The sequence below is a fragment of the Coptis chinensis genome, chromosome 8 (assembly GCF_015680905.1).
Source record: "Coptis chinensis isolate HL-2020 chromosome 8, ASM1568090v1, whole genome shotgun sequence".
NCBI lineage: Eukaryota > Viridiplantae > Streptophyta > Magnoliopsida > Ranunculales > Ranunculaceae > Coptis > Coptis chinensis.
The window spans coordinates 37,682,662-37,754,750 of record NC_141463.1 but is presented as its reverse complement, the minus strand read 5'-3'; the positions used below and the strand labels follow the sequence as shown (position 1 = coordinate 37,754,750).

Here is a 72,089-nt window from a genome sequence, read left to right as displayed (position 1 = left end):
CACTACCACCTAAGCCCCATAACACCTAATAAAGACCTCTAGCTCAATTAGGAGTAGGGTGGTATGATAATAAGTAGTAGATGTGAATTCTCGACCTCGGCTCCTCTGACTGTCATTGAGTATGTGAGGAAATGTGTGCCCACTGCACACTGGAGTTTGCAAAACTTGAGTGGAAAAATGAGAGAGAAATTGTGTTTCGACACATACCTGTGAGAACCTACTTAAGGACGCTATCTGAAAGATCCAGAAACGACCCTGCTTGTACATTTCAGTGTAAAAGATCACTGCATGCATGCTCATATGTAGATGTTTTGATTATTGTATGTATATTAACTTGAATTTTGAAGGAATTAATCCTTGTTTCCCCTACTAGTGAGATGTATAGATATCTGAGATTAATTAAGAAAATAAGCATTTGTTACTGAGTCGTTGTAGTATAAATGAAGTTAGTGAGTATCTTCTCTGGAAAACTCTCACGAGGCTATAACTCGTCCACTAGGGAATTCCTAGTGGTTCAAGGCCTTGTTGCATACGGTCAATGTAACCGCACTCTGCGAAATGAGACTTAGCTTAGGACAACACATTTTTGGCCACTTATCATTTTAATGTCTCTTCTTTGCTTGAGGACAAGCAAAGTGTTGTTTGCGGGTGGTGTGATAAGCACCCAAAACTGTAATACTAAACCCCGTAGAGACATAGTGTTTTGGTTAATTATGTAGTTAATAATCATGAAATAATTATATTTTCTTACTTTTGCAGGTTTTTGCCGTCAACGTGAATATAATGATAAAACATGCATCAAAGTACGGGAATACTGAAATACTTGAAGTCTTCCCACTCAGCCCCAGTGAAGCCCAACAAAGCCTGACTAGAACCGAATATTCCAAAGGGACAAAACCAATGCAGAACGGGTCCACATGTAAATAAGCAACAAACTTCCGAAGCTCACATCTTTCAAATTTGGACGGCGACATCGGCTAGTGAACTACTAGAGCAAATAGGGCGACGAACTCTACGCAAAGACAGAAAGTTGTAAAAATGCCAAAATCGGTGCTGCCACTGAACACACCACGTGAACCCACTCTGTGGGCGCAAAGGCATGTATTACAAAGTTTTGAGGTTATCAATTTGGCATACAAACAAAAAAAATTTAATTAGGAAGGTTTCACATGAAGGGGCTATAGGCTATTTATATGAGAAGGGGTCTCCAGCTTTTTCTCTCTAGCTTATTAGTTTTAGTTTTAGCATATAGTTTAGATTTTCATTTTGTTGTATCATTCCAGTACGTAGCTTTCCTTTCCATTAGCTTTCATACCAGCTTCAGTACTGTAAGTCCTTTTATTTAATAAAAGTCATTTCTTTTCAAGTTTAATTTCTGTTTTGCATTTACTTATTTAGTGTATACAACAAGTTCAATTAATCATCCAATGATGATAACTGTAAAATGATAGTTTTACCTACGAATAAGTAATTAAACTCAAATATAAGTAAAACTAGAACTAATCCGTGCTTAATGTATCAAAGTTATCTACTCTCGGTAGCGATGCAATATAATTGGATTAGAGAATTCGTTCCACTCCTAGTTCTTTAGAATTAATGTTAACTATGCTTATCGGTTCTATTAAAGTCAATGAGAGTAATGATATATATTATACTACGATGGTGGAAATACTGATTAATATTGTTATAAATCAACTACGGCAATTCGATGCTAACATGACAATATGAGAATGAATTAGGAGAATTTGATTCTACCTTGATACGACTTAATAAACTAGTATAGAATTCATTGTAATCCGAATTGCAAAGTTTTCATATAACAATTGGGTCTTCCTAATCCCTAATTGTTTATGGTAATCTCTACCAACTAACAATCAGCATGTGAAGTAATCAAACCCATTCTCATGGTGAACCAATTACTTTCTAGAATGGAATAAATTCTTACAACCATTTCTACGCTAATACAATCAAGTTTTCATCAAGGCTTCCTCAAACCCCTCTAATGGAGATTTTATCCATGAGTCATTAAACTATCATTTCTAAAACAAGAACAATAAGAACAAGACAGTATTTAATGAATAACAATTACTTTATTAATCTAATGAACAATAGTCTAATGATTCAAAATAAATTAAAACTGAATTAAAAATAATTTAGAACTTGAGATTATGACTAACTAATTATGAAATTAAGACAAACTAAAGCTAACTAAGTATTGAATTATAAAACTAAGTTGAAATGTAAAGCTAATTCTTTATTATATAACTAAATCTGTTTCTAAAAACTAATTTTATGAATTAGAACTAAGTAGTTTAAGAGCTAAGCCTTAGTCTCCTTATATAGAAGAGGCTAGATCCACAATTTCGTGCATGAGCTTAGGAGCCATGTTTTGGGCCGGAAAATCGAGCCCAAAACCTCATTACTTCAGTCCACAAAAGGGTTATCAGCTAGAAATGACTTAAACAGCCTTTTCGTCTTGTTTTGCTCCTCTGATTGGGTCAAGACTTAGACTATTAGAAAGCTCTTTCCAAGATGGTCGTTTTGACATAAGGTAGGCCTGATTCCGAAATCGGAGTCCAAAGATATGGCATTCAGAAGTTCTACTGACTTTTGTGCGCTATTTCTGCCCGCGTTGACTTTGACTTTCCAGCTTTGACCGGGATTTAAAAAGGTTTTTTTCTCCTTGAATCTTGCCTTTTAATCATAGAACTTCTTAGCAACCAACCTTTGCTCCTTTATCTCGCAAAAGAGACGCCTTTCTTCACATATTCGACTCCAATGCCTGGAATACACAAAAGCACGATAACAGTACTAACTCTTACTTATTAATCACATAAATGGTCTAAAAGAAATATTGTTAAGGGGTTAAAACTACAGTTTTGGGCTCTTATCAAACCACCCCCAAATAGCATTTTGCTTGTCCTCAAGCAAATATGAGAAATTAGAATAATGACCATGTAGGAACTGTTATGGTTGCAACGAATGATCTACGAACCGTGGAAACCCACGCGCAGTGGAATAAGGGGTTCTCACGATTTTGGATAGAAATCATACCTTTTAGATATCCTAAGATAACTCTGAGAATCCAAGCTCTATGAAATCAGCAACTTCTTGATCTTCTGTTGTATTCCTATCCTTAGAATGGACGTTTTGTGGGCAACGATCTACCAACCCTTTCTTTCTTTCTTTCCTTGCCTTTCTTTGCTAAACAATGAATAGTGAATTCGGCCAGGAGTGAAGGGTTTCTATTTATAGGCTACAATAGGGACCATGAGGGAAAATTGAGGTTGGGCCTCCTAACGGGCTTGGGCTTCCTAACGGGCTTGGGCTTTCCATGTTCGCCCAGAACACACGGCCCAAGTCCGTTAACAAATGACTTATTCCACTAAAGGCCATTGTTGCACTACCGCCCTAATCCCAAATTACGTTTGACGTTTATGGGCTCCATATTATATGCTTGTTAATCTCCCCGTGTTTAAGATATCGAATGCCTGTTGATTAAGTCAAGTTACTGACAACTACATTAATCAACTTCTTATGTCCTTAGTAGTACCACTAAACCTCATTGTCATGTCAGATTAAGTCCACCTGTAGGGTTTACATGACAATCCTTATGAGCTCCTCAAGGGGACATCATCAACCTGACTTCTTGCGGGTCACGAATTCCTTCTATAATCAACATCACACCTTACATACAATGTCATTACCCAATCCATCGAGTTTGTTGATTCACAAATGAATCTCACTCATTGATGATATAAAGCAATGTATAATGCACGTAAGTGCCCATTATATCCAGATTAAGAGGACAAACCTCCATAATAACAGAGGTGTTTGTTCTTTTATATAGTCAATATAAAGAGAAACAACCTCACTTGGTCTTGTTCAATACACACAAAGTGTACTAGTGTAATCCTGTAGTCAAGATAGACTAATACCAGATTATACTACAACCGTACCAATGGTTTGTCCAAATCCATTTAGGTTGTGAACGCGTTTATACTTTATAAAGTATCGATGATATGATATTCTGTGTGTCACCACACACCATATCATCTACAACATAAAGTATTAGACACATGCATATAACTAATAACATATATAATATGCATAACATTTTCCCATATGATTCTCATTCAAGATATAAAGAATTGGAGTTAATACAAAAGTAATGCTTTTAGTATATAACCCTATCAGACCAAAAATGGAGTTCCAACTAATCTCGTTACGTCTAGTACGATTGCATTGACCATATGCAACAAGGACTTAAACCACTAGGAATTCCCTAGTGGACGAGTTATAGCCTCATGAGAGTTTTCCAGTGAAGGTACTCACAAACTTCATCTATACTACAACGACTAAGAACTAAAACTATTGTTTCCTTACTTATTCTCAGATATCTATACATATCACTAGCAATGAATACGGAATAATCAAATTTAAATCTAAGCTAATATATGCATAATAATCAATCATCTACGAATAAACATATATATAATGAGTAAGGCTATGTAATGCACTAACAGGTCCATTTCTGAAACTTTGGAATAGCGTCTTTAAGTAAGTCCTCACATAAATGTCAAGACAAAAACACTCTGATTTTTCCGCTCAAGTTTTGCTACTCCAGTGTGCAGTGGGCACACTTTACCTTACAATCTCAATGACAGGCAAGGAAGCCGAAGTCGATCATACACATTTGCCACTTACTATCACACTAACCTATTCCTAATTGAGCTAGAGGTTTTTATTAGGTATTACGGAGATTAGGTGATGGTTTAAGAATGAAGGAAATGGATATTCAAAAAGAACCAGTTTGAGATAATAGAGTCTTCATATTATATAACTAGAGAAAATCTTGTTCTTACTTTGCTTCTACACTTTGTTTCCATCCTTAGCCATTTTTTTCTTTTTTTCCTTTGGCTTTTGACTCCTTGGATTCTGTTTTTGGAGTTCTAACACTTTTTTTTTTTTTTGGGATGGAAACTTTCTTTTCTTATTTGAAGCAACTAACAAATTCTTGATTTCAAAGGTCTTTCTCTTTTCTATTCTTCATCTCTATTCTCAGATTCATTCAAAGAATGGGTATGTTGATTTTTTTTTTTTTTTGTTTTGTAAAAGGGTAAAGCATTTGCGGTTTATGAAAAGCTAAAGAAAGGCTCAGAGGGGCGACTAGCTGAAACTAATTTCATATAGGTTTGAATTTCTGGCTATATCGATTCAAAGAGGGCCTAAATTCTCGCTTAGGATATAGTATAGTGATAAAGCAAGTGGACTTGTGATTTCTCTATTCGGAATTTACTTCTCCCTTGTGCCATTTCTCAAATATTTCACTCATATAAGACTTTAGGATATATTCTCACAAGATTTGTAGAATAAGTACTCTAACCTAGATTTCATAAACTTACTATCAATACAAACATAGATACTCATGCAATATATTTATAGAAAGATGCAATGATTATTACCTACATATTAACCTAAGTTTCTAAAAACTATTATAATGTAAAAGCTAACATGAAACTTCTAGATTATTAAGAGCATAGAGAAAGAAAACAATACCAATATTCCTAAGTGTATATCATAACTTTTTATTTATATTTTTGAATTTCTAGATTTTTTACTAGAAAACAAGTGCATATTATACATATCTATATCCTAACAGATGCCTTAAATTACGCGTGTTTCTATGCCACCCCCAAACAAAAAAAACATGCTTTGTCCTTAAAGTATAAGAAGGGTAGAAAAATACCATGGAAATGTGTGAAATTTTGGAACATCTGCAAAACAAAGTTAAAACATACTAATATAGATAAATAAAAATAGATGCAACTCTATATGAGTTTCGCCCGTTATAAGGTAACAAGAAGTAAATTGCTTGGGACATAAACAGACACGAACAAAAATAAAAGTTACCTTCTATCCAACATTTAAGCGTCATCATCCTCGTCTATATAGAAACGAGGTTCTTTTGCGTCCTGCCACGCCATGATAACTTTCCAAGCCTCTTTCCATGTATCATCAATCCGTGCTAACATGTTAAGTGTTACTCGGTCTGATCGGGTGTAAGGAGCAACCCATTGAGGTTGTACCCTCCATCTCGGCCAAGTCATAGCACGAAACGAACGAACAACATAATTGGTGGGTCTCATAATTTCAACCCCAACCCAATCCGTGTAGAGGGTACAGAAATCAGGGAAAAAACAGCACATGATACGACAAACCAAAACAAGCATAAGAAGGTACTTATGCCTCATACTATGGCCTCTAGCTAGACTAGCCACTAAAACCTTGGAAATGTCATATAGGAAACATCCCTCAGCTAAAGGAAGGAAAACATCACCAGCAGTACTATGCACAGAAGTAAACTGCCAATCCCCTAAAATATTCATCATAATGAAGAACATGGTAAGGCCTACGTTCAGGGACAGGCTACCAAGGGCTATGTTATACTGCCCTCGGTCCATTACACGAAAAACCCTCCCCCATAAGTCTCATGAAAGTACTCATAGTTATAAAGGTATGGATTATTAGTTAGATATCCCCATGAGTTTGTAGGAACATGCATAGGCAGTCCCACAACAAAAGCAACTAAGAACTTGCTGAAATCTATAGTCGTATAATTAACTACGACGGAGAACATTTGTTCTCCATCTGGTCGACAAAAGAACTTTGAATTATTATAGAAATATTCAGTAAGTTGAGGGGAATATGAGTCACCAGGACTTACCAGTAGATGTGTCCATTTTGACTGAATGATTCTATCAGGGAACCATCCTCCATAGGTGTTACTTCGGAACAAATCTTCAAAAGACTGCTTAGGTATGACATGGGGCGATGTCATCATAAGAAATACACTCTAGAAGTGCTGCAACCAACCTTGGAAAAACTTACAAAAAATCAGAAATTTAAGTGGCTGCGAAGGTCAAGGCGCGGGGTGCATTCCTGTCTTGCTCGAGGTCCAGGCACTACAGCGCAGGATGCACTCAGAATTGGCCTGTGAAGGGCGCGAGGTGCGCTCTTGTCTTGCTCGAGGACCAGGTACTACAGTGAAGGGCGCGTAGTGCGCTCCGTATACCTTGAGTGCTCTGTAGTGAAAAACTAAGAGAAAAGTGAGAGTGCATGGTGAGAGGTGTGGTTTGTAAGTGTAGAGTGAATCAAGTATTTATAGGGGTTTAGTTTCTAAAACCAACATCCACAAGTTGCCAAAATTGTTAAGGCAGGATGATGGAAACAAAAATTTATAAAACCAAAATGGAAACAAGTTAGGTGCATATTCTAAATATAAACCAATAGCTTTTTGGTTGAATTTAAAATAGCAACTTCCTAATTCTATTCATTGAAATTACATCACCACAACAATATATAATCTTAACCACACCAATATTGGCAACATTCCCAACAACTCATATTTCCACGATTTGCAAAATTTAACTTCTAAAATGGTGGATAAGATAAGAACAATGCAAAAAATAATAATACCACCCCCAAACAATTCGGGAAGGTGGGATTCATAGAAAATTCATTGCATGCTTGGACAAAAACTGAATTAAATTAAAAATTCAACTAATGATCAAATATTCGAAAACGATTACATAATCCAAATCTAACTAATAAACCAAACAACTCGAAATAAAATTCTATGAAAATTGGGAAATTTTCTAAACACATCACAACTAGACTATGAGCCATGAGACGAGGATGGTTCCTAGTCATCAGTCCTGCATCGACAATGCTCATGCCTCTCAGACTCGTCAGAAGTAGAACTCTAATAGGGTGGCAAGCGTCATAGCACTTCCACTTAGAACTTCCGTTGACTCTTTAGATATGCGTTCATGGACTCCTCGCACTCTTTATCACGCTAGACTAGGGCCTCGATGGTAGTCCTGAGCTCCTCATAATTCTGATGCATGGTAGTCTGCCTAGTCCGGATGTCTTCGCAAATGGTGTTAATAGAACGCTGGCCACGGTGAATCAACGCCATGCGTTCTATATCAGAATTACACCTCTCCAAGGCATTGACATCAAAACATGTTGTGTCCTCCTCCTTATCATCCGAATTAACATATTCCACAACCCTATCTCCAAGCAATCTCCACGTCTTCTGGATATATTTTGTATAAGCAATTGCATTTGCATGCAACTTCAACATAATCCGCTTAGTTTTCGTTTTCTCACCAAAAGACAACATCATCTTAGTAATTAAAATAGGAAAGGGTGTTGTACTTACTCCAACTCCTCTAATCATTGTTAACAAGAAGTCGATGATACAAAAATCATATCTCTTTTGCTGTAATACCCAGAGTATGTGTAGACAGTTCAAACTGATGTCACTGAACTTCTCTTTCCAAATGATATTCTTACCAACCCACTAAGCTACAACTAGCTGGTTGGTTCTCAGAGATGACTGTCGAACGCAATGCGATTTCCCATTGTACTGTCCTTCCAACACAGTCTCTCTCATCAACGCCTCTATCCCCCCATACTGGGATTCCTACACTGTGGCTACGAGGTGGCAGTTTGGCTCAATGGCCAGAACATGAGTCAACATCCAAGCACTCACTTCTCTCTTCGCACCATTCACCTTCACAAAAATCTTACTACCCTCGATTTCCCGTTTCTTGTAAAAATTCAAAACCAAATCCGAATGGTAAAAATCATTCTCCGTATACCACAACTTTTGCCAATTCCTATGTTTCATCTCGTCATTGTAAAACAGTGCAAAATGGTCCAACTTGAAAACTTGTTCCGGGAGGATTTTGCGTTTTTGGGCCATTGATGTTTGAATTCAAAAATGGGTTTAGGGTAAGGTGGGGAACGAGTTTGAATTGAAACTCACTCAAAAATTTGGAGTTGGGCGCAGTGGATTTTGGATTGAACTAACTCAAAAAGTAATTTTCGGTGGTTTAATGGAGGCTGATGAAGAAAAATTGGTGTAAGGTTGTATTGGAGTGGTGATGGTTTGACTAGAGTGGAGAGAAAAAGAAAAAATCGGTGGTGGTTTTTTTTTTTTTTTTTTTTTTTTTTTTAAGTTTTTGGTTCATTAATGGAAGCTGATGGCGTAGTGGAGAAGAACGCGATGCGTTTTTGGGTTTTTCTATGGACTTGGGCACATCCCAAACAATTTCGGAAATACCCATTTTGTCCCTATGTGTGGAAAGTTAAAACTAAAATTCTCGACTCATTAACGGTCCGATTTTTGTGAATGAGCTATGAAAACGATCAGCAGAGAATTTCCAATCCAATTATCCATAAAAACTCTATTCTAACTATGGTTGACATATAAAAAGATTGAAAATGCCTCAAAGTGCGTGAATGATGTAAGATATGCGAACACATGAAATCTAAATTCATAGATAATGTCAACCTGAATCAAAATACGATTAAACGGCATAAGCAACAAAATAGAAAGTTGAGCAATCAAGGATGGAAAGACCAACACCCCACCCCCAAACAAATTTTAAAGAACAGAGTTTAGAAAATTTGTTTTAAACGTGGGTCTTTTAAAGTCAGATTCCTAAGACTTCCTAGATTACTATTTTTATGGTTTTAATATTTTTTTACTTTTTATGAATACGATTTAATATAAAGGAAAACAATAAAGCAATAGAGACATAATTCAGACCATAGAGAAACATGACTAAAACACTGAGAAAATATGCAAGAGTGGAAAATGTGAATTATGTTAAACGTGGACTTAGGATCCAGTACTTACAGCCACACACTCCAATAGGAGGGACCGGTTACCTGAATGGTGCACTTGCCAATATATGGAAGTGAAAGGAAGTATACCAAACAACAAAGGTTAGTCCTCATAGACAGGGTCCTGCAAAAGGACTTTCTCCACATTATGGGACATTAACTCGTGAAAATGTTTTAACCATTGGCCATTTACTTGAAACATATTGTTGTCCTTGGGATTTACCAAGGTGATTGCCCCGTAAGGGGTGATTTCAGTAACTAGAAAAGGACCAGACCAACAGGTTTTTAATTTCCCTGGGAAAATATTCAGACAGGAGTTGTAAAGAAAGACCTTTTGACCAACCACAAACTTTTTGCGCAAAATTTGCTTATCATGAACACGTTTCATGTTAGCTTTATAATCCTTTGCGAGATTATAAGAATCGCTACGAATTTCTTCAAGCTCATTTAATTGCAATTTGCGCTTGACACCCGCCTCATCAAAATTGAAGTTAAGGCTTTTTATAGCCCACATAGCATGGTGCTCCAATTTGACGGGCAAGTGACAAGGTTTTCCAAATACAAGTCTAAAGGGAGACATACCTATAGGAGTTTTAAAAGAAGTCCTATATGCCCATAAGGCATCAATTAGACGTTTAGACTAATCTTTCCTATTAGGATTTACAGTTGTTTTTAATATTTTTTTGATTTCCCTATTAGAGACTTATACCTGGCCACTAGTTTGTGGATGATAAAGAGTTTCGACCTTATGGATAACTCCGTACTTTTTAACTAGGGACACAACAACTCTGTTGTAAAAATGTGTTCTGCCATCACTAATGATGGCTTTAGGAATGCCAAATCGACAGAAAATATATTCCTTAACAAAAAACACAACTATCTTATGGTTATTGCTACGGCAAGCCATGACCTTTATTCATTTAGAAACGTAATCCACAACAACTAGAATATAAATGAAACCATGGGAAACAGAAAAAGGACCCATGAAATCAATGCCCCATGCATAAAAAATTTCTACTACCATGATGGGATTTAATGGCATCATGTTACGCTTAGTGATTTGCCCAAGTTGTTAGCAACGAACACACGTCTTGCTATTTTGCAAACACTGTCTGGTGGGAAGAATTGACTTGCAAAAGGTATCACTGGAGAGAGTTAGAGCAATTGCTGCGCAACTCTGGAAACCAACAGGAGAATGGCTCATAACGCCCATTGGAAAAGGATTCCTTTTTCTCCAGTTTTCGAATGCAGATGATCTTAATTGAGTCTGGGCGAAAGGATCATTGGACTTTGATAGAATGCCTATGAGAATTAGTCAATGGACTACAAACTTCAATCCCGACAGCCAAAGGCAATCTCACGGCTTGGTTTGGATTAGACTACCTGGCCTTGGTTAGGAATATTGGGAGCTAGAAGCTTTGATGGCCATTGCTCGGGGAGTGGGGTACCCGATGCAAATCGATGAGAAAACTCTCAACCTAGAGTTTGGGTATTATGCTAATATTTTGGTTGATGTTGACCTCTCTGAACCGATTCTGGAGCAGATATATGTCAGGACGAAGAATACCAATTTTTGGCAAACAGTTGAGGTGGGCAAGCTTCCAAAGTTGTGCACCCATTGTAAAATTATGGGGCATTTGGTTACGGAATGTCGACGGCTTAGAAGCGATATGCAGCACAACAAAGACAAAGGTAACAAGGAAAAGGAGGTTGTAGTGGATGCCACTCCCCCCTTGGAACTGGTGGGCGAGAAAAGAACTAGATGATATAGAAAGAAAAAGAATCCAGGGGAGTCGAGTAAGCAAGGGGAGGGCATATGGAGGGCGAGAAACACTGCCACGCCCATTGTAGTTCAGACAAATAATCGGTTTAAGGGGCTCGAAGTGGCTGAAATCCACACGGTTGAGGACCATGAGCAACTTGCGACTACACATGAGGTTGCTAATCATGAGGCTGTTGATCGTGAGGATGAACTAGTGGCTGCTGCTGCTGATCACGAGCATGAGGCGGACCGTGAGGATGAACTAGTAGTTGCTGCTGCTGTTTATGATGATGAACTAGTGGCTGAGCATGAGGTCGAACAACATGTAGCTGATGAATAGGTGGGAGCTGCATATGCGGTGGAACATGAGGCTACTGCTCATGAGTTTTTTGTCGCTGATTAGGAGGGGGCTGCTGTCCGTATGGGAGATGCTAAGCATAAGGGCGTAGAGGGTGCTACTGTTCATTAATCCCAAGCGGCTATTTCTGGTAAGGCAGTTGTGTATCTCCCAGCAGAGAATCATGCCCCAGCCTCAGTGGGTGTGACTACAAGATCTTATTCAGAGGGTGTGATAGTGGATATCTCAGCAGTAAAGTCTACAGAGGGGGTTGCTGTGCTTGGTTCTTCAATGGCGCACAAAAGGGCGATGGCGATAAAGTCTATTCTGGCGAGCAGTGGGTGCTTCTTGAGCATGTGGGCTTTCTTGAACTTGAGGGTGCGATTGCAGAGAATTCCCAGCAGATAAAATCAGCAGAGAAAACACAGGCGTTAGTTACGGACAAGGCAGTTGAGTTTTGCACAACAGAGGAACATGCATCTGTGGGGGCGATTGCAAAGGTGGCTGATACGGCATTGACTGGGACCGACCGAAGCCTTATCGGGATGCGTCCCTTACGATAAGAGCGACTTCATCATTAGAGGAGTATGGGGTTAAGGCTACAGCGGCAGCAGCACCGCTAATATCTCTAGCTGCGGGGATTCCGGCTTCTCTAGTTCATAAGGATCTTACACCTAATATAGTGCCTAACTTCCGTCGTGAAGAGGCTATTGGGTTACAGGTCTTGAATCCTCCTATGGGCGAGATTTTTGCCTCAACTCCGACACATGAGCCTTCCTCCAACATAGTGCCTAACTTCACCCATGAAGAGGCTGTTGGAGACCATGCCTTGTACAACAGAGTTTCTATATCATATACCGCATTGTCAACAAGAGCGGAGTCCTCGTTCTCCACCTCAGATGCGGACAAAAGCAACAATGTGGTGAATGAAACCAATTTTATTTCGAGAGCGGTGAATTGGGCAGACTTGCTTGATGAGGAGAACATATCAGATGATGGTGATGAACCATGGCAGACGATACCGAAGAAGAAGAATAAGCCATAATGGATGTTGCAGGACCACTCTCATCCATCCACAAGGGCAAGAAAATCTCCAAAACATAAGAAATGAATATTCTCTTCTGGAATGTTTGCGGTTTGAGAAGAACCTCGCCGAACAATTACTTAGAAGAAATAATTCAGGAGTACAAGCCCGATCTCATTGGACTGGCTGAACCTCTTATTGCTCCCACAGAGACTCCTAAGGTCCTTTTAAAATATGGCTACAGTACAGCTTTTGCTCATAATCACACGCCGCTTCGTACAGGAAATATCTGGATTTTTTGGAGGCAAGAGTTAACGGTGAATGTGGTTGCTTCATCCAAACAGCAAATCACGGTGGCAATTAACTTGCATATCATCTCTTTTATCCACGCCAATTGCTTTTACATTCAAAGAAGAGCTCTTTGGGATGAGCTTGGTGATTTTGGTGCACTAAACTGCTCTTGGATGGCTATTGGGGACTTTAATATTGTTGCTACAAGTTCGGAATAAAAAGGAGGTCGTCATCCAAATCAGAGAGCTAGGAATGAGTTTGTCGACTTCATTAATAACAATTCCATTCGGGATACTACCACTCTTGGCCTCAGGTACTCCTGGTGCAACAGGCGGATAGGGAATAAGAGGATTTTGGTGAAGCTAGATAGAGCTTTGGTCAATAACAGTTGGCTTTTGGAGAATCAGAACTGGAGATGCAAAATTCTGCCGAGGAAATTCTCTGATCACTCTCCAGTCATCGGATGGTGCACTAAAAACCTGAGACCATGGAACGTTCCTTTCAGATTCAGAAACATATGGCTGGAACACCCTCAGTTCATGGACTTGGTGAGAGAGAGTTGGCAAGAGCCCATGGTTGATGGCCCTATTCGACTAGTGATGCGCAAACTGAAGAGGCTTAAAATTGCTCTGAAGGAATGGCACAAGATAACTTATTAGGGGAACAGAGACAAACTTAAACAAGCAAATCTATATCTTCAAGAGTTACAGAAATAGCAAGAACATGAGCCTTTGGACCTTCAAATGCAACTCCAGGAACTGGAAATGGAGAAACTCATTGATCAATTAATGCAAATAGAAGCATCCATGTGGAAACAAAGAGCTTGCATTAAGGAGGAGATTGAAGGAGACAGAAATTCCGCATACTTCCAAGCTAAAGCAAAAATTTGCCAGGGCAAAGCTTTCATTGAGGAACTAAGAACAGCTGAGGGAAACGTTCTGCAAGATCAAAAGTCCATCAAGGAATACCTTGTCCACTCTTATGAATAAAAGTTTAAAGTACGACCAGTAGAGCATAATCAGGAGCTTTTGGACCATATCCCATTGTTGGTTACAGAGTCTCAAAATGCTTTTCTCATGGCAATTCCTGATTGGATGGAGATCACTACCACAGTTACGAACATGGACCCCAGCAGTTCTCCGGGGCCGGATAGTTTCCAGGGCATGTTCTTCCAAAAATGTTGGAGCATTGTTAGAGTTGATATGTGTCAAGTTATCTGTTCTTTCTTCCAAAGTCAGATCATTCCGCAAGGCATGAACTCAAATTTCTTAGTATTTATTCCAAAGTGCAAAAATGCTATGGAAATTGGCCAGTTTAGGCCCCTTTTCCGAGTAACTTTCTTTTCAAGATTGTTACTAAAATTCTAGCAAACCAGCTATCCTCCATAGCCACGGGAATTATTTGTTATGAGCAGCATGGTTTCTTGAAGGGAAGAACATGTAGTACTGCCATTGCCATGGCATCCGAACTCATCAATGACATGCATATCAAAAGAAGAGGCGGCAATGCAGTTATGAAGCTAGACATTTCCCGGCATTTGAGTCACTTAGTTGGGAATTCTTGTATTTGGTCCTTAAAAGATTTGGCTTCAGCTCAGCATTCTGCGACACGATTATGAAGGTTCTCAGTAGCGCCAAAATCTCTATTATGATAAATGGAGGACCCTGTGGCTTCTTTAGCGTAGGGAGAGGACTATGGCAAGGGGACCCACTGTTCCCTATTCTCTTTGCCCTTGCCGAGGACACGCTAAGCAGAGTCATTATAAGGCTCCAACTCTCAGGCAGAATCACCCCTATGGCTTTTGCGGAAAATGTTCGTCACCCACTCACCTCCTTTTTGCGGATGATATCATATTATTTGCAAATGGAAGTCTAAAAGGACTAGTGCACTTGAGGAACGCATTGGAGGCATATCAAAAGGCGGCTGGTCAGCTAATAAACAAAGGGAAAAGCAAGCTGCTCCTCGGTAGCATGACTACAACAAAGAGAAGAAAGGTAGAAGCTTTGTTTGACATGAAGGAAGGCCACCTACCAGAAAATTATTTGGGAGTTCCCCTCTTCAAGGGCAGAGTCCGCCATGCCAACATTCAGAATCTGGTGGACAGGATTAAAAGGAGAGCAAGTGGATGGGCAGGACGGCTGCTTTCCTTTCAGGGTCGAGTTGTCTTGGCACAATCTATTATGAGTAGCATCCCCGTGTATAACATGGGCATCTATAAGTGGCCTCAGAAAAGCATCAAAGAAGGAGAAGAAGCCATCAAAAATTTCATATGGTCAGGCAATCCCATAGTGAGGAAGTCCATTACTCTCAAATGGGTAAAAGTTTGCAAACCAAAGACTGAAGGAGGGCTACGCATTAGGTCTCTCAAGGAGTTAAATCTGGCGTTCCTCATGAAACTAGCATGGCAACTGCTTACCATGGACAACTCTTGGTCCAAGTACATGGAACAGAAGTATAAAATGAAAAATGGCAAATGGCTTGCCTGTTACAAGTGTTCCTCCATTTAGGCAGGGATAAAGTGGGCTTTGGAATCCATGAGAAACCATATTTCTTGGGTCATTGGCAATGGTACTGCAGTGGATTTGTGGCGAGATGCTTGGGCTAGACCTAGTTCAGTGGCTGACTTGCTCCCTCACATCGACTGGCGCATCCCCAAAACCAGAGTTAGCGACTTGATAAGGAACAACCAGTGGAATTTCCCTACCGTAACTCTGCAGCTCTTTGAGACACTAGGCATGCCACTTCTTTCTCTACCCCCACCTTGCAATGAGCGAGATGATTGCCGAATTTGGAAGCCTGACAAGGAAGGCAAGTTCACGGTCCTTTCAGCTTATGATACTATTAGGGAAAAGGGGAATATTGTCTAGTTGCACCACAACATCTGGAACAGCTACATTCACCCCAAAATTGCTGGAATGGCTTGGAAGATTATGCAACATATCATACCAACAGATGACAAAGTTACAAGCAAAGGTATCCAGTTGGCTTCACGATGTAACGGATGCAAGGAAGATGAAGAAAGCTTTGACCATCTATTCTGGTACTGCCCAAACTCTCAGGCTCTTTGGGATTGGATTAAAAGCTTATTCCAGATGAATGCATTATCAGTTCTCGGAAACGGCAATATGAAAGAAATTCTGAAAGTGGCAAATCAGGCAAGTCCACTGATTAAGGAATTATGGACAGCAGCAGTACTGAGTCTATTAGTAGCAATATGGAAGATGAGAAATGTGCAGAGATACAATGACTCAAACTTCAACCATCGCTACATAAGAAAGTTGGTCTGGCAAGGAATGCATACGACGGGCAGACTGTCCAAGAGCTACATGTTCAACTCAGTCAAGGAATTGGCAATCCTACACTCTCTGGGGATTGAATACAAGCCCAAGCCAATAAAAGCAATTCAACAAGTCAAATGGCACCCACCAGAGGAAGGAGTGGTTAAGATCAATTGTGATGGTAGCTCTATCGGTAATCCTGGTCGAGGGGGTGTGGGGTTAATCTTCAAAGATCATCATTGCCACTTGCCTGGAGTCCTTGCACAAGGACTGGGAATAGTTACCAACTATGAAGCAGAGTGTCAAGCACTAACTCTGGCAGTGGAAGGTGTAGTTGCAAGAAACTTGACACGTGTTTGGCCCCATTCCCTGGCCACAGTCAGTTGCACTTGCCTCCTCTAATGGCCACATTCCCTGGGTTCTGAAATCGAGATGGGCGAAGGCTACTGCTGCGCTCACCTACTATAGGATATCACATGCTTGGAGGGAAGCCAACTTCAGCGCGGATGCTGCGGCAAAGCATGGAGCCACTTTAGACCAGGATGATTTTGTATGGAGCGTGGATAGACCTCTTTTTGTCACAAGTTTGGAAAACCAGGACCAGTTATACTTTAGATTTTCTTAGAGTGTAGCAAGATGCCCTTTTGTTCCTTTTGTTCCTTATGTAGTAAGAAACTCTAATATGTAACCTTTTATTTATCTTTATAATATATTCACATTTGCTTGCAAAAAAAAACACACGTCTTGCAATGTACTTGGGCATCTTTAAAAAGGGTAGGCCAATAAAACCCACATTGAAGAATTTTAGCAGCTATTTTCATACCACTAAAATATCCACCACACTCTTTGTCATGGCAGAACGATAGAACCTCATTATATTCCCACTAGGGAATACAACAATGAGTAATCTGATGTGCACAATACTTAAAAAGGTAGGGCACTTCCCAGTAGTATAGCTTAACTCTGGCCAAGAACTTCTTACGTTCATTTCTTGACCAAACATCAGGAATAATATCAGAAGCTAAATAATTTACAATGTCAGCATACCATGGTGCAGAAAAAATAGCATAAAGATGCTCATCAGGAAAAGAGTCAGGTATGGACTCAGAATCACTATCATCGTCATTTTTTAGTCTAGATAAGTGGTCGGCAACTACATTTTCGACCCCTCTTTTGTCCTTAATTTCTAAGGTCAACTATTATAGGAGAAGAATCCATCGGATCAATCTCTGTTTAGCATCCTTCTTCACGAGAAGGTACTTAATGGCTGCATGGTCCGTATAAACTAAAGTCTTAGTACCAACCAAATAAGGACGAAACTTATCTAAAGCATAGACGACATCTAAAAATTCTTTTTTCATTGTTGTATAATTCCTTTGAGCATCGTTTAAAGTTTTACTAGCATAATAAATAACAGTGGACTTATTATCTAGTTTTTGACCTAACACAGCACCAACGACATAATCACTAGCATCACACATGAGTTCGAAAGGTTTAGACCAATCGGAGGCTGTATAATCGGTACAGATGTTAAAGCGGCTTTTAAAGTTTCAAAAGCCTATTTACAGTTATAATTGAAATAAAAAATGGCATCCTTTAAAAGCAGATTAGTTAAAGGCCTAGCTATTTTTGAAAAATCTTTGATAAAATGCCTATAAAAACCTGCATGGCCTAGAAATGCTATAATGTCATGGACAGTCCGTAGTATAGGTAAAGACGTTATCTTATCTAATTTGGCCTTATCTACTTTGATGCCCTCACTAGGTACAATATGCCCTAGCACTATTCCTTTTTTAACCATGAAATGACATTTTTCCCAAGTTAAGACCAGACTCTTCTCTACACACCGTGTCAAAAACTTAGATAGGCAGTCAGTGAAAGAGTCTCCATAGATAGAAAAATCATCCATTAATACTTCCATGAAGTGCTCTACCATGTCACTAAATATATGAAGCATACACTACTCGAAGGTACCAGGAGCATTACAAAGGCCAAAAGGCATTCATTTATAGGCATATGTTCTAGAAGGACATATGAAGGTAGTCTTTTCTTGGTCATCAATATCGATAATAATTTGAAAACAGACAGAGTAGCCATCTAAAAAACAATAATAAGCGTGACCAGCTAGACGTTCGAGCATCTGATCTATAAATGGTAAAGGAAAATGATCCTTTCGTGTCATGGCATTTAAACGTATGTAATCAATATAGATTCTCCATTTCATAGGAACACACATGGGAATATATTCACCCTTAGCATTATGTACCATGGTAACCCCCAATGTCTTAGGAACTACATGAATGGGACTTACCCATTCGCTATCGAAAATTAGGTATATGATACCTGCATCGAGTAACCGTAAGACTTCTTCCCTGACCACCTCTTTCATGGCAGGGTTCAAGCGACGCTGAGCTTCGCATGAAGTCTTGGCATTATCCTTCAAATGGATACGATGAGTGCAAATATTAGGGTCAATCTCGTTAATGTCGTCTAGGGACCAACCAATTACTGAACGATGTTCCGTAATTACCCTAATAAACCGTACCTCTTCATCCGTAGATAATAGAAAAGATATAATTACTGGATGACTACCATCTGAATCAAGTTGAATACACTTCAACTCAGAAGGAAAAGGTTTAAGGACAAGGGTGGGAGGTATGTCGATAAAGGCTTCTGGTGGTTCCTTATCGTGAATAGTGAAGACTTGTTTAGGTATCAAATCTTCATACTCGGTAGATGTAGCTACAGAAGGATCTAAAATAGGTGTAGACTCAAAAAGGGCGTTGAATTCCTCTACATAGGAGTCATCCTCAAAATCTGAACTTTCGAATGAAAGGAATTTATGCATTTGGGTTTCTAGAAACGTGTTATTAAAATAGTCTTGAGCTAAGCTCTCGATCATGTTAACCTCCCTATCTATAGACGAATCTGGTAACTATTTCATCATTTTAAAAACATTTACCTCAAAAGAAAGATAGCCAAAAGACATGGACATCGAACCATCGCAGCAATTTATACGTGCGTTGGCAGTTGCCAAGAAAGGACGCCTTAAAATGATCGGAACAGAGTCATTAGAGACTTCTATATCGAGGATAACAAAATCAGCAGGATAATAGAAATCTTGAACCTTAACAAGCATATTTTCAACTACACCCTTAGGATACTTAATAGACCGATCAGCTAATTACAACGTCATTTTAGTAAGTTGCATCTCCTGTAGACCTATTTGTTTATATAAATAATAAGAGAGTAAGTTAGCACTCTGATAAATGATAAAATGACTAGTTTTCCTACGAAATAAAGCGATGAACTCTAAATGCAAGTAAAACTAAACTAAATTATGATGTTTATATTTATCAAAGATTCTACTCTCAAGTCTATGAGATATAGTGGAGTAGAGTGATTCGTTCCACTCCTAGTCCTTCCACATGCTGTGTTCTCACGTGTTTGTACTCTCTACTTAAAGTCTAATGAGAGATTTATGAAAAGGCAACTAGACTACGATGCAACTACCCACAAGATGCACTAGTCGACTATTAGAACAACTAAGGGAATGCTATGTTGATTCTATGATAAGGAGTTAGAGGGGATTGATTCCACCTTAACTTCGACTTAATCCATTATTAACGATCTAATCGTCAGTAATCGAATTGAACTGCCCTTAACAAATTGGTTCTTCCTAATCCCTAATTACACATGGCATTCCTACCAATTCATAACTAGCATGTGAACGATTAAACCCATTCTCATGGTGAACTAATCGCTTTCTAGAGTGGAAAGGAAATTACGGCGATTCTCTACGATATTCGAATCAAGCTTTCATCAAGGCTTCTCAACTCCCTCTAATGGAGGTTTAGCCGAGAATCATTACTAAATCATTTCGATTACATTTAAACTAAACATGATATAAAGAATTGAAATTTACTTAATTAAACAATAATGAAATCTAATTTAATGACTAAAATGAAATAAGGACAGGAATTTAAATTAGATCTAGAAATGGAAATGACAAAAATCGAAATTGATAAAAATACTACTTTATTGATCTAATCAAAATGAAGAACAAGATTTAAAGGTTTAATCTAATACAATAATTGAAATGGAACTAAACTTAATTAATCTACATGAAAAACTAGATCTAGAATTCATTAATGGAGGCTACTAATCTAATCTATTTCTAGGTCTAACTATCTACCTAAAAATCTACCATTAACAAAGAGCTAAGCTTTTGTTTTTATACATTCAGATCCAAAAATTGTGCATGGGCTTGGAGCCATGTTTTGGGCCAGAGAATCAGGCCCAAAACCCAAATCTTTCAGTCCAAAAAGGCCTCTTCAACTGCAGTTGGCTTCAACAGATTTTCCATCCACTTCTGCTCCTCTGATTGGGTCAAGGCTTAGACCATTGGAAAGCTCTTTCCGAGCCGGTCGTTTTGACATAAGGTAGGCCCCATTCTGAGGTCTGAGTCCAAAGATATGTCCTTCGGAAGTTCTGCTGACTTTGTGTGCTGTTTCTGCCTGCGTCGACTTTTCAGCTTTTGACCGGGCTTTAGAAAGGCTTTGTCTTCTTGAATCTTGCCCTTTAATCACGGAACTCCTTAGTAAACGACCTTTGCTCCTTTATCTCGCTAAAGTGGCACATTTCTGCACATAATGGACTTTGAAGCCTGAAATGCATAAGAACACGTCGATCAATAACTCTTAATTATTACTCACATAATTGGTCTAAAAGTATGATCATAAAGGGTTAAAACTACAGTTTTGGGCTCTTATCAAACCACCCCCAAACAGCATTTTGTTTGTCCTCAAGCAAAGATGAGAAATTAACATAAGTGACCAAAAATGGAGTTCTATCTACTTCTCGTTTCGCCGAGTGCGATTGCATTGACCATATGCAACAAGGCGCTTAAACCACTAGGGATTCCCTAGTGGACGAAGTTATAGCCTCGTGAGAGTTTTTCCAGTGAAGGTACTCACAAACTTCATCTATACTACAATGACTAAGAAATAAAACTATTGTTTCCTTATTCATGCTCCAAACTATCTATACATCTTACTAGCTATGAACAAGAATAACCAAGTCAAAACCTAAGCTAATATATGCATAATAATCAATCATCTATAATAAACATATATACAATGAGTAATACTATGAAATGTCTAGCAGGTCCGCTTCTAAAACTTCGAATAAGCGTCCTTAAGTAGGTTCTCACAATAATAGTCAAGATACAACACTCGATTTTTCCACTCAAGTTTAAGCTACTCTAGTCTAGTGCTATGGGCACACTTTACCTTAATATCTCAATGACAACAAGGAAGCCGGAGTCGATCAAACACATCTGCCACTTACTATCACACTAACCTATTCCTAATTGAGCTAGAGGTCTTTATTAGGTGTTACGGGGATTAGGAGATGGTTTAAGAATGAAGGAAATTGATATTCAAAAAGGACAAGTCTGAGATAATAGAGTCTTCATATTATGTAACTAGAGAAAACCTTGTTATTTACTTTTGCTTCTACACTTTGTTTCCATCCTTAGCCATATTTTTCTTTTTCTTTTCTCTTTTTTTTTTCTTTAGCTTTTGACTCCCTTTTATTCTATTTTTGGAGTTTTTATTTTATTTCTATTTTTATTTTTCTTTCCTTGGATGGGAACTTCTTTTCCTTATTTTCTGAAGCAATTAACTAACTTTTGTTTACACAGGTTTTTCTCTTCTTCTTTCTTCCTCATTCTATTCTCAGACTTATTCTAAATTTGGTGGGTTGAATTATTTTTTTTTTTATTTTTTTTTTATTTTGTTTTGTTTTTGTAACAGGGTAAAGGATTTGTGGTTTATGGAAGGCTAAAGAAAGGCTCAGAGGGGCGACTAGCGGAAAATAATTCATAGGTTTGAATTTCTGGCTATATCGATCCAAAGAGGGCCTAAATTCTCGCTTAGGATGTGGCATAGTGATCAAGCAAGTGGACGTGTGATATCTCTATCCGGATTTTACTTCTCCCTTGTGTCATTTCTCAAATGTTTCGCTCATATAAGGCTTTAGGCTATATTCTCACAGGATTTGTAGAATAAGTACTCTAGCCTAGATTTCAAAACTTACTGCTAACAATCATAGATACTCATGTAATATATTTATAGATAGATGTAAAGATTATTACCTATATATTAACCTAAGTTTCTAACAATTATTCTGATGCAACAGCTACGTGAGACTTCTAGATTGTTAAGAGCATGGAGAAAGAAACAATACCAATATTCCTAAGTGTATAGCATAACTTATTTATTTATATTTTTGAATTTTTGAAATTTTAACTAGAAACAAATGCATATTATACATATCTATATCCTAACAGATGCCTTAATTACACGTGTTTCTATGCCCCCCCAAACAAAAAACATGCTTTGTCCTCAAAGCAATTAAATAAAGAGGGTAGGAAAAATACCATTGAAGCGCGTGAAATTCAGGAACATCTGTAAAACAAGGTTAGAACGTACTAATATAGGAAATAAAACCCACAACTCTATAATGAAGTTCTACCCATTATGGGGTTAACAAGAATGAAATTGCTTGGGACATAAGCGGACACTAACTAGAATGAAACTTACCTTATCCCCCTCGCGATTACTTCGTCATCTTCCTCATTCTCTTCTTCCATAAAGAAGTGAGGTTCCTTCGCCCCTGCCATGCCATGATAATTTGCCAAAGCTTCCCGCCATTTATCATCTATTATTGCTAACCTATTAAGAGCCACTTGCGGCCGACGGGTAGGGTGCAACCGATGAGGTTGTATCCTCCACCCTTGCCAAGTCATTACACGAAAGATCGAATAATACTATTGGTGGGTCGCATGCGGTCGACCGTAATCCAATCCATGAAGCGTGTACAAAAAAATACGGGAAAGAAACATAGCATAATACGAGAACTTCGAACGGGCATAAGAAGGTACTTATGCCTCATGCTATGGATCGAGCTAAACTAGACATCAAGGTTCGGGAAGGTCATGACACATACGCCCCGTAGCTAGAGCAAGGAAAGACGCCGCAAGTGGCATCATTCACGTAAGAAAAACGCCATTCCCTAAAATGTTTAGCATGATCCAAAACATAACAGGTTTCTATGTTCATGGACAAAGCTACCAAAGGCGACGTTATATTCCCCTTTGGTCCTCGATAACGAAAATGCCCGCCATACGACTCATGCAAAAACTTCGTAAGTGTAGACATACATATTGTCTACCCAATAGCACCATGGGTCTTGTATTTCAGCCGGGCATAGCAAGTCCAAGAACAAATGCTAGCAAGAACCCCGGTAATTTCCATTGGTTCATTATCAATGTTGATGGAGAACACTTGTTCTCCATCTAGTCTTTCAAAGAAAATGCAGTTATCGTGAAAATTAAGATGCCGCTGTTGGAGAATAAAGTGCATCCGGTCTTACCATAAGCGGCTCCCAACCAATCGTGATGTGATCGCCACAAAACAAGCACCATAAGTAGTGCTTTGGAACAAATCTTTGAAAGACTGTTCCGGTATCAATGTTGGAGATGTCATCTCAAAATTATGCTCTGGAATAGCTGCGAATGATCTAGATACTACGCGCGAAAAACTGGAAATTTTCTGGTCCACGGAAGTCGTGATGCTGAAAAGGCGCTCGATAGATAGCTGGTCGCCTCTAAAGAAATTGAAATTTCTAGTGTTTGAAGCTGGTCGCTGGTCGCTGGCCAGCTTGAAGCGGCCTTCGACAAAAACTCAGAAAAAAATATCAGAAATAAAAGCGAGCCTCCTCAGAGGGCGCGAAAGTGCGCCGAGTTGCGTAAACTCGAAAATGAGCCGAAACGAGGGAATCGCCGGAGTGAAAGGTGAGTGATGGAGTTTAGGTGTAGTGTGAGTTGTGAGGATAGATTGTATCAAGTTTATATAGGTTTAAAGTTGCTAAAATTGATCGGGAAGTTGCCAAAACTAATTACGGCAGTTTCCGGAAATACTAAAATTTCCAAACCCGAAAACGAAAACAACTCATTTTCTTGATTCTAATTCAAACCCAGTATCTTTTAGGTTGATTTTATGATAGAATGTACCTATTTAATCTAGATTTCATCCTACCATGATACTTATTCATATATATGCCTAAACAGCCATATTTTCACCTTGACTCAAGAATAAATTCTAACACGAGGGTTATATAAAAATCATCTTTGAATAGATAAAACCACCCCAAACAAGTTGGGAAGGTGGGGTCAATATTAAACAACCACGCATAATGAAAATAACCCATTATATTAAAATTTTCATTCGAAGTACATTTCACTACAAAATTCAAATTACGGAAATAAAACTTGCATAAAAATAAATGACAGTAATGAAACTACAAATAAAACATAAAACATCAAACTATACTATCCCTAGCTACTCCGAACGGTGGCCGGAAAGGCACACGCCTCGAGATCGCTCTTGAGCTCCCCGGACCAGCACCATTCATTTTTCGGCGACGGCGCTCGTGTCTCGAGGTTGTATCCTTAGAAGGAGAGTCCCCGTGACGTGGGAATCGTGGTCGATCTCGTCCCGGAACCGCAATCGAAGCTTTCTAGCTCGCCCTCATCTGTTCCCACCTCGCCCTCTCTCGGTAACGGAGCTCGAAGTTATGATGCATCGTTGTCCGTCGAGTCCGAGGTCTTCACAGATAGTGTTGAGCTTAACGCGTGCCACGATGGATCACAGCCATGCGTTCAGATCCGACCAAAGACCTCTCCAAGGCATCCGCCAAAACACGCCAAGTCCTCCTCATCCTCCGAGGCATCCCGATTTCCCGCCTCCTCTTCATTCTCAGCTCCACCATCCTCTTCTTCTTCTTCTATCCTCAGCCAATCTCCAAACCCGCTGGACACACTCCTTATAGATGCGAGGGTTACGGTGGAGGGTGATGTATGTCCATCGATCGATCGCTTGCTCTCAACTTCAAAGATGATCTTTGTTATCAACACAGGGGAGAGGGCAAATGACTCCCCTACTCCCCTAATCATGCTCAAAAAACTCTAAGATCAGAAGTCATACTTCCGCTGCTGGAGTATCCATAAGATGTGGAGGCAGCTTCAGCCGATGTCACCGACCTTCTCCTTCCCTCGACGCGTTCGACCAATCCATTGAGTCAGTAGCCACCGGGTTGGTCCTAAGGGAAGTCCGGTCGAACACAATGCGATCTCTCACATTGTAGAAGTCGCCTCCAATAAGCGTCTCATGCATCAATGGCTCTACCCCATTATGTTGGAATCCTGCAGGGGACATCCGGATGGATTCTAGGCGGAATGCCTAGAATCTCGACCAACAACCCGTCGTCACTTCCTTCCGCCACAACTACAACTACAAAATCCTCGTCCCTTCCAACTCCCTCAGATCGTAGAACCGCCGGACTAAGTCTTCGGGGTAATAGGCTTCCGTCGAGTACCACAAGCTACTCCAGTCTCGACCGATCATCTCACACCGTAAAACAAATGGTGGTCGGCGTAAAAGCTTGCTCGGTAAAATTCGGCCTTGTTGAGCCATTGGAAGTTTGAATATGATTTGGTGTTTGTAGAAGGTGTAGGAGTAATGAGGAACGACTCAACCGATAAAAAACGATGGTGGTGGTGGTGGTGGTGCCGCAGCTTTGAATTTTTTTAATTTTTCGTGGTTTTGGTGGTTTGAATTGGTGGAGGTAGTGTGGGTATGGTTTAAGAGAAGATTTGGAGTTAGAGTTGGATTGTGGCTGTTAATTGTTTTTTTAATTTTTTTTTTTTTTTTTTTTTTAGGGTTTGAAGCTTTTTAATGGCGGTGTGTAAAAAAAACGATGAAGGGAAGGTGAAGGTAAGGGCGCGGTCGCGCTTTCGGTGGGCGCGGGTTGGGCCCAAGCCCAAAATCGAAATTTGTGATTTTTTTTTCTGATTTTTCGCGAAACTTCAAATCAAAATTGCCGCTTCGTTGCCGGTCCGATTTTTGCGAATGAGATATGGAAATGATTAGGAGAGAATTTCCAATCCAATGATCCATAAAACACTCTATTCCGACCATGGATGACATATAATAGTGGAAAATGCCTCGAAGTGCGTGCATGACGTACGTTATGCGAACAATTGAACTCTAAATTCATAGATTATATCAACCCAAATCGTAATACAATAAAACGGCCTAAGCAACTCTAATGGGACATAAATATTTAGTACGGAAATTTAACACCCCACCCCCAAACAAATTTTTACAACGGCTTAGAAAATTTATTTTTAGCAGTGGGTATTTTAAAGTCAGATTCCCGAGACTTCCTAGGTTACTATGCTTATTCTTTAATATATATATGTATATATTTATTTATTTTTAATTTTAAAAAGAAAACAATAAACAAGAAGGACATAATTCACCCCATAGAGAAACATGACTCAAAAATCCGAGAAATCATGCAAGAGTGGAAAACGTGAATTATGTTTAAACATGGACTTAGGTTCCGGTACTTACAGCCACACACTCCATAGGGAGGGCCCGGTTACCTTAATGGTGCACTCACCAATATATGGAAATGAAAGGAAATGCACCAAACACAAAAGTTGAGTCGTTTATAGTCGATACTTTCGAGACTTTATCTAGACGTGCGTGATGAACATGCAAATTTTATCATATATCAACAACCGAAATAATTGTGGATCATTCCATAAATAAATATCACAGAAAACATATCCAAACACAATCAAGAACCAAGATTTCCTATGACTCAACCTAGTGAAATGAAAGCAAAGTCGGATAACCCTATTATGTAACCTATCATGCACCTTATTTTTCATTTTTGAATGAGTGGGTGTTCTAGTAAATAAGTGTGGAAAAGTGAATGGTTGTGGAGAATATGGTGGATATGGATAAGTTGTAGAAAGACAGCCTGTAAATAATGAGGATGTGGTTTTAGCACAAAACTCATTCATTGTGTGTCTAGGGACTGTCTCAATTCTGAAAATGGTGTCAAATGGTTTGTCCTTCTGAAGTAGTTGTTTACTAGGTGGATTTAAAAAATTATGGAGCACAGGAGAAACAAAAGGGTCGAGTGCAAACTCGGGATTCCTTTGAAAGGGTGGGAGGAGGGGAATCGAGGTGGATGTTGTGCAAAGTAGTTCTTGATAGGGTGATTCATCACCTGCTCGAAGAAACTCATCGAATTGCTCATCTAGATTGGTCATATCCTCGTTACTATGATAGTCCTCTACATCTTTGAGAAAGTCATCTATCTCATCCTCATCCGTAATATGTGTATCGACTAGTGTAGGGATGGAAATGTTGGAGTCTGAACTTCCAAAGGAAAGAAATTTGGGCATATGATTATCAGGAAACGTGTTGTTGAAATAATCTCGAGCAACGCTCTCGATCATGCTAACACTACACCATTTGGGTGAATTTGCAACAATTGGGTTTTTTCATTAGTAACACTTATACAGCCGTTAGGAAATTAGTCACATATATTATCCGTTGGCAATGCAATCAACCGTTGCTTAAATAGTTGAATTATTTTGTAACATTTCTTTAGATATTTAGCAACGTTTACTCATCCGTTAGAAACTAAGAAAAAAAAAAAAAAGAAAAAGAATATTACATCGGAAAAAAAAAAAAATATAAACCTGCTGGGAGTATTTCACTTCGGTGCTCATCGAAAAAAAAACAATAGAAGAAAAAGGGAAAAACAAATCAACTAAAGCTTCGACGAAAGTGGTGCGCCCCGCGCTTTGCCGAACTTCTTCTTCACTTTCGGTGAGTTCCTCTATCCTCGTCTTCCTTCTCGTTCGTCTTCTCTTCTTCCTCGCTCCTACAAATTATTTAAGGTTTTGGTTTTGTATGTCTAGGGTTCGAGATTTTCATTTTTTCGATCTACTGAAGAAAAGATTCTCATTAACCGAGGTGAGTAGTTGATGTTTAGGGTTTTTATTATCTGCTGAACATATTTAATTTTATTAGTTGATTGTTGTTTATTATGTTGATTTTCAATGGATCAGTACAAGATTGTTTTTAATATGTAAAAGAGTGGATTTTGATGGTTCTAATTCAGATATCAAGTTTAGCTAAAGAATGATTTCTGAGTTTTCTAATTAACAAGTTTATCTCTATTTCTAATGGTTCTAATTCAGATATCAATCAAGCTGAGAGCTTTATGATTTCTCTGCTCATAAAGTATTGATTACCTTTTTTGGCTGTTATTTTATGATTTTTTAATAGTTTGGTTTGAACCAATGGTTTACTTTTAATCTCTTCTACAATGAGTAGTCAGATAAATTAAACTTGACCTAAATCAGTGTTTGTAAGCTAACGCTACCAAAGCACCAAGCCCTAGTTCTATGTTCAACATTTCAACTATTATATATATAGCAATGATAAACAATACATACCGCTCCGATATGATGCTTAGCTAGAGATGAGCCACTAGTTTCCTCAAGCCCAAGCCAAGCTATCGGATCAATCTCCAAATACCTAAAAACCAATAAATCCTAAAACTCAGATATTTTGATATCAACAAAATTTGTGTGTTTGTGTGTGTGAAAGAGAGAGGACCTAAAAACGGGGCGAAGCAAGCCAGAAGATTCATGAACCCAAAGCTGAGGATCTTCTGAAACTGAGAGAAGAAACAAAATTGAAACCAAACATATAAAAAATTCCACTTTGGCAAATAAAAAATTTGTTTTTTAATTAAAGGATCAAATTTTTTTTGTTTTCGTTAATGTAATGATCAAACTCTCACCTTTAAAGCTCCTCCTTTGTTTTTGTTTCTACGAGAGATTAACTTTATTTCTTTTTTGAGTTATTATTATATATACCTTCGTTGGTTGTTTCATACGTGTTCCAACTTAACGTCCCGGTCTTCCCACATGTAAAAAAAGGATTGCGTTTGTAGGATTTATCGACAGCGCCTACGAAAGAAACGCAATTGAATTGGGAACCATTTAGTAAAAATGATAGCCAAAGACTTACAAACGCAATCTTATTTTTTTTTGTATAGCGTTTTTTTACATAAGCTATTAAACAAAAGCTATCTATGTGCCTTTTTCTAGTAGTGATGGTAGTTGATAGTACATATGAGTGTTTAAGTGTTACAGACGCTTGCATATAATCGGAAGATTGGAACTTATTTGCTTATTTTGTCTTAAATTCCTTAACTATATATAAACATGTTTTATTGTAGAATGAGTGAGCAAATTCAGAAAGTTTGGATGGACGAAAAAAACAAGAGGTCCATACTTTATGAAGATGGGGTTAGGGATTTTGTTTCATTTGCCAAAACAAAGTTGGGCGGGTCTGCTTGTCCTTGCCCATGTAAAAACTGTAGGAATAGGTTCCGACTAGAATATGATGTGGTCGAAGATCATTTGAACCTAAACGGTATAGATCTTTCATACCGTGTATGGGTTTTACATGGTGAAAGACGCTTTGCAAACTTCGATGGAGCATCCGTGGTGGGAAACATGGAAGAAATAAACACCGAGGAAGAAGGGGCTTGGAATAGGGAACTTTGTTGATGCTTATATGGGCCATGGTATTGAAATAGGAGATAATGAACCACCGCTTGTTCCCGAACCAGACTTGGGTAAGAGGTATCTTGACTTCAAAAAAAAGCGAAAAGAAAAAATTGTATCCTTCTTGTGAGGGACCCGAGACAACACTTTCAGCAATTGTTGAACTTCACAATTTGAAGAAACAGTTTGGGTGGTCTAGGAATAGTGTGACAACATTGTTGTCCATGTTGAGGAGATGGTTACCCAAAGATTGCCAGTGAAATATCCTATAACGAAGCAAATATTGAAAGACCTAGGGATGAAAGCCAAGTGCATTCATGTGTGCGAAAATAATTGTATGCTATACTGGAAACTTGACGAAAATTTGGAGGAATGTCGTCATTGTAAAAAACCTAGATATAAAGTCATAGCGGGCAAAGGAGGGAAGGTTTCAAAAGAGCCTAACAAAGTGTTGAGACACTTTCCTCTCATTCTGAGACTCAAGAGGTTGTATACAATACCATGGATAGCACGTGACATGACTTGGCATGCTAGATCAAAATCTTCATGGGATCATATGAGGCATCCAGCTGATTCTGGCCAATGGAAAGTATGTAAAGAGAAGTATGAAGAATTTGCAGAGGAGGAGCGCAATGTTTGGCTTGCTATTGCAACGGATGGATTTAATCCACGTGGAGTTCAGTCTACTGGTTACAGTTGTTGGCCTGTCATCACGGTGCCTTATAATCTCCCACCATCCTTGTGTATGAAAGCAGAATTCCAAATGTTGTCTCTGTTAATTCCTGGGCCGAAGGCACCGAGTCAAGACATTGATGTTTTTCTTGAGCCACTGTATGAAGAGTTGAAGCAGTTGTGGGATCATGGAGTGCCCGCTTATGACATGTATAAAAAGGAACATTTCACGTTGAGAGCTATGTTGATGTGGGGGATTCACGACTTCCCGGCTTTTGGGAACTTATCCGGTTATGTAACCCATGGATATAAAGCTTGTCCAAGGTGTGGTGACAATACTCCATCTCTTCATCTACCTATTAGCAAGAAAATTGTTTACACAAACTATAGGCAGTTTCTTAGTAGTGATCACCCTTTTAGAGATGGGAAGTACTTGGGGCTCAAGACAGTGGAAGATAGTCTACCTCCGAACCACCACTAAGAGGGGAAGAACTTCTAAAACATCTAGATCATATCGACTTTGTAACTTGGAAAGACAGCGAGGGCAAGCGAAAAAGAGCCGAGGTAAATGTTGATGATAATGATGATGGTGGTGAACTTACTGGGGCATGGTATAAGAAGTCAATCTTTTTTGGTATGGAGTACTGGATAGACCATGAAGTCCGCCATGTTGTTGATGTGATGCATACCGAGAAGAATGTTGCAGAACATTTACTAAACACGATCCTTTGCTTGAGTAAAACAAAAGATACTGTAAATGCACGAGAGGATATGAGGCTTCTTGGCATACACAGTGTGGGCAGTGGATGCAAATCGATTCAAACACGGGAAAATAGTTAAGCCACATGCTTCTTTTGTTTTGGATAAGAATGAGAAAATGGATTTCTTAAAAACTTTGAAGTACTTAAAAGCTCCCTTCGGGTTTTTTTCTTCTAACTTGAGCAACATTGTTAGTCTCAATCCACCTGGTTTGCTAACAATGAAGTCGCATGACTATCATGTCATCATGGAGTACTTATTGCCTGTTTTACTTCAACATGCCTTTCAAACACCGGACTTACTTACGGAAAGCTATTCACCGAATAAGCTTATTCTTTAATTTATTGTGTTCGAAGGTCTTGATCAGAAAAGACATTCAAGAAGCCAAGTTGATGGTTGTCGAGGCATTGTGTGTGTTAGAGAAACACTTTCCGCCATCCTTTTTTGATATAAGCATCCACCTTGTAGTGCATTTGGCAGATGAGGCTTTGCGTTGTGGACCTACCCAAGATCGGTGGATGTATCCGTTCGAACGGTAATTCACTTTTATTTCAATTGTTTGACTTCATTTGACGTGTTTTTGAACTTAAAATTTACATATGTAAGTTTGGAATATTTGATTCCAATAGGTCGATGAAAGAGTGTAAAGATATTCCTAGCAACAAACAATATGTTGAAGGTTCTATTGCGTAATCCTATCTTGTTCTTTGAATCATTAGGTATGCCATGGAGTACATGTCTAATCCACGAGCCGGTAATCACAAATATAGTCAAGAAGCCTTTTTAGATGAAAATGGTGAGTACAATGATGAAGGGCCTATCCTAGATGGTAAGGATGTGTTATTATCCCCTCATCAATTTGTACGATATCGCCGATGGGTGCCGTTTTGACTTGAAGTCGAAGAGCGTGATACATTCTACAGGTCTAAATTCTTTAATCCTTCACTATGTAGGTCTGGAACATGTTTTGTTATTATGTAGATACTTCTATTAAAGCATGAATGAATAAAATGCAGTGAGTATTGTGAGTCATTGCAATCCGGTTCACGTGCTAAAGGAAAAGGGATTGCAAAAATAGAAGTAGAGATACAGACAAATTTCATTGACTGGTTATATAAGAAGGTATTAATTCTTACAAAAACAATATAATTTAAAAATATTAAGATAGTTCTCTTACTAGTCATGTTTTTAAATTGTTTTCTTGTGTATTGTTATAGTTGTTGGAGGACGATGCCACGAATTCTATGTTGTGGCAGTTAGTCAAAGGGCCAACTAAAGCTAAGACATACAAGAAGTACCGCGTCAATGGTTTTGTCTTCTCTCCCAAGTCTCATGATGATACTGTTACCACCCAAGACAGTGGTGTTTTCATGAGGGCTATTACTTCTTTTACTGCAAGTAGGAAAGACAAGAATCCCATTGATGCGACAACGATGTGGTATGGGGTCATTAAACAGATAATCGAGGTAGACTATACCGACTTTCAAGAGGTGGTCTTTTATTGTGATTGGGTGAGGGTGGAAGACAAGACTAATGGCTGTAAAATCTGTCCAGACTCAAGCTTGGTGATGGTCAACCTCAACAAACTGAAAAGTTCAAGTAACTTTTTGGATGAGCCAGCCATTCTTGCTAGAGAGGCATATCAAGTGTTTTATTCACAAGATTTGAAACATCCTGATTGGTCAGTGGTTATACATTCTCCAAAGCGGTTGACTTGTCGAGTGGATGAGCTAGATGTACCAACTGACTTCCAATCTACTCTTGAAGACCAGCCCAATTTGAGACCCTTGCTAGAAAGACGACGTTAATTAATTGTCTAATATGTTAATATAACTTTTTGCTATGGATGTATCCATTTGTGTTTAGTTTTATATTGGGTGAGTCATGATTTTGTGCTGCAAGTTTGATGATTGTACACTGAAATTTATTTGATGGTTGTGCCTCAAAGTTGAATGTGATTTATTTTACGTTTTGAAGTGTAGTGATTTCACTTAAAGATTAACATATGCAGTACCCAATATATGCATCCATTATAATTGTCACTATTTGCAGGATATTTTAATGGAATCAAGTGGTCAATCATCAGGTCCTAGTGCCTTGCAGCCACCCCCATCAGGTCAAGCAACACCCCCAGCAAGTCAAGCAACACCCCCAGTAACATCTGAATCATCTGGAGCACCTTCATCAGTTAAGGCTAAGATGCTTGTCTTGGTGTCTAGTAAGGGCACCGCTTGTTGGTCCTTATGGGGCAAAATGGGCAACCCGCTTTGGGGCATTTTATTCGAAAGTAACCATCCCATTGAATTACAAGGATTAGAGGCTTGTGAAACAATCCTTTAAGGATGCAGTGTGGGAAGCTTTGGCGGTAACATTCAATTCTTGTTAATAATGTTATCATTTTAACTTCACCAAAAATGAATTTCTAACTATTAAAATTCTTGATAGGGTGAGTTTGAATATGATGTGCCCATGGCTTTGGCTTACAAACAACTTCAGAGGGAGTTTTCCTCTAAATTCAGGACTGCAAAAAGCAACTATCGAAAAGAGATCATAAAGAAAGCCTTAAGCAAGGAAGCTGCTATTGCCGCTTGTCCGGATGGTATGAATCCAACAATTTGGGCCGCGTTTGTGACCCGTGAATTCAGACCTGAAGTCGTACAAAGAAATGCAAAGAATGCATCAAATAGGAAAATGAACACTATTGGTCATACTCTTGGGCGACAAAAATATGCCCAAATACGTTACAAGAAGGTACCGTCCTATCTCAATGTCTTTATTATTAGAAGTGGTCTGTAGTATCATTTTATATATTTTTATGTAGAAACAAAAGAACCCTAATGTCAAAGTACGTCGAGAAGACGATTGGCTAACCGTCCTTAACGCGTCGGATGGATCTGTTTTGGAGAGTGCTCGTGTAGCATATGTAAGTATTTATCTTTTCTACATTTAAATGTGTTGAGCTTGTTGTTATGTAAGTATATATACATGGGTGTCCTTATTTGGTTGTGCTTGTTGTTTCAGGAACAAGTGAAGTCTGTTAAAGAAAGGAAAGCTATTGAAGCAAGCGCTAGGGGAGAGGAAGATACTGACGAGGTCATAGACCTTGAAGGTGATGTACTAGTTGAAGTCTTTGGGAAGGACAAAAAAGGGTGTACTCGTGCTGTTGGCTCTCAAATCTCACCTGCACAAGTTGAACATATATGCTGCGGTTGGTGAGTACTTACTTGAAAAAGCATTGTCATCATCTGCTAGTGCTAGTCCCAACGTCGAGAAAGAGTTGGCTGAGGTTAAAGCTTCCATTACCAGTTTGACTAACTTATTGTTGGTGAGTTTGCAACTTCTACAATTAGGCATACATATAACTTGTATTTTTTCCTTACATGTGTTTTCTATTATCACAGGCTCACATTGCACCGGGAATTGTCCCCCCACAGTCTGCGATGAATACACCTCATGGTTCAAACTCACCACATCATCCATCTCCAATGTCTCCTCAAAATTTAGCTTCTCATTTTGATGCGACAAGTGCTCGTGTAGGATTGTCTGACCAGCCTAGAGTTACCCTATTGGATAGAGAAGGTAATGAAGTAGCTAAGGGGTTAGTGGTGACCGATCCTATGCACAAAGATGTTTGTCATGGTAGAAGAGTGCTTAGAGGTGAAAAAAAGATCAATATTGAGGAAGTGTTTATGGGTGATGCGTTACTCTATGATGGTCCCCAAGATAGAAATAAAACCCTTCATGGTTATGTTGCTCGAGGGTGGTTGATTTGGGCTGATGGGCGGTTGAAATATGATTAAGAATGGTTGATTAGTGCTAATCTTTTTGGACATATTGTTTAGCAAATCTTTTTGGACATATGGGCTGACAAAAACATTAAGTATGGTTAATGTTTTAGATATAATTTAACAATACTTTTGGACATATGGGCTGACAAAAGAATTTAGTATGGTTAATGTTCTAGTTGTAATTATGTAATCTTTTTGGACATATTGGATAAGGGTTCTAGTTGCAACTTGTTAAGCCTTTTTTGGATATATGTATATAATTTTCATTATTGTTGATTGTATTATATGTATGCTTGTTTGTTTTGCAGGTTTGTGAGTTTTCTAACCCCTTTTTAACTCCGCCAATGCAAACTTATGAAATTAAGTTTTTGCATTGCGGTTCCCAACCGAATAAAGGAGGAGGAAGAAAGGGGTCTCTTGGAAGTCTAGGGTTGGTGATCCATTTCAAAGGTAAACATGTCGTCTGGTTTTATTGGTATTTGTTCAGTATATAGACTGATCTTATATGGGAGATGACGATGTGTTCAATTCGATCTTAGTGATGACCAACCGAGAACAAGACTTGGGCACATGTCAAGCACGCCTTGTCAGGTATGTGAATTTGCACGTTCTCCTCTTCCTTGTGTTTGTGCCTGTGTATTCGTGTTATGAGAATGCAATTTGGCTCTAATTAAGTTTATTTCCTTCATTTTTGCCGGGTGAATAATTCTAAACTCTACTATTGTGTGCTAACCGCAGTTATATTTTCCATGGCTGATGAGTATGTGCACGAATACGTTGATAAGAAAGCCTTAGTTGAAAGGTAGGGACGCTTTTAGCTGATCATGTTTATCCAAACATAAAAGCTAGAAAATTTAGTTTATGTACTATACTCGATGTCTCCACCAAATGTTATCCGGACCTCAATAGACACTAGACTGTGAATACACGCATACGAAAAACAACAAAAGTATTTTTAGTCATAACTACAAATTCATGATGCTTGTATGTCCTCTCCTCCATGTGTATCTCGACAAGTAATGATTAGTTTGATTGTTGGTCATTTGTAGATTGTGTAGAGCTCTGGGAGGAGCAGAGAAAGTTGAGATCGAGTGGGGAAATCATTCTCTATCTAATAGAGTTGAAGAAGCAGTGAAGGTCATAGTAAACTTCATTAAAACCGAGGGACCAAAAGGTTGGGATGATCCCCGAGCTAACTCGATGTGCCGTTTTATTCTTTTGTCATGTGTAGGGTTTAAAGGTTCTTGATACTTCTGTGGAAAACATTGCATCAGGAGCATGGAAAGCATTAGGCAATGCCTGGAAAGGGGGCTCAAGCTTTGTTCATAAGTATGTTAAGCCTATAACTTCGATGTTGTTGGTAGCGGTTTTTGTCAATTGCTTGTTTACTTTGCTCAAGAGAATACTGATATGAGTCCATATTTCACGACATGGATACTCACATACTGTCACAAAGAGAGTCATAAAAATCATATATATCTAAATTTAGTTGTTTTCAACTATGATGCCACTTGTTAGGAATTTTTATTTCATTTTGTGTTCTATATCACAAACTTGGACTACGAGTTTTGTATATTTGAACAATGAATCCAGGCATTTTTTTCTCGATTGCTTCGTTTCCTTTCGAGTTATGGATTGTTCCAAAGGCTCATTCTTCTCACTTCCATGAACTAAACAATGATGAGGTAAATATTTGTTCTGATGCATAAATTTTGTGGGTCACTTGTTTCTCTAATTCATAGATATTAGGTGCCAAGAAACTACATAACACTATATTGGTAGTTTTTCCCCTCAACACTTGTTTAATTTTCTTTGTTTCATATAGTGATAACCTTGCTTCAAACTGCGGGAGCTTAAAGGTAGCATTCGCGTCGTCTTAGCAGAGTCGACCCCATGTTAAGGTGATGATGGTGCAAGTGTAGAAGCCTCGCCATTTGTTATCCTACATCAACGGAGTCTTTGGGTCGGGCATAGACTTGTTACAAAATGGTAATTTAGGTATAGACAAATCTGGTCTTACTTGCAGTTCAACTACAATCGTATGTTTATTGAATGGGGTCTTATTGTGATTGAAACTTTGTATGAACATGTCATATTTTATTGTCTGCAGGCAAAACACCGGTTTACTTTTGATAAAGTCTTTACACACGAAGTCTTCCAAAGAAGATGTTTTGTAGAAATCTCACGGCTTGTTTAGAGTGCCCTCGATGGTTATAAAGGCGAGTACATGCTTTGTTACTTGGTCTTATCTATGTTAACAATGATTACTTTACGTCACGCTTTACACCTTGTTTGGATTCATTCTTTGATGTCAAAGAGTGTTACGAGAGCTATATAAATGCTCATTTTGAGGTGATTAACATTTGTCTAATTTTTTCAGATATTTCAATGTGGTCAATCTCTTGTATCCCGGGGTTGGAAGTATAAAATGCAGGTTACATTTCCACTCTTCAAGTTTAAAGTCTTACTATGTATTACTCTTTTTTAACTAATCTAAATGTCTTGCCTAAATTTTCTTAGGCCTCAATGTTGGAAATATATAATGAAACAATTAGGTGATTTGTTACCAACAAATCGAAATGGTAGTGTGGACAATAGCACAGCCGGTAGGCAATATACAATCAAACGCGTGGCGTGAATCGAAATACACATGTTTCTTATCCGACCGTGGTAGATGTCCGCGCAGTTTGAAAGAGGTTTCCTCTCTTCTCCACCAAAGGCGCACAAAGCGGTATTTTCTTGCATTTTATGATAGATGAAAATTTCTTTCCTCTCAACCTCCTCCTTCACACAAAACGTTTTCTTCTTCTTCTTTCTTTCTTCTTTCGATCCACCACCACAACCATGTCCTCAAATCAATCATCCGGCGTGGATTCCATCGCCGATGATCCCATGGACGCGGTTCCAACAAAGGGTTTGATCAAACCTGCTCACCAACTTTACTCACAACAGGTAATCCATGTCTCGATTTCTTTTTTCCATATACTTCCCGATACACCATCACAAGATTTAATCCAACGCCTAGAATTAGCATGGACTCATAATCCTTTAACAGCATTAAAACTCGTTTCCCACTTATGTGGCGTTAGAGGTACTAGTAAGTCAGATAAACAAGGGTTTTATGCAGCTGCATTGTGGTTACATGAACACCACCCTAAGACACTAGCTCTTAATGTTAGATGGTTTGCGGAATCCGGGTATTTGAAAGATTTGCTTGAGATTTTGTATAGGATACTTGAAGGGTTAGATGTTCGAAAGGTGGCGAAAGAAGAGAGGAAAGATCATGTGGTGTATTGGAAGAGAGGGAAAAGGATTGAGAGAACAGAGGAAGTTACTATTTGGAAGAAAGGTGAAAGAGTTAAGGTGAATAAGAAAATTTGTAAGAATAGAAGTTTGAGTGGTACTGTAAAGAAAGGTTCAGAACCATTGTTGAAAGATTGGGTTAATGAGAATATGAAGAATCTTACTATTGAAGAGAAGAAGCAGAAAGGTGACAAGGATCGGAGAAGTTGACTCGAAAGTGCTTAGAAAGAAAAAGACTACTGCTATGGCGGAAAAAGCTCTTGCAAGGTATACTAATGATCCCAATTATCAGTTCTTGCATGATCAGATTTCTGCTCTGTTTGCTGAGTTGTTGAGTTCGGATATTAAGTGTTTGAAATCTGAAAAGTATGGTAAGGTTAGTTTGGCTCTCTAAATGGTGTCCATTTCTTGATTCTTCCTATGATCAGTCGACTCTTATATATGAGAGCATTGCGAAAAAAAATTTTTCCAAGAGACTCGATCCGAGTATGAAGGGATTGTAGAAAGTCACTATGCTTTTAAAGTCTGTAATCGTCTGAGAAAAAACAAGTTCTCGTCCCTCTTCACAATCTCTAGAACTTCCTGAGATTTACATGGCTGCAAACAAATGGAACTCTCTTCCTTACAAAAGGGTGGCCTCTGTTGCTATGAAAATTTACAAGGGACTCTTCATGGAACATGACCTAATCGCGATTCACTGAGTACCTTGAAGATGTAAAGAAGGGAAAAGCGAAAAAAACAAATTTTGGCATACATTGCTTAGAATTCAACTTTTATACAATGCTAAGAATTCTATAAGTTGGTACTTTACTAATTTTGTATATTTTGTGTAGGTGCTGGAATTACTCACAGCTGGAAGGAAGAGTGCACACATATGCTTGTTGATGAGTCCATGCCCGTTAAAGAAGATTTGCTTGATGCTATTGTGGCCCAAAAACCTGTTGTTCTTAAAAGCTGGCTAAAGGTATCTAACACACACACACACACACACACATACATGTATCTGATAGCTTAGTTTTATTTCGCGACTTAGTAACCCCTCAAAGTTGAGGGTACTACCTTTCTATAAACGAGCTATAAAATGAATAGAAGTGTATCTTAAGTCTTTATTTAGCCACCCTTTTATATTTTTCTTTGCTTCTCTAGTGCAACTACACTTTATGTATAATTATTTCTGTAACCATAATTTATGACACTCAGGTGATTGCAGAGAAAAAAATTCGGACTGAAATTCCAGGCTGTGACATGTAAGCTTACTTGTATACCCCTCTGTTGCTTTACAACTATTCAGGTTTATGAAAAATTGATAACTGAGGTATGTTTCCACAGATATGTTCCAACCTTGACACTGGAAGGATTACCAGTCAAAATTGTGGACCCCAAAATACGGGAAAGCTGTGTTGCTGGTTACACGTTTGTATTGGGATCTTTGGAGTTGGTAGAACTTCTTCACTCTTCAGTTTCTTGACCTTTTTTTATCTATCGTTTTACCTAATCACTGGGCATCCAGAATTAACATTTCTGGTTCCAGATAATATATGGGATATGAATGTTTGAGTAAAGCCATTATTTATTGCTGTGGTCTGTTGCAACCTGGCAAATTAATTTTTGTCAGCTATGAGCCTATGACCTATCTTATTTTATGGTCCTTCATTGTTTGTCTTGATGTTGTGGGATTTAATTTTGAGGTTCTAATATCAGTCTTCATCAAATGAAGTATAAATTTAGGGATAAGTTGCAGCAATTATTGAGTATTGGTGGCGCAAAGGTTCTCTCCGTCAGCGAATCTTCTTCTAGTGAAGTAAGTTATTCATTCTACATTTCTACTGCTTTATACAATAGGCTCTAGTGTGAAGAAATATTTGGACAGCCTTGCTTTGGGTCAACTTACAAGATAACTCTTTAGGAATATTATTTCCCGTTGCATCGATACTAGCTGAGGGGTATCCTTTGCAGTACTTAATTACTATATCTTGTGCAGTCAGGAGTGATGGTTTTGATGTATTACTGCAGAAATATCATCACTTAAACACTGCAGTTTGGAACTCGTTAATTGTTGATCCTAGTTTAGTGATAGAGAATGCACAGTTTTGTTGCAAGTGCAGAAAACTTTTTCTTAAATAACATGTTGCAGGAGGTCTAGGGTGATCTTTTTTTTGTTGGGACTGTGTACATCCTGGTTTGTGTAACTACTAAAGTTTCAGTCTCAATTTTCACTTTAGATTTCAAAAGACGGAGCAAATAATCGTGTGGTATTAGTCAACCCTCCAGGATCAGCGAATCATATAAAAGACTTTCAACAGCTCCATTCATTGCCCCATGTAAATGAAATAAGTTTGGTTCTGGCTATCTTATCTGGTCATCTCGATCAATCCCTCCTTGGATCTCCTTCTAGTGAGTTAGATTATATCTTCATAAATGCTATCTTTTTATGTTCTTGCGTAGGACGTGAAATGTATACATTGGAGCAGTAAAGCACATTATGTTTGATTAAGTCACATTTAAATATGGATTTGAGGATTGAAGGTGAAGCAAAAATGAATTGAAGTTTCTCCCATATCCTACGTACTTTGCACCTTATTATTATTAAACAAATTTAAATGCTGTCTTATTAGCTGTGCTATTAAATCGGCGAGTACTCAGCGAGTACCCGGTGAGGAATCGCTACTCGGTACCTAGCCGACCCGACCAACCAATTACTCCCCATAAGTGATCGGGGTCCAAAAATCACCGAGTAATCGGCCGAGTTGCCAATTTATGACGAATCGGAATCGGGCGAAGTTACTCACCATAAATCGGTATATAAAAGAAAACCGAGATTTTTCTTTTTCTAACCGCAAATCAAGTTAGGGCTTTTCTCCGGTAGAAAACAAGCTCCAATTCCAAAATCTCTCCAATTCCAGTAGTGAAAACAAAGCTCCAATTCCGTATGTTTTTTTTTTTCTCCACTTTCTTTTTTTCTTTTTCTCTCTCGCTCTCTCTCTCTCACTCTCTCTCTTCTTCTTCTCACGTTTTTTTCCTTCTCTTCTCCTCTCCGGCCACTTTCGCTTCCACCACTCTCTTCTCCTCTCCACTCTCTTTACAAATGCAAAACGTCGATTTTTTTTTTTTCCCGATAATCTTCACAAAATATGTTCAAATGAACACTATGTGGTGTATTTTGACTGAACACTATGTGGTGTATTATGATTTTTGAGAACCCACTTGAATACTTGATGACAACTTAATATAAAAAAAATAAAAATAAATGTGCGACCCATGTTTTTTATTTGTAACTATGATAAGTTAAAGAAAAGAAAAGATTGAAAAAACAATGATATTGACTGAAACTTTAGTGGTCAAATAACTATGGATAATGTCAACATTTCTATAGCATATTGATAGCAAAAATTTTGTACCATGTTGTATGCCACATTGCCCAGCGTCAATGTACATGCTACATATAAACATAAAAATTAAGACATCTCGAGTAATCCCGATTAATCTCCGACCGAGTAGACTTACTTTCTACTACTCCTCCACCTCCGAAAGCGGTTTAAAAATCGCCGAGTAATCCCGATTAATCCCCGACCGAGTAGACCTACTCACTACTCGCACCTTCGCCGAGTAGCGACCGAGTAGCGATTTAACTGCCCAGCTTATTTGCTTCATCCTAGTTTCGGATGTGCGCTGATGGGTTGTAATATTAAAACGAAAACGCTGGAAAACCCGATTATGAAGCCATCATAAGGAAATTCAAAGGAGCGGGGGTATGGTTCATTATGTACCGGACATTGTTTTTTCTCGAATCTCGAGATTCAAGATCCACACCAATGCAGCAACAACACAAAAAGGAGTTGCACTTGTTAGTGGATATTCAAAAACTTGTTAACGTTGTTCCCGGGGGATGATGGACAATTGAATCCGGAGCTTATAATGGAATCGGCCATCTCCGGAGAGGAATATAAGAAGTTAGCTGTGTTCGATTGATTCAAAGATCAAAGTAATGTTTCTTCTTATGTTTTTAAAAAAAAAAAATTTTTTCTTCAAATGAAAATGTTATATTTGTATTGGCATCTATCTTGTTCAAAAGCGCAACCTTGTTATTCTAATAAGATTGGTTAAGTCATTTGTTTCGATAACAAAATTTCCTTGCATGCATTATTGCCTGACACCCGTCACCGCATGTTGTGGGCGTGATGCAAGGAAGGCTGTCTACTTACAACACAGAATAATGGATTCATCGATGGGGTGAGTTTCTATTCTATTTTTATTTCCTGAGTGCATTTTTTGTATCATTTTCTTGTTATGTTTTTAGGTATGGTTTGGGGCAGAAAAACCTTTACCGCTTTTATTAAATAAACGAAAAGAAAATTACAAGATAATAATTGGAAAAAGACTTCGAGAGAATAAATTAATGATGTAATTGCAATATTACATAGTAAAGGCCTAAGCGACTAGAGATTGAGCCGATCCGAGAATGTATATTCTTTACTATATATATATATATATCGCTTAATAGAACAGTATTATTTTGGGTCAACCGGCTTATACGACTACTTTCTACCAATTATGTTCAAACAATAAAACATGTTTCAATGCACAATGCTAGGTCATCATTGATCGCTTACGCTCCATAAAAATACTTCTTTTCGATGTTAAATATTATTTGTTATGAAACTTTTTTAATTTTCGTTTTTTTTTTCGCCCAACCGGTATCGAATGGAGTTGTTGGCTCTCCGGTGTTTGCGGCGTTTGATCAAGGTACTATTACTTTGTTATACCCGAGAATTAGTTTTCCGACTTGGCCAAGATAAGATCAATGCACACTCACGCTTAACCATACCAATGTTATAACTTTCGGAAGATGTTGGTCCCACATATAGGTAACACAAATTCTCTAAATTCCAATTCGGGATGTGGAGAGATACCATTTAAGGGGAGATTCATTGATAGTGAACAATGGCCTTTATATGCATGGATAATGCCGGGAGGTGTATAGCTAGGACCATCACTCACGGTCGCAAATAAATCTTATCTTCATTATGTTTTTCCCCGCCAAGAGCCTCCACAAATCCTAGATACTTTAGCCAACATCGGTCTTTTCTTGTTTCTCTTCCTAGTCGGCATAGAATTAGACCCAAAGTCCTTACGTCAAACCGAAAGAAAGCCCTTGCCATTGCTATTGCGGGGATCAGTGCACCATTTGCTTTAGGAATTGCTTGATTCTTTTGCTCTCCATAAAATTATTTCCAATGGTGTGGACCATGCTTCATTTCTTGTCTTCATTGGCGTAGCTCTTTATATTACTGACCTTCCCTCGCTTTTTAGCCCGTATACCCGGCAAAGGCGTGCTCTTTTCATTGGATACCATATTGCGGTTTCATCTCATATACTACACTCTCATCACTTAATGAAAGTTTTGACAAAAGCCATGAACTCATTGAACCCATGCAAATAGCGCCATTTCCTAAGGACTTGGATTCAGACTTCCAGACTTGGTGTTGCAAACTGTGATGGAGTTGGGTGTTATGCTGTGTGATGGAGTTGGGTGTTATGCTGTGTGATGGAGTTGGGTGTTACGCTGTGTGAAATGATGGAGCTTGGTGTTACAAACTTGCATAAACAAATTGGTATACATTGATAAGGTGTTGGGTGGGGCTTAATTGGATATATATCAAGTCGTTAGAGGTTAGTTTGAGGTTTATTTGCTTGGCTAAAGTGTTGGACTGTTGGTTGTCCTTAATCGATGTTGACAACTTCCTAGGCCAATGAATTTTTATAGTAGCTACCATACAATACTTTGTTTTGGTGTTGTTACTTCTGTATATGTTTGGTGAAAAACTCTTTTGTAAAGGTGGCTCACATATAAAAGGGCGGAGAAACCAATTTTTTTTTATACAATGAAAATTCATTAGTAACGGATACTGAACCGTTAGCAATAAATTTTTTTTATACAAAGAAAATTCATTAGTAACGGATAGGAAACCGTTAGCAATAAAAAAATTATACAAAGAAAATTAATTAGTAACGGATATGAAACCGTTAGAAACAAAAATAAAGTGTCATTTATATCCGTTACTGACAAAGAATAAACAAATTTGGTAACCGTTACTAATAATTTCTAACGGATAGGTATCCGTTACTGAAATTAATTTTAGTGACACTTTATAACCGTTAGTAAATTTTGTAACGGATAATAAGCGTTACAGATATCCGTTAGTAATATTTGTCACGCTTTTGTGTCAACACAAGATAACCGTTACTAATATTTTTTGTAACGGATGAGTATCTGTTACAAATAGGCTATTATGGTGTAGTGTAACCTCTCCATCCATAGACGAATCGGGTAACTGTGTCTTTGTTTTAAAAATATTGACTTCAACAGCAAGATGGCCAAAAGACATGGACATTGAACCATCGCGGCAATTAATGAGCGCATTGGCGGTTGCCGAGAAAAGTCAATACCTAAGATGATCGGACAGAGTCATTAACGACTTACGTGGTCGAGGGATGACAAAATCAATTCGGATAGTAAAAATCCTGAATTTTTACCGAACATTTTCGACGACACCCTTAGGATACTTAATAGACCGATCGACTAATTGCAACGCCATTCTAGTGGGTTGCATCTCGTCAAGACCTATTTGTCTATACAAATAAAACGGAGTAAGTTTACACTAGCCCCCAAGTCTAATAACGCGGTCGTCGTATAAGAATCTCCTAAGGTGCATTATGCGAAGAGGCGACCGAGGTCCCTTGTACTTAACAATTCCATTATGTTCGGATAGAGTTGGGAATTGTTACGTTAAAAAAGTCTTTTGGTATATTGGTCTTACCCTAGTAGTACACAATTCCTTAAGAAACTTAGCATGGTGTGGTAACTTTTTATAGCTTCGAGGAAGGGAAGGTTTATAGTTAGATTCTTGAAAACATCCCTAATCTCCTCATAATTTGTATCCCTAGTTAACATGGCTAATTTTTGTGGAAACGGTGGTTTACGTTTATATTTAGCAATGGTATTATCCGGATGTTTAACCGTGGCTTCCTGTTTCTTAGGTTTTGTTGTGGCCGTACCTCTACGATTGGTAGGCTTTTCGGTTTCTATTTCGGTATCTAGTAATATAGCAGGTGTAGGGGCTACTGGTGGGGTAACTATAGGCATAGTTACTTTGTTATCAACCACTCTGCCAGAACGGAGAGTGGTGATGGCCTTTAGCTCACCTACATTTTCATATTCACTACTAGTATTATCGGTTACCTCAAAGGTGTATTTGTTATTTTAGGATTAGGTATTTCATGACCGGCAACACACCTTTGGGTTGGGCTTTATCTTGAGCCAACCGTTTGGTTAAATTATTAACCGATTGTAAAGCCGTTGGTTAGATTGAGCCATGGTTTGGAAAAGTTTTTGGCTCACTTGTATGAAGGTGTCAAAGACGATCCGGTTGTGTGGGTGTAGTAGTCACGGTGGTGTGGACTGGAACTAGTTCACGTGAATTATTTATGGGTGGATTTTGATAGTTATTATTTACCTAACGATACCTCTATTAGCATTATAATTATTTTAACTACCTTGACTTTGTGCTTGACCTTGTCGAGGTTGCACTTGGTTGTTATAATTATTAAAATTCTCCCCACCTCGCCCTTGTCGTAGTGGGGCTTGGTTAAAGGCGTCGTATGGCCTAACATATTGATTATTTATCGCTTGAGGTGTGACGCGTTTTGGTTATTTCTCCAACCGAAGTTAGGATTTTGTCTCCAAGGGGCGTTAGGTTCACTATTAATGGAACAAGCCTGTTCATAGGCTATAGAGACGATGGGAGTCGGGATGCTTTCGTGGCTCCAATGAAACTACATGGATTTGAATTTACATTCATGACGGAAATAGGATTTTGTTGAACCGAAATGGCCTCTACCTTTTTAGTGAGTGATTCGATTAGAGTTTTAGCTCGGGATCGTGTTTAATTTTAAACATACCGCGCGCCTTAATCAGCGTATTAGAAGAACTAGCGGAGCGGTGGATATCGTCACTACTACCCGTTGTTATTTAAACTTTAGTTTGGTCCTCTAAAATTTATAAGCCTCAGGGCTCCTTTGCTTAAGAAACTACCCCATTCATTATGTCAACGACTTCTTTATGGTGGTGTAGAAGTCCTTTAAAAAGGCACGAACTAACGTGTCTTTAAGCTAAGTTATGATGTGGACACTCTATAAGGAGATCGGTGAAACAATTCCAAGCCTCAAAAATGTTTCATGAGGATTTTGTCGAAAAGAAATGAATCTTGGAAAGCATCTCATCCGTCTTTAGGGGTGGGTAAAATGTTCCATAAACAAATTGAACAAGTTTAGCCCCGAGTCCACGGATGACTTCAAGCGCTTAACTAAGACGCCTTTATCGCCTATCTAAGGTGAAAGGGAATACCCTTAATTTAATTTGTTCCGCACCAACCGTAGGATGGTGGAATGTTGTTAGGACTTGTTCAATCCCACGATGTCTGCCGATAAGGTTTTTCATGGTCTAATCCATGAAAAATGGGTAACAAATTAAAATATTTGGAGGATTCGAAATCCCCACCGGTCCGCTAGAACGATGCAAGATTTGGGGCTATCGCTCAAGGCTTTGTAGAAGTCGAGAGGCCTCTCTTCTTCGTCGGGCATTGTGTCGGTGATGTGTGTGAAATAGTAGCTAGAGGTGTAGTGGGTGGTATACTAGATAGACTTGATTGTTGATGTTGTTGTGTATTTACGTTCGGTGTTTTGTTCGCCGCATCTTTTAACCTCATACAAGGCTAAGACCAACTTAGCTAAACACGCCAACACTCCAAACAATTCGATATACTAGTATAAACCTCTAACAGAGATCGCGAGGTGTGGAAGAAAGGAATACCTGATTAAGTCCTTGCTTCGCTTATGAATAGCGCCTTGTTTAAAGCTTGTTCGTGTATATAACGAGTTAGAACACCTGAAAAATATGAAAGATCAAAGTTCGAATCAAAACTATCGAAATCCGACAAAATTTGCTAAGAGGCACGAAGTCGCTCTAATAGGGTGCGGTCGCTCGGTGTATCTTAAATTCTCTAGAGTTTAAGGAAGTGGTCGCTCCACACAGGGGCGGTCGCGACTCGAGGTCCAATGAGTTAGGGCGGTCGCATTCGAAAGAAGTAGCGGCCAATGTAATTTCTAACCCGGAATTTTCAACTCTAAAATGGACAACCACAGTATGAATCAAACATGGGTGGGTGGGTGAAATGGGACTTTAAGAACAGTACTAACACTACGAAAACAATACGAAAGTGAAACTAAGACGGCAGCGGCGCCATTTGGTAAAAGTTAAAATTTAATAGTTTTACCTACGAAATAAAGCGATGAACTCTAAATGCAAGTAAAACTAAACTAAATTATGATGCTTATATTTATCAAAGATTCTACTCTCAAGTCTATGAGATATAGTGGAGTAGAAAGTGATTAAGTTCCACTCCTAGTCCTTCCTTCCGATAATGTGTTCTCACGTGTTTGTACTCTCTACTTAAAGTCTAATGAGAGATTTATGAAAAGGCAACTAGACTACGATGCAACTACCCACAAGATGCACTAGTCGACTATTAGAACAACTAAGGGAATGCTACGTTGATTCTATGATAAGGAGTTAGAGGGGATTGATTTCAACTTAAATTCGACTTAATCCTATTAACGACGAATCGTCGTAATCCGAATTGAATCGCTTCGCGAAATAATTGGTTCTTCCTAATCCCTAATTACACATGGCATTCCTACCAATTCATAACTAGCATGTGAACGATTAAACCCATTCTCATGGTGAACTAATCGTTTCTAGAGTAGAAAGGAAATTACGACGATTCTACGATATTCGGAATCAAGCTTTCATCAAAGGCTTCTTAACCCCTAATGGAGGTTTAGCCGAGAATCATTACTGTATCATTTCCGATCACATTTAAACTAAACATGATATAAAGAATTGAAATTTACTTAATTAAACAATAATGAAATCTAATTTAATGACTAAAATGAAATAAGGACAAGAATTGAAATTAGATCTAGAAATGGAAATGACAAAAATCGAAATTGATAAAAATACTACTTTATTGATCTAATCAAAATGAAGAACAAGATTCAAAGGTTTAATCTAATACAATAATTGAAATGGAACTAAACTTAATTAATCTACATGAAAAACTAGATCTAGAATTCATTAATGGAGGCTACTAATCTAATCTATTTCTAGGTCTAACTATCTACCAAAAAATCTCCCATTAACAAAGAGCTAAGCTTTTGTTTTTATACATTCAGATCCAAAAATCGTGCATGGGCTTGGAGCCATGTTTTGGGCCAGAGAATCAGGCCCAAAATGCAAATCTTTCAGTCCAAAAAGGCCTCTTCAGCTGCAGTTGGCTTCAATAGACTGTTCGTCCACTTTTGCTCCTCTGATTGGGTCAAGGCTTAGACCATTGGAAAGCTCTTTCCGAGCCGGTCGTTTTGACATAAGGTAGGCCCCATTCTGAGGTCTGAGTCCAAAGATATGGCTTTCGGAAGTTTTGCTAACTTTGTGTATTGTTTCTTCCCGCGTCGACTTTTCAGCTTTTGACCGGGCTTTAGAAAGGCTTTGTCTTCTTGAATCTTAGACTTTAATCACGGAACTCCTTAGTAACCGACCTTTGCTCCTTTATCTCGCTAAAGTGGCACATTTCGCGCACATAATGGACTTTGAAGCCCGAAATGCATAAAAACACGTGTCGGTGTTAACTCTTAATTATTACTCACATAATTGGTCTAAAAGTATGACTGTTAAAGGGTTAAAACTACAGTTTTGGGCTCTTATCAAACTCGCCCCAGATCTAATAGCGTGGTCATCGTGTAGAATCTCCTAAGGTGCATTATACAGTAGGACGACCAGGGTCCTTGTACTTAACGATTCTATTATGTTCCAATAAGGTTGGAAACTGTTCAGTTAAAAAGGTGTCTTTAGGAATATTTGTCTTACACCTAGTAGTGCACAACTCTTTGAGAAACTTAGCATGGTGAGGTAACTTTTTAATCGTTTCAAGAAAAGGTAGGTTTATCGTTAGATTTTTGAAGACTTTCCTAATCTCATCGAAATTCGTATCTTTGGTTAACATGGCTAATCTTTGGGGAAATAGTGGTTTCTCTCTATATTTACCATATGGATCAACAAGATGTTAACCTTAGCTTTTTGTTTTTTAGGTTGTGGTTTAACTGGTACCTCTACTGGGGTAGGATATTCAGTTATTACTTCGATATCTAGTAAAATATCAAGTGTAAGGACTACTGGTGGGGTAACTACAGGCATAGTTACGACATTATCAACCACTCTTCCAGAACGAAAAATGTCATTTAGCTCACCTACGTTTCCATTTTCATTACTAGTATTACTGTTTACCTCAAAGGTTGTGTTTGGTGTTTTAGGGTTATGTATCTCTTGACTTGGAAAAACACCTTTTGGTTGTAATTTCTCTTGGGTTAACTACTGTAAAGAAAGTTGGATGGACTGTAAAATCTGTTGTTGGGTTTGCATAAAGGTGTCGAAACAATCCGGTTGTGGAGCAATGTTTGTTACAGGTTGTGTGACTGGAACTATGTCACGTTGATTATTAATGGGTGGGTTGTGATAGTTATTATTTACCGGAACGATACCTCTATTAGCATTATAATTATTATTGTTATAATTATTATAATTCTCTTGTCCTTGTCCTTGTCGTGGTGGAGCTTGGTTGTAATTGTTTGCTGGCCTAACATTTTGATTATTATACCCTGGAGGTGTAACTTGTTGATTATTTCTCCAACTGAAGTTAGGATTTTGTCTCCAAGGGGCATTAGGAATATGATAGCTATTAATGGAGCAAACATTATCTGGTTGTAATGGTTGTTGTTCATAGGTGAAAGGACAATAAGAGTCGGGATGCTCTAGACTCAAATATAAATTACATGGAATAGAGTTGACATTCATTACGGGGGTAGGCTTTGTTGAACAGAAATAGCTTCTACCTTTTTAGTGAGATATTCAATTAAATTTTTAAGCTCAGGATCGGGTTTAATCTCAAACATATCGGCAGCCTTAACTGTTGAAGAAGAACTAGCGGAGCGTGGGATGTCGTCACTACCCCCAAGTTATTATTACGCTTTGTTTGATATTCTAAAAACCTATAAGCCTCTGAGGCTCCTTTACTGAGGAAACTACCCCCATTCATTATATCAAGGACCTCTTTATGGTGGTGTAAAAGTCCCTTGAAAAAGGCACGAACTAACGTGTTTTCCGCAAGGTTATGATGTGGACACTCTATAAGAAGATCAGTGAAACAATTCCAGGCCTTTGAAAAGGATTCATGAGGATTCTGGTAGAAAAAATGAATCTTGAAAAGCATTTCATATGTCTTCAGTGGTGGGTAAAAATGTTTCATAAATAATTGAACAAGTTTGGCCCATAAGTCCACGAATTAGGCGCTTGGGCAGTTAACCAAGATGCTGCCTTATCGGCTAGGGTGAAAGGAAACACCCTCAGTTTAATTTGTTCCGCACCTACTGTAGGATGATAGAATGTGGTAAGAACTTGTTCAATTCTACGCATATGCTGATAAGGTTTTCATGGTCTAACCCATGAAAAATTGGTAACAAATTAAATATATTCGAGGGGATTCGGAAATCCCCCACTAGGTCTGCAAGAACGATGCAAGATTTCGGGATATCGTTCAGGGCTTTGTAAAAGTCAGAGAGAGGAGTCTCTCTTTCTTCAGCAATTATTTCAGGTGTAATGCGTGGTATAATAGATAGGTGTGTGTGTTGACGTTCACGATAAATTACGTTAGTCATTTTTTCTCTACCTGACCTTAATCTCATGCAAGGCTAAGTCCAATATTAAAGAAACATGACAATAGTCAAAACAACCTTGATATGCTAGTATAAATCCTCTAACAGGAGATGCGAGGAGTGGAAGAAAGAAGTACTTTAATGCCTCCTTGCTTCGCTTATGAATAACATCTTGTAGACGCGAGCTCAGTATATTTAAGAAGTTAGAAACACTAAATAACTTGAAGAAATGGAAGTTTGTACTAACCTGTGAAAATTCGGCTGTTCAGAAAAAGGCGTGAGGTGCGCTCAGAAATTGCCTAGGAAGGGCGCGGGCTGCGCTCTTGCCTGACTCGATGTCTAGATACTTTAGCGCGGGGTGCGCTCTGAATTTGCCTAGGAAGGGCATAGGGTGCGCTCTTGCCTGACTCGATGTCCAGACACTTCAGTGTGGGGTGCACTCTGAATTTGCCTGTATAGGGAGCGTGTTGCTATCTAGATTTTTCTGAGAAAAAAATTAATTTCAGAACCAAACAATCGCAGTTAGAACCAAACAAGGGTGGGTGGGTGTAATGGGACTTTGGGAGGACTAACAATATGAATGAAAACAATTCTAAATAGAACTAAGATGGCAGCGATGCCATTTGATTACAAATCCATGCTTAATGTATCAAAGTTATCTACTCTCGGTAGCGATGCAATATAATTGGAGTAGAGAATTCGTTCCACTCCTGGTTCTTAATAATTAACATTAACTACGCTTATCGGTTCTATTAAAGTCAATGAGAGTAATGATGGAAATTATACTACGATGGTGGAAATACTGATTAAGATTGTTATAAATCAACTACGACAATTCGATGCTAAGATGACAATATGAGAATGAATTAGGAGAATTTGATTCTACTTTGATTCAACTTAATAAACTAGTATAAAATTCCTTGTAATCTGAATTGCAATGTTTTCACATAACAATTGGGTCTTCCTAATTCCTAATTGTTCATGGTAATCTCTACCAACTAACAATCAGCATGTGAAGCAATCAAACTCATTCTCATAGTGAACTAATTACTTTCTAGAATAGAATAGATTCTTACAACTATTTTTACGCTAATACAATCAAGTTTTCATCAAGGCTTCCTCAAACCCCTTTAATGGATGTTTTAGCATTGAGTCATTAAACTATCATTTCTAAAACAAGAATAAAAGGAACAAGACATTATTTAATGAATAACAATTACTTTATTAATCTAATGAACAATAGTCTAATAATTCAAAATGAATTTAAACTGAATTAAAACTAATTTAGAACTTGAATTTATGACTAACTAATTATGAAATTAAGACAAACTAAAGCTAACTAAGTATTGAATTATAAAACTAAGTTGAAATGTAAAGCTAATTCTTTATTATATAACTAAATCTGTTTCTAAAAACTAATTTTATGAATTAGAACTAAGTAGTTTAAGAGCTAATCTTTAGTCTCCTTATATAGAAGAGGCTAGATCCATAATTTCGTGCATGGGCTGAGGAGCCATGTTTTGGGCCGGAAAATCGAGCCCAAAACCTCATTACTTCAGTCCACAAAAGGGTTTTCAATTGGAAATGACTTTAATTGCATTTTTGTCCACTTTTGCTCATCTGATTGGGACAAGGCTTAGACCATTAGAAAGATCTTTCCAAGCCGGTCATTTTAACATAAGGTAGGCCCAATTCCGAGATCTGAGTCCAAAGATACGGCCTTCGAAAGTTCTACTGACTTTTATGCACTATTTATGCCCGCGTTGACTTTGACTTTTCATCTTTGACCGGGCTTTAAAAAGGCTTTTTCTCCTTGAATCTTGGCCTTTAATCGTAGAGCTTCTTAGCAAACAACCTTTGCTCCTTTATCTCACAAAAGGGACGCCTTTCTTCACATATTCGACTCCAATGCCTGAAATACACAAAAACACGATAACAGTACTAATTCTTACTTATTAATCATATAATTGGTCTAAAAGTAATATTGTTAAGTGGTTAAAACTACAATTTTGGGCTCTTATCAAATGACCATGAGCTAACCCCCCCCCCCCCCTCAGGGGGAGGTTAATGATGCTCATGTGAGGATCCGGATTGATACTTTAATGTTCTAGAATCACTACTTAGTAATTAGGTGTAGATTATACATCCGGTCCCAAAATGATTGAGACTGTCCAAGTTTGGAGGCCGATGTTTTCTAGAAACGCCTCGAGAGACCCAAAATGTCTCGTCTTGACTCTATATGGTGTCCGACCCTCCTCAATTGTGCGGTGATGTAGAATTGAACCAGGAGCTGAAATGATATTCTAGAGATGGAATATTAGTTCAACTCCTTATGCTAGTGAGATGAGCTCAGAGATGCGGGCGTGCATCTCACTAGGGATCGATACTCGACGCCGTCTCGGGTTTGTCTATGAACTCGAGACGGATTAGAGCTGTGGTAATGTGGAATTATAATTGTTGAAATTGATCTTGCATGAGTACGGTTAACCCTTTCCCTATTTCTCCATCTTTGTTCATTTACGTAGAAATCAAGCGCTATTATTTTACGTTACTCACATTACCGTTAAATTGCTTAAACTAACTAAATAACCTAAAATCCTACTCACCAAAAGTTGTAAATCCAGTTGTAAACCTTGCCGAGCCTTAAGGTATGGACGATCCCTTACTCGACCTATCCTACCAACCCACGTGAGTAAGGTAACTTGACTAAATGAACGTTTATGGATTTTGGACGTTAGACTGCGGACTTCGGACTGTGGAATTTGGACTTAAGTGAACCAAACCACAAATTACCATTTATCATAGACTTTAAAAACATAATTACTATGAGATTGAAGATCTGGGCAAGTTGGTGTTTGACAATTTAAGCACCAGCTTTCTCTCATAGCGCGTCTCTTACGTGCGTATGAACTCTTACCCAAACCAGGAATGGGTTTTGGGATAAGTGTCCATATCTTCAGCTGCAGTTCTCTAGGAAGTGCTTGCACACGGTCATTGAAACTGATCTATCTAGTCTTGCTAGGTGGAAGGTTTTTGTTCTTAACAGAAGACATTTTGGAAATTTTTTGAAAGTTTTGAGAAAGAGAGATTGAGAAGGGGAAATAATTTGAGAAGAAAAGGAGAATTTTTGAAAATTTATACAAGTTTGAGTCTTTTAACGTCAGATTCTCAAGACAAATAGAGAGGTGGAGGCAAAAGATAGAATTAAGTAGAGAATAATATCACTTTGGGCTACACTATTTGTTTAATTCTTGTTTGGAGACTCCTGTTTTTTTTTCTTAGTTGGTTTTCCCATGGAAAAGATATCTCTAACCATATAGAGGTTTTGACAAGAAGATAAAATTATTCGTGAATTCGGTATCATTTTGGTTACTCTAGGGTGTATATTTCTCATTTTTATATCCTCTAATTTTGAAAATTATGGAGAGATGTTTTAAGATAGTCGTACTAAAAAAACTGTGATTCTTGACTTTAATTTTTAAAACAAACCATAACAGGTAATCATAGGCAGCTTTCGTGTCGGCTCTGAGGCGAACCCAATCCAGACAGACAGAGCATCATTTATGTGAATTGGGGGATTTACTACACAAGACATGGAATGTCCTGACCCGTGCGAATAGCTCGGTGATATAGATGATCCTTAGTAAGCAAAACTTATCTCAAACCGTGCCCTAGATTGCATTTTTCTAGGGGTTGGTATGTGTAGAATCCATTGCCCGTTTTTTTTTTTTTGAAAAATTCACACAACTATTTAAATATCGAGAATCTTGCATTAAAAGAATGAAGAAAATAACTATTTTTGGAAAAGAAGTGTAAAATAAAGAAAAAGAAAATTGTATAGTCGTTCCACAGGTTCACACTTACTCAAACGACAAGTAAAAAAGTGTTTTACAAAGAATATGTGATATATACGTGGACTAAGGCTCCGATACTTACAACCAACACTCCAAATGGAGGGTTCGGTTATCTTATCGATGTATTCTTTTTAAAAAGATGAAATGGAAGGGGAAAGGGAAGGAATATATCATGGAAAAGAGGATTTAATCCTCGTAGACAGGATCTTGGAGAAGGGTTTCTTCTACATCCGTAGGCCGTAACTTATGAAAGAAGGTTTTGCGCTCCAACTTCATTCACATCACTTGTTGCTTCAAAGGCTGTGCTTGTTGGTTTAGGGTTTGGGATTGCTTATCTTGGGAAGACACCTTTCTGGATTTTGTCTTGGGCTAACAAGTTTAGAGATTGTTGCATGGATGCTAGGATTTGAGTTTGTTGTTGCATTACAGATAACATTATCTCGGTTGGCTTATCTGCTTTGACACTAGTTGGTGTAATTGGAACTAGTCTCTTTGGTTGTTGATAGGTGAGTTTTGGTAGTTCTGGTTAAAATGGATGGAACCAATACTCTGTTCTGATTGCTATAGGTACCTTGTCCTTGTCTGAATGTGTTTGGTGGTTTGATGTGGTTAGTGAAACCTGGAGGTGGTTGGGTTTGTGGATTAGTAGTCCATGTGAAATTTGAGTGTTGTTTCCATTACGCATTTAGTACATTGAAAGCGCAGACCTGTTCTGGTTGAAGTGATGATATACTAGTGAGCAGGGGACAAGAGGTATCTATATAATTTAGGCTTAAATAGAAATTGCATGGTGAGGTATTTATGTTCATGACAGGATGAGGAGTTTGGTCTTTTTGTTTGGTTGTGAGGGATTCAATTAAAGTTTTGATTTCTAGATTAGATTTCACCTCGAAAATACCACTAGCTTTAGATGTACTGGGTTGGGTTGTTCTGGAATTGTTTATGTTGCCCCAATGGGTACTCTTTTTAGCTTGGTTTTCAAGAAAGGTTAAAGCGTCGGTTGTGCCTCTATCCAAAAAATTACCATTACTCATGATGTAGAGGGTGACTTTGTGTTCTTTGAGAAGTCCTTTGAAGAAACATTGGACAAGAGTGGATTTTTCTAGTTTATGGTGAGGACATGAATGGAGTAGTATAGGTTAAAAATCTATCCCATGCTTCAGAAAATGTCTCACTCAGACTCTGCTTCAAGAACTATATTTTACTTCTTATCTCTTCTATTTTCTTTGGTGGAAAGTACTTCTTGATGAAGGAGAACACAATCTATTCCCATGTATCGAAGGAATCTGGCTTCCGGGATAGAAGTTGATCAGCTCCCAAATGTGCATTTTATTACCCTTACATTACTGTATTACAACCCTTCTTACGTTTAATGAAAAGACAGCTCATAGCTTTTATTGCCTTTTTCAGGTTATAGGGAATTTCAGACTACTTAACATAAAAGCTACGACTTAGCATCAAAAGGAGCCTTAATCACTCTTATTATGAAGACCAAAACCTGCAATGAAAAATTGCTGAAAAAGTCAAAGTCAAAGGTCAAAGCCCTCAAATTAGAAGACCAGGGATGGAGGTCCTTAGCACCAATTATGACTTTCTCTAAAACTTATCTTGATCAATAAGAAATCAAAAAGCGAAAGCATAAAGTAAAGGGTGAGGTGTCTCAAATGTAATGGAGAAGGGCAAATCAGTAAAAAGCATAAAGTAGGAGTATATAAACTAAAAGTTAGGGAGAGAGAATGCACCTAGACTTAATCTAGTGTCATGTAGGATTTATTTTTCTAGTTTTTTTTTTTTTTTTCTTTCAAGTCATTTTACTTTATTGTTCTTCATTTCAATCTTGTTATTTTTCTTTGTTATTCAATCAATCAATCTTCTTTTTGTTGTTCTTTGTTTCAATCTTCATTTCAATCCTTTCTTTCAAGTTTATGTCATTTAAATCTTCAAAAGATCTTAAGTTTCAATGTTCTTCATTCAACTAGAAACTAAGCAAGTATTAAACCAAGAGTCTACCCTCCTTTCTTCAACTCCCAACATTCAAACTCTAAACAATCTAGGATGAACCACATCAAAATCTTTGAGATACGCCAAACTAGTCCATTTCAAATGGCGTTGCCATCATGGATTGAAGGAGCAAGAGTTCTTGGTTGAGCATCTAAGGAGGAAGCACCATTCTCACCTTTCCATTTCTTATTTTTCTAATTTTCATTGGTCTATTTCATTGTTTTTCATTACTGACTTACTTTTCTACAAATCCAGGTTCAAGATCAAAGCACCGGAGAGGAGCTGAAGCAGTGGTTGAAAACTGACAAACTTTGGACGGAATTCAATGTGCGAATGCGCCCTTGCCGGTCGGTGACCTCGAGGCCACGTCAGCACATCGGGTCCAGTTTTTTCCAATTCCAGTTGTTTTGAGATGATTTGTTGAACTCCAGACCCGGATTTTGTAATAAAGTCGTATAAATCAGTAGAACTTGTTTGTAATAGTTAGAGATAAAAAGAAAAACGAAAAAAATATAGAAAATATGAGTTTTGATTGATTGTATGGATGAACTTGGGTAAACACTTGGTTAAAGTTCTAAACTTACCAAGAGAATCAACTTGGTAATCAACATTGTAACTAAGTTAGCTCTAGTTAATCTAGATAATCTTTCTTAACTAGTTAATCTATTAGATTAGTATAATATTAGTTTAGTTTTATGTTTTGGGCCCTTGAAGGCAAAGTTGTTTAATTATCAAAAACCCAACTTATGGGCTGCTTAAGCGGATCTTTATTGTAACTTAAAACAAGGTAAAACTCGAAAGGTTTGGCCTGATTCTCAGATCACGTGCCAACCGACGCCGCCTTCTCCTCAAGCAGCATGTAAGCACGGCTTGAGAGGTATATTCTAAACCTCCTCGAAGCCCCATGTAAGAGGATACCTTCTGTGTTCAAGCATGCTTACGTGATTATTTGAAATTTAATTTCCACACTACAATTTACATTCATGCATAAGGCTGAACCCGAGCCACATAACAACCATTGGGAAGTCATTCCTCAATGTAGGTAAATCGGATGATGATTGATTCTTGAAGCCCTAGACCAAAAAAATGAATTAAAATCAACTAACTAGAGCCTAAAGTAGTCATGCTCCTCCTGGAAAAGGACAAAAATATAGCCACGAGGATTTAGAGTAATCAATTACCAGATTCCGGTAGACCAACTACCTTCCTCACTCCCCTCCCCGAGATTCATCGTGAGTGAGATTCTTGGTAGCACACCACTTGGTGAAGTGATTGCCTACTCTTCTGAGACGTGTAGTAGATCCATCCTAATGTCGCGCCCAATTATTCCTTTGAACTGGGAATAGTATTTTATAGACCAAGCAAATATTTTCAAAAATCCAAAAAAATGAATTTCTACTGTTTGTGCATTATCATTAATTGAGCATTCATGTCCTATCAATATGCATCGCAACCATCATGGAATTACAATCCAAATTAAGAACCTTGTTCTTTTTGTAGTAGTCCTTATCACTTGTTATCCCATTGTCCATCATATACAAAATTTGAGTCTACTACGGGAAATCCTTACGATTACGAACCTCAATTTTCAAAGTTCCCGAGTACATAATACACTTAAGAGTTTTCTGGTCATGCCGACAATTCATGGAGTTCCACCACAAATAGTTAACCACCATTCATATATCAATATGGCTAATCAAAGTGTGGTTTCACCCAGACCCCATTACCATCCGTATCAAATTTATATTCCACTATACCATCCATCACAGACCAACTTTACCAGGAAATGGCCAAGCAAACAATACTAACTCAACAAATAGCAACTACCTTACGTTTTCTCCAATCTGATTCAAAAGATGCCACATCTGAGACTAATATTCTTCCCACCAGTGCAGAACCCAATTGAAAAGAGAAACAAGGTGTTACTATAACAAAGCTAATTGCTAAAGCCCATCCTGATACTTCTGACCAATTAAAAACCCATCATTCTCCACCTGACTATCGTGTGAATTCCAAATCTTATGATGATGACTATATGCCTGAAGTCACAGTTTCTCTCATATCCCTTAATGCATCATCACCCATAAATGAGAAAACTTCAGCAGAAGAAACTCAAGAGGATGTATTTGACTAGACACATTTGGAAAAAGGCATTGAGATAATTTATGAAGATCCAGGCAGAGAGGACAAAGAAAATGAAGTGCTTGGTAAAGAGGAAATACAATCTATGGTGGAAAGTGGATTTCCATTTAGTTTGGTCATTAAAGACTTATCGATGGAACAAATTTGTGACTTCCTTACTATTGCAGGTATGAACCATAATCTTGTGGAAACGCCAGAACTAGACGAAGAATTCTCTGAGTCCTTGAGATTATGTGAAGAATCACCACCCAACCATCACCATCCCAATTTAGCACCTCTTGAAATCCAACCTCCATTCATAAAAAATCCACCTATCCTGAGGACTACACCACGAAACCATTTCAAAGAAACCTCAAATTCGCACTTAAGCCAATTGCCTTTGAGATCATTCATAATTTTCTAAACCTTCCCAATAAAGAGACTTCTCCCAATATATAAACATAAGAGTTCATCATTTTAGTAGTTGGGAAACCTGGTATGTCCTATTCCCCATCATTTGAACCTCGATCATGAAGGACAACTACTACCAACCTCTGACTCTTTTAGACAATTCAACTATGATGGGTTATTGCATAAGTTCCATGATGGGTTACACAAGCATCATCTTATCATCTTGCATCTTACACTCCAAATATATCATTTCATTCTGTTTGGGGGTTTATGCTTTCATATGTTTTTCTATAAAGATCCTCAACTGTTTAGGTTATTAGTATATAGTTAATAGCATATCATCCATCTTATGCATAGTCTTGGGGAATATGACTTAAAACGACCCCGCATATAGTATTAAATATCTGACTATAAAAGATTCATGTTATATTTTCTCGATGCATTCCATAGGAGTGCATCATTAAGGTAACCGGACCACTCCACTTGGAGTGTGTGGTTGTAAGTGTTGGAGCCTTAGTCCATGTATATCTCACATATTCTTTATAAAACACTTTTTACTCATCATTAGAGTAAATGTGAACCTATGGAGCGAGTATACAATTTTCTTTTTCTTTCTTTTACAATTCTTTTTCAAAATAGTTGTTTTTCTTTGTTCTCATAATAGATGATTTTTGATACATCAATAGTGATGTGATTTTCCAAAAATAAAACGAGCAATGGATTCCATATAGACCAACCATTAGAAGTACGCAATCTCCATTCTTCTAAGGGCGATTTGAGGATTAGTTATGTGTTACTAAGGGTCGCCCATATCACCATGCACTTTCTGTCTCAGCTTAAACCACATAGATACCAATTATCCCTTGCTCACCAACATATCATCACTTCACCCAAAAAAAGTCTGTGCTTTCAAAGTACCAAATGCACCATGGAGGCAACACTCAAATCCACAAATAAAACCACCTCCAGGGTTCATTCCCCAATCATGTCAACCATCAAATACATTCGGACAAGGACAAGGTACCTACAACAATCAGAATAAAGCATTGGTTCTCATCCTATTTTAACCAGAACTACCAAAATCCACCAAAGAGACTTAGTTTCACCACCCACTAGTGTCCAATCAAATAAACCCTTCTATTACATCTTGCACAGTAAATCCCCTAACACATATAACTGAAGCCACAGTCAGACTGGATTGGGCTCAATAGAGAGTTGACATGAAAGTTGTCTGAGATTACCTGTTATGAATTGTTTTCAAAAGCTTAGTGTTTAGAATCACAACTTTTTGAGTACGAGTATCTTAAAACATCTCTCCCTAGTTTTCAAAACTAGAGAATATAAAAATAAAAATTATACGCCCCAGAGTAACCAAAATGATGCGGGATTCACGTATAATTTTATCTTCTTGTCAAAACCTCTATATGGTTAGAGATATATTTTTCTTGAGAAAACCAACCAAAAAAAATAAAAGAGATAAAAATGAGACGATGCGTCTCCAAACGAGAATTAAACAAAATAGAGTAACCCAAACTGATACTATATTTTGTTTAATTATATCCTTTGCCTCCACCTCTCTATTTGCGCTCCTGTGTAGTGATAAACAACGAACCGACGTCAAGGAGAAGGATATTATCGACGTCATGACGAGTCACGCACGGATTCTTACTAGGCAGCTCCCTAGTGTCTGTATAGATAGTTTATAGTTTATGTTTTATTTTTCTCAATTTATTTCTTTTCAGCACTTATGTATAATTATAACTAGTAGTATAATTTTAATATTGTCTACTTATTTTAGTTGTTTTTCTTGAAGAATTTGATATATGAGTAGAAGGTAATACAGATACATCATGCCAAATTTTTCAATTTTGTTTTCATTCATTTCATATATGTTTTCAAAATACGAAAACCCAAAAAGATTTCATAGTAGAATAATTATCCATGGTATAATAAACAATGCATTTCTCATTCTATATCAAACAACCCACGCCCCAAACTTATTTGGGGGTGGCGTATTTTCATCATGAAGAACATAATACAAGTATATCGCCATTTTTGCTCATGTTTCTATGGTAATCACTTTTCTTATCTCTTCATACTTTGAGGACAAAGCATAGTTCTATTTGGGGGTGGTATAGTAACATTTTACAAAAACTATGCATTTTCTATATAGTAGATAGAATAGTATATTTCTTCTTTTCTAAATTTTTTTTTGAAAAAGACCAAAAATATTTTTCTGTTTAGTATTAAAAAGTCTTGTTTCCTTTTTCTATGATGAATAAAAAGTTTAGAAGTCTCATTATATCAATAGAGTAAGGATTCATTCTTCGTACTTAGAATAATATACGTACAATAGTTTCTATATCTTTTCATGAATGATATGAATCAACATTTGTTTATATATAGCAATGAGTTTCTGAAACCAAGGTTATTACAATTAAATTTTATATCCTATAAGAATCTAGCCAAAAGCTTCATCTGAATGATTATTGAGTGATAACACAAAGGATGTCTGGATAAAAAGACCACATGTCCACTTGCTTGATCACCACGCCATATCCTAAGAGAGAATTTAGGCCTTTTTAGATTGATACAGCCAAATAAACCTTAAAAACCCAAAAAGATAGTTTTTCCTTTAGTTACCCCCCTTGAGCCTTCACCATTTTTTGAAAAACCTTTGTATTCTTTACCAAAAATTCATAACCCGTTACAACACACAATAAAAAGCTTACCAAACTGATGAGTTGAGAACGAGATGGATATCAGAAAAAGAGAAGAAAAGACCTTGTACAAAAATAGATCAGTTAATTGCTTTGCAAAGAAAAGAAAAAGAAAGAGAACAAAAGAAAAACCTATCAAAAACCAAAACTCCAAAAAAATCAAAGGAGTCAAAAAAATCAAATCTCCTAAAAGTTCAAAATAAAAAAGAGACGATATCATAAACAAAAACAAAAAAAAAAACAAAAGCAAAGTTAGAACTCCCAAAATTCAAAATCATATGGAGTTACAAAGCCAAAGGGCTAAAAGAATGTATCACAATTCGGAAGCAAAAGAACAAAACGAAGTTCTTCTCTGGTTACAAGTATCTTAAAAACCTAGTTTTTTAACTTATTAGATTTTGTTTTTCCCTTCCTTTTTCTTTCTAAACCATCACCCTAGCCCCGTAACTCCTAATAAAAGACTTCTAGGTCAATAAGGAATAGGATGGTGTGATAGTAAGTGGCAAGCATGATCAATTGACCCAGTTTCTCTGGACGCCATTTGATTATGCAAGGAATATAAGTGCCCACTGCACTTGAGAGAATGAACCTTGAGTGAATCTATCAGAGAGTTATGATTGTAACACACCCCTGTGAGAACCCACTTTAAGGAAGCTCTCCAAAAGTCTCGGAAATGACTTTGCTTTTGCATTTTAGTGCTCATTTTTTGCACATTTATCTTTAGATGATTAAATTACTATACATATGTTATTAAAAGTTCAAAGGAGCTTGCCTTATTCCCCACTAATGAGATATATGGACTTCTGAGAATAAATAAGGAAACAAGACCCTTCGTACTAAATAGAAGAAGTTTGTGAGTATCTTCTTTGAAAAACTCTCACAAGGTTTAAAAATTTTCCACTAGGGAATTCTTAGTGGTTTAAGGCATTGTTGCATATTGTCAATTAAATCGCACTCCGCAAAATGAGATTAGTTTAACTTATAATAAATCACTCATTTGTTATCTTAGTTTTTCTGTCATCCTTGCTTTGAGGACAAGCAAGATGCCATTTGGGGGTGGTGATCAGCTCCCAAATGTGTGTTTTATTACCCTTACATTGCTGCATTATAACCCTTCTTACGTTTATTGAAAAGATAACTCATAGCTTTTATTGCCTTTTTCAGGTTACAGAAAATTTCATACCACTTATAATAAAAGCTGCATCTTAGCACCAAAAGGAGTCTTAATCATGCTTATTATAAAAACCAGAAGCTGCTATGAAAATGGTTGTAAAAGTCAAAGTCAAAGGTCAAAGCACTCAACTTATAAGACTAGATATGGAGGTCCTTAGCACCAATTATGACATTCTTCAAAACCTATCTTGATCAAGAAGAAATCAAAAAGCAAAAGGAAAAAACAAAAACATAAAGTAAATGGTAAGGTGTCTCAAATGTAATGGAGAAGTGCAAATCAGTAAAAATCATAAAGTAGGGGTATATAAACTAAAAGTTAGGGAGAGAGAATGCACCTAGGCTTAATCTAGTGTCATGTAGGATTAATTTTTCTAGTTTTTTTTTTTTTTTTAAGTCATTTTACTTTATTGTTCTTCATTTCAATCTTGTTATTTTGCTTTGTTATTTAATCAATCAATCTTCTTTTTGTTATTCTTTGTTTCAATCTTCATTTCAATCCTTTCTTTCAAGTTTATTTCATTTAAATCTTCAAAACAACTTAAGTTTCAATATTCTTCATTCAACTAAAAACTAAACAAGTCCTAAACTAAGAGTTTACCTTCTTTTCTTCAACTCCCAACATTCAAACTCTAAACAATCTAGGATGAACCACATCAAAATCTTTGAGATACTCCAAACTAGTTTACTTCAAAAGCAATACATTACTCTTACCAGCTAGACTAAAAGGAAACACTCGTAGCTTTATTTGATCGTCTATGATGCCCGAATGGTGGAAAGTATTGCATACTTCATGTATCCAGCGTATATGTTCGTACGGTAACTCGTGTTCAAACCCGTGGAAAATGGGTAGAAGATCGAACATGTTGGGTGGAATGTGAGAATCGGTCATGAGTGGTGTGAGTTGTATACAAGATTAAGGTCCATCTTGCAACGGTGTGTAGAAGTTGGGGAGAGGCTCTTTAGCTTGCACGACTTCATCGGCCATCTTAGATTGTGGGGGATGAGAAATAGGAGATTGTCTAAGACAACGTGCTCTCCTACGTGAGTAAATTTTATGCTCGTTAAATCTTGTAGTACCTGAACGCAGTATCATGCACTTTAGCAAGACTAGAAAATTACCTAAAAATGCTCAAACGATACAATGGATGCTCAAACAATCAAAATTCATTTTTGCAATTTGGTGTTTTGAAATTGTTTGCTTAGTCTGTAGATTACTATATCATGTTCAACCAACAATTAGGCTCGAAACTAGGATGGATCTACTACACAGCTAAGAAGAGTAAGCAGTCACTTCACCAAGTGGTGTGCTACCAATAATCTCACTCACGATGAATCTGGGGGAGGGGAGTGAGGAAGGTAGTTGGTCTACCGGACTTTGGTAATTGATTACTCTAAATCCTCGTAGCTATATTTTTATCCTTTAATGGAGGAGCATGACTACTTTAGGTTCTAGTTGATTGATTTTAATTTGTTTGTTTGGTCTAGGCTTCAAGAATCTAGCAACGCTCAATTTATCTACATTAGGCAATGACTTTCCAATGGTTGTTATGTGGCTTGGGTTCAGCCTTATGGGTGAATTGAAAATACAGTGCAAAAATTAAAATCAAACAATCATGTAAGCATGCTTGAACACACAAGATATTTTCTTACATGGGCTTTAAGGAGGTTTAGAGTTTACCTCTCAAGCTATGCTTACATGTTAGTTGAGGTGAAGGCGACTCGTGATCTGAGATCAGGCCTAACCATTCAAGCGTTCCCTATTTTATGTTTACAAAAAAGCCAAAGTGCACAATCTAGGTTTTTAATAATTATACAACTTTGCTTTCAAGGGCCCAAAACATAAAAGTAAACTAATACTAATACTAGTACTAACACTTATGAGATTAACTAGACTAACTAGAGTTAATCGTAATTAGAGTGTGAATTACCAAGTTGATTCAAAGTGTGCAAGCGTATGATTAACGACTCACCTCGCACACTCGAACTACCCAAGGCAATGAAAACTCTAATTCTTAGTAAGTTGCACAACTTCAACCAAATGATCAACTCATGTTAACATAACATCACTAACATTAACTAATTTCTTTGATATTTTTTGTTTTTTTTTCTTTATCTATCACAACAAAGTCTACTGATTTATACTACTCTATTACAAAATCTGGATATGTAGTTACAACCACAAGACAAACTGGATCAAGCAATCAAAAAACCATCACAAAGTGCTTTGAGGTGGTTGGGCGGTCGCGACCTAGTCAACAGGCAGTCGCCCCACCAGTTCTGGTGAAGTTTTGTCAGGTTCCAGTAGCTTCAGCTCCTCTCCAGTAGCTAAACCTCGAACCTGGATTTGAAATAAAATAGATTAGTATTGAAAAATAACAAAATAAAATGACGAACAAAATGAAAAAACAAGAAATGGAGGGGATAGAATGATGTTTCCCTCCTTAGAGCTCAACCAAGAATCATCTTCTTCTAATCCATGATGGTGGTGCCATTTGAAGTAGTTGTATTGTAGGAGTATGTTAAAAGATTGAAGATGAGGCTCAGCATAAATTGTTTAGAAGATAGATTGATTGGGAGTTTATGAAGAAGAGAAGGTAGGATTCTTAAATTTCATGACTTGTTTTTAAATGACTCAAACTTTGTATTTAAACTTCCTAAACTTAAATGAAACAACTTGATTGATAAATGAAAACTTTGATTGAAGATTAAAACATAAACTTGAAATGAAACAACTTGATTGAAGATTAAAACATAAACTTGAAATGAAAAAGATTGAATTGCAGAACAAAAAGTAAAAACAAAAATTGAATGTAAATTACTTGAAAATAAAGATTACACTACTCCTACATTACACTAAAATAAGTCTAGGTGTATTCTCTCCTCCTACTTTTGGGTTTTTATATCTCTACTTTTACAAAAGAGTGATTTGCCCTCTCCCTATAAAATCAAGACACCTCACCATGTTGCTTTATACTTTTCCTTTATGCTTTTGCTTTTGCTTTTTCCTATCTTCTTGAGCAATTAAGATAGGTTTTGAGCAAGTCTCCTTTTGTAGCAAGACCATCCATCTTTAGTCTTTCGAGTTAAGGACATGACTTTCAGTTCTCTAGTTTTGAGTCCTTGACCTTTGACTTTTTCAGCACTTTTCTAGCACTTTTTCATAGCAGCTTGAGTCTTCATAATAAGCATTAATACGACTTCTTTTGGCGCTAAAATGCAGCTTTTATGATAAGTGGTCTAAAATGGCATGTAACCTGGCAAATGCAGTAAAAGCTATGAGTTGTCTTTTCATTATGTGTAAGAAAGGTTGTAATGTAGTAATGTAAGGGTAATAAAATACATATTTGGGAGCTAATCAACAACCCAACCCAGTACATCTAAGGCTAGTAGTATTTTTTAGGTGAAATCCGATCTGCAAATCAAAACATTAATTGAATCCCTCACAAGAAAGATAGATGCCCTCACAACCAAGCAAAATGACCAAACTCCTCATCCTGTCATAAACATAAATACCTCACCATGCACTTTCTGTCTCAGCTTAAATCACATAGATACCAATTGTACCTTGCTGAACAACATATTATCACTTCAACCAGAAGAAGTCTGTGTTTTCAATATACTAAATACACCATGGAGGCAACACCCAAATTATACATGGAGTACTAATCCACAAACCCAACCACCTCCAAGGTTCACTAATTATGTCAAACCACAAAATATATTCAATCAGTTCAAACAAGGACATGGTACCTACAACAATCAGAACAAAGCAATAGTTTCATCCCATTTTAACTAGAACTACCAAAATCCACCAATCAACAACCAAAGAGACCTAGTTCCAGTTACACCTCCCACTAGTATCTAATCAGATAAACCCTTTCAGATAATGCTATCTTTAATGCAACAACAAACTCAAATCTTAGCATTCATGCAACAATCTCTAAACCTATTAGCTTAAGAAAAAACCCAGAAAGGTGTGTTCCCAGGCCAAGCAATTCCAAATCCTAAACAAGCAAACATAACCTGTGAAGTAACAAGTGATGTTAATGAAGCTGAAGCGCCTAAAACACTTTCATGAGTTATGATCTACGGATGTAAAAGAGACCTTCCTCCAAGATCCTATTTACAAGGAGTAAATCATCTTTTCCATGATGTATTCATTTCCCTTCCTTTCCATTTGATAAAACATAAAAATGATAGTTTACCTACGAAATGAACGATGAAACTCAAAATGTAAGTAAACTAAAACTTATACGAGTCTATATTTACCAATGTTTCTACTCTCAATTCTATCGAAATAGAGTGGAGTAACAAAATTCGTTCCACTCCTAGTTCTCTAGCATGGAATGATTTCCTAGTTAACTAATCGGTCTTAAGTCTAATGAGAGGTTTACGAGGGGAATTCTATACTACGAGGTGAATTAAATTAACAAGTTACTTAATAACTAAAATGCTTCTTTAATACCTTCGTGAATCTAGATAAAGAATTAGAGAGGAATTGATTCCACCTCGAATCCAACTTAATCACCTAGCATAGACTGTTGTAATCCAATTCTTACATTCTTACGGTAAGAATTGCTCGTTCTAATCCCTAATTAACATGGAATTTCTACCAATTATAACTAGCATGTGAGGTCGTCCACCCATTCTCATGGCGAAACACGACCTTCTAGAATGGAATAGACTCTACAACGATTCTACACTTATACAACTAAGCTTTCATCAAGGCTTCATCAACCCCTCTAATGGAGGTTTAGCCTTGATTCATCAAACCATCATTTCCCATATTATTATAACTAAACATCATATCAAAATTCTAACTTGACTAATTTAACTAACAATACTTCAATCTAATTTAACAACTCAGAAATGATAATCAACAAGAATCAAAACTAGGTCTATAATTTGAAATAACAAAAATCGAAATTGACAAATAGCAATTTTATTTATCAAACTAATTAAGAACAATGATTCTAAGAGTTTAATCTAAAACAAGAATTGAATTTAAACTAAACTTAATTTAATTAATGAAAACTAGATCTAGAATTATCTATTGTTTTAGGTCTAACTAGCTATCATTAACAAAGAGCTAAGCTTTGGTTTTTATATGTTCAGATCCAAAAATTATGTATGGGCTTGGATCCATGTTTCGGGCCAGAGAATCAGGCCCAAAACCCAATACTTTCAGTCCAAAAAGGCCTTTTCAGCTGCAGTTGACTTCGATAGACTTTTCTTCCACTTTTGTACCTCTGATTGGACTAAGGCTTGCACCATTGGAAAGCTCTTTCTGAGCCGGTCGTTTTGACATAAGTTAGGCCTAATTCCGAGGTCTGAGTCCAAAGATATGGTCTTTGGAAGTCCTATTGACTTTGTGCACTGTTTCTCCCCGTGTGGACTTTGACTTTTCATCTTTTGACCGGGCTTTACAGAGGCTTTGTGTTCTTGAAAATTGGCCTTTAATCATAGAACTCCTTAGCAACCGACCTTTGCTCCTTTATCTCGCTAAAGTGGCACATTTCTACACATAATGGGCTTTGAAGCCTGAAATGCATAAAAACACGTAATCAGTATTAACTCTTAATTATTACTCACATAATTGGTCAAAAAGTATGACTGTTACAGGGTTAAAACTACAGTTTTGGGCTCTTATCAAACCACCCCCAAACAGCATTTTTCTTGTCCTCAAGCAAAGATGAGAAATTAGAATAAGTGACCAAAATTGGAGTTCTATCTACTCTCGTTTCGCTGAGTGCGATTACATTGACCATATGCAACAAGGCCTTAAACCATTAGGAATTCCCTAGTGGACGAGTTATAGCCTCGTGAGAGTTTTCCAGTGAAGGTACTCACAACCTTCATCAATACTACAACGACTAAGAAATAAAACTATTGTTTCCTCATTCATGTCTCAACTATCTATACATCTCACTAGCAATTGAATAAGAATAACCAAGTCAAAAACCTAGACTAATATATGCATAATAATCAATCATCTATGATACAAATATATATACTATGAGTAATACTATGAAATGCCTAGCAGGTTCGTTTCTGAAAACTCTTCGAATAAGCGTCCTTAAGTAGGTCCTCACATAAATGTCAAGACAAAACCACTCTGATTTTTCCGCTCAAGTTTAGCTACTCCGATCCAATGCAAGGGGCACTTTTTACCTTAAAATCTCAATGACAACAAGGAAGCCGGAATCGATCAAACACATCTGCCACTTACTATCACACTAACCTATTCCTAATTGAGCTAGAGGTCTTTATTAGGTGTTGCGGGGATTAGGAGATGGTTTAAGAAGGAAGGAAATTGATATTCAAAAGGACAAGTCTGAGATAGTAGAGTCTTCATATTATGTAATTTAGAGAAAACCTTGTTATTTACTTTTGCTTTTACACTTTGTTTCCATCCTGAGCCATATTATTATTATTTTTTTCTTTCGCTTTTGACTCCTTTTATTCTATTTTCTTTTGGAGTTTTTATTTTATTTCTATTTTTATTTTTCTTTTCTTTGGATGGAAACTTCTTTTCTTTATTTTTGGAAGCAATTAACTAACTTTTGTTTACACCAGTTTTTCTCTTTTTCTTTCTTCCTCATTCTATTCTCAGACTTATTCTAGATTGGGTAGGTTGATTTTTTTATTTTTTTATTTTGTTTTGTTTTTGTAACAGGGTAAAGGATTTGTGGGTTATGAAAGGCTAAAGAAAGGCTCAGAGGGGCGACTAGCGGAAAATAATTTATAGGTTTGAATTTCTGGCTATATCGATCCAAAAGAGGGCCTAAATTCTCGCTAGGATATGGCATAGTGATCAAACAAGTGGACGTGTGATTTCTCTATTCGATTTTACTTCTCCCTTGTGTCATTTCTCAAATGTTTCCCTCATATAAAGGCTTTAGGCTATATTCTCAGAGGATTTGTAGAATAAGTACTCTAGCCTAGATTTCAGAAATTTATTGCTAACAGTCATAGCTACTCATGTAATATATTTATAGATAGATGCAAAGATTATTACCTACATATTAACCTAAGTTTCTAACAATTATTCTGATGCAAAAGCTACGTGATACTTCTAGATTGTTAAGAGCATAGAGAAAGAAAACAATACCAATATTCCTAAGTGTATAGCATAAACTTATTTATTTATATATATTTTTTAAAATTTTTAACTTGAAAACAAATGCATGTTATACATATCTATATCCTAGCAGATACCTTAATTACACGTGTTTCTATGCCCCCAAACAAGAAGCATGCTTTGTCCTCAAAGCATTTAAATAAAGAGGGTAGAAAAAATACCATGGAAACGCGTGAAATTCTGGAACATCTGCAAAACAAGGTTAGAACATACTACTATAGGGAAAATAAAAATACTGGCGCAACTCTATAAGAGTTCCACCCATTATGGGGTTAACAGAATTAAATTGCTTGGGACATAAGCAGACAATAACAAAACTAAAAACTTACCTTATCTCCCGCTTAAGCATTCTCCTCCTCATTAAAGAGATGAGGTTCCTTCGCATCCTGCCAGTCCATTATAACTTGCCAAGCTTGCCGCCATTTATCATCTACTAATGCTAACCTGTTAAGTGTTATTATGTCTGATGGGATGTATGGGGCGACCAAATGAGGTTGCACCTGCCATCCCGGCCAAGTCATTATTCGCAATGAACGAACCACCCAATTGGTGGGTCTCATGACTTCAACCCTTTTCCAATCTGTGAATTATGCACAGAATACAGGTAAACAACTACGCATGATGTGGCTTACCAAAACAGGCATAAGAAGATACTTACGCCTCATGCTTTGGGCTTTCTTAAGACTAGTGACTAAAACTCGGGGAATGTCATATCGGCGACGTCCCTCACCTAAAGCGAGGAAAATGTCACCAGCAGTACTATTTGCAGAAATGAACTGCCATTCCCCCAAAATATTCATCAGGATGAATAACATGGTGGTGCCTACGTTTAGGGAAAGGCTACCGAGGGCAATGCTATATCGCCCCTGGTCCATTACTCGAAATACCCCTCCCCCATAATACTCATGGAAATATGTATAGTCATAAAGGTATGCATTATCGGTCATATATGCCCATGTGTGAATAGGATCAGGTATTGGTAATCCAGAAACTAAAGCGACCACATTTTTATTGAATTCTAGTGTCGTGTCATCGACTACGACGGAGAATTCTTGTTCTCCATCCTGATTACAATAGAATTTAACGTGGTCGTAGAAATAAGCAGTAAGCTATGGTGAATATGAATCGTCATCACTTACCAGTAGATGACGCCATCCTAATCAGGAGATCCCGTGGTCCGGAACCAATGTCCATAGGTCTCGATTCCCAACACGCCTTCAAAAGACTGTTCAGGTATGACTATAGGAGATGTCATCTCAATGACTCTTTGAACAGTTCCAAAAATCCTGGAATGACCCTCAGAAAATTGGAATTTTCCGTGTTCACTGAGGGGTAGCGGTGCGCCGCTTTGAAGCGATCGCGACTCGTGGGTTTTGAGTTACAAGAGTTTAAGCCGAAGTCGCCGCTCAACTTGGGCGGGTCG

General features: G+C 37.7%; 4 protein-coding genes, 1 long non-coding RNA gene and 2 pseudogenes across 5 annotated transcripts; all 7 read left to right on the top strand.

Annotated features, from left to right (window-relative positions):
- Window positions 1-16,028: 16,028 nt before the first annotated feature.
- On the top strand, window positions 16,029-16,793 carry LOC147481382 (uncharacterized). Its single transcript, XM_086578918.1, has one exon. It carries the CDS (start codon window positions 16,029-16,031, stop codon window positions 16,791-16,793), a length of 765 nt encoding a protein of 254 aa, XP_086435044.1.
- Window positions 16,794-30,418: 13,625 nt separating this feature from the next.
- LOC147481381 (uncharacterized) lies at window positions 30,419-34,083 on the top strand. The gene is made up of 7 exons (XM_086578917.1): window positions 30,419-31,002; window positions 31,113-31,326; window positions 31,689-31,867; window positions 32,052-32,171; window positions 32,349-32,454; window positions 32,550-33,697; window positions 33,778-34,083. The coding sequence occupies exons 1-6, from the start codon at window positions 30,419-30,421 to the stop codon at window positions 33,138-33,140; spliced, it is 1,794 nt and encodes a 597-aa protein (XP_086435043.1). The 3' UTR covers window positions 33,141-33,697; window positions 33,778-34,083.
- A 136-nt stretch (window positions 34,084-34,219) lies between these two features.
- LOC147481380 (uncharacterized) lies at window positions 34,220-35,301 on the top strand. Its single transcript, XR_015204888.1, has 3 exons — window positions 34,220-34,255; window positions 34,354-34,657; window positions 34,734-35,301. It is a non-coding gene; the product is annotated as an uncharacterized LOC147481380 (long non-coding RNA).
- Window positions 35,302-35,863: 562 nt separating this feature from the next.
- LOC147481379 (uncharacterized) lies at window positions 35,864-36,806 on the top strand. The gene is made up of 4 exons (XM_086575509.1): window positions 35,864-35,922; window positions 36,170-36,257; window positions 36,352-36,449; window positions 36,714-36,806. Exons 1-4 carry the CDS (start codon window positions 35,870-35,872, stop codon window positions 36,787-36,789), a joined length of 315 nt encoding a protein of 104 aa, XP_086431635.1. The 5' UTR covers window positions 35,864-35,869; the 3' UTR covers window positions 36,790-36,806.
- Window positions 36,807-37,662: 856 nt separating this feature from the next.
- Window positions 37,663-39,221, top strand: LOC147481378 (uncharacterized; annotated as a pseudogene).
- Window positions 39,222-39,261: 40 nt separating this feature from the next.
- LOC147481377 (nibrin homolog) lies at window positions 39,262-40,980 on the top strand. Its single transcript, XM_086581158.1, has 5 exons — window positions 39,262-39,387; window positions 39,624-39,670; window positions 39,753-39,861; window positions 40,141-40,224; window positions 40,646-40,980. The coding sequence occupies exons 1-5, from the start codon at window positions 39,298-39,300 to the stop codon at window positions 40,895-40,897; spliced, it is 582 nt and encodes a 193-aa protein (XP_086437284.1). The 5' UTR covers window positions 39,262-39,297; the 3' UTR covers window positions 40,898-40,980.
- A 5,614-nt stretch (window positions 40,981-46,594) lies between these two features.
- LOC147481376 (small nucleolar RNA R71) lies at window positions 46,595-46,688 on the top strand (annotated as a pseudogene).
- The last annotated feature ends 25,401 nt before the right edge of the window (window positions 46,689-72,089 follow it).

What these genes read in the sequence shown, in the direction of transcription:
- LOC147481382 (XM_086578918.1), top strand. Translation starts at nt 16,029, where the DNA reads ATGGCTTGGAAGATTATGCAACATATCATACCAACAGATGACAAAGTT.
- LOC147481381 (XM_086578917.1), top strand. Translation starts at nt 30,419, where the DNA reads ATGACTTGGCATGCTAGATCAAAATCTTCATGGGATCATATGAGGCAT. An exon ending in TGAGTAAAACAAAAGATACT is followed by an intron (nt 31,327 to 31,688) that starts GTAAATGCACGA and finishes TTGTGTTCGAAG; the next exon opens with GTCTTGATCAGAAAAGACAT. An exon ending in ATCCTAGATGGTAAGGATGT is followed by an intron (nt 32,172 to 32,348) that starts GTTATTATCCCC and finishes AATAAAATGCAG; the next exon opens with TGAGTATTGTGAGTCATTGC.
- LOC147481377 (XM_086581158.1), top strand. Translation starts at nt 39,298, where the DNA reads ATGCTTGTTGATGAGTCCATGCCCGTTAAAGAAGATTTGCTTGATGCT. An exon ending in TTCTTAAAAGCTGGCTAAAG is followed by an intron (nt 39,388 to 39,623) that starts GTATCTAACACA and finishes TATGACACTCAG; the next exon opens with GTGATTGCAGAGAAAAAAAT. An exon ending in GCGAATCTTCTTCTAGTGAA is followed by an intron (nt 40,225 to 40,645) that starts GTAAGTTATTCA and finishes TTTTCACTTTAG; the next exon opens with ATTTCAAAAGACGGAGCAAA.
- LOC147481379 (XM_086575509.1), top strand. Translation starts at nt 35,870, where the DNA reads ATGGCTGATGAGTATGTGCACGAATACGTTGATAAGAAAGCCTTAGTT. An exon ending in GAGTTGAAGAAGCAGTGAAG is followed by an intron (nt 36,258 to 36,351) that starts GTCATAGTAAAC and finishes TGTCATGTGTAG; the next exon opens with GGTTTAAAGGTTCTTGATAC. An exon ending in GGCTCAAGCTTTGTTCATAA is followed by an intron (nt 36,450 to 36,713) that starts GTATGTTAAGCC and finishes CAATGAATCCAG; the next exon opens with GCATTTTTTTCTCGATTGCT.